We start from the raw sequence: 71,692 nt of genomic DNA on the forward strand, positions 1-71,692 counted from the left end.
AAGAGCCAGATTCTTAACTGACTAACCTCCCCAGGTGCCCCAAGATTCTGCCTTTTAACAGCTGCTGCTGGTCCCCCAGCCTCACTGGGAGCGTCAGGACACTGGGGAGAACACCCGTGCGTGATGCTCAGGCTCAGGAGAGCTACGGCACCAAGGTCCTCTGGAGGCTGGAGACTCTTGGTTGTCAGTAACCTTGTGATAGAACTGAAAGACGACACATATGGTGGACATTGTCCAGTCAGTGCTGTGAATGACCTGGTGGCAGCTGTCGTGGCATGGATGGGCCGTGAGCAGGGTTCTGACCACAGATCTGCTGTGGAGTAGCTTTGTTTGCTGAAGGCCTCCGCGTCCTTGTCTGAAGTGAGTGGGTCCCATTAGGTGATCTCTGGAGTTTTGTTTGGCTGTGAAATGGAGGTTCTCGGGCCTGGAGCAGAATGATTCCACAGTTGAGTTTCATCTCTATGCACACAGAGTACCAGCCATTAAAGCTGACACAGGGGCTGAGCACCGAGGACTTCTGCTAGTATAAAAGACATCCAGATGTTGCAGATTTGAATTTGCATGTTTAACTGCTATTTTCCCAGGGGATCTGAAATGTCAAAATTGCATTCACGCTGGTTGTGAGCCTGCAGGGTCGTGCAGAGTGAAGAAATGTGTTGGTGGAAATCAGGGGGTTGGGGTTGTTGCTTCCTTGAACGTCTGATTCCCCAGAAAGTTTCGCCAGCTGGAAAGAAGTTGGGGACAGACAGCCTTGTATATCTGGTGGAGCTGTGTGGATTTAAAGTGCAGAATGTCTCACTAGGGCCCTGGGAGCGTTCTTTTTTCTTTTAAGTTTATTTATTTATTTGGAGAGAGACAGAGACAGTGTGAGCAGGGGAGGGGCAGAGACAGAGGGAGAGAGAGAATCCCAAGCCGGCTCTGCGCTACCAGCACGGAGCCCCATGTGGGGCTGGATCCCACGAAACTGAGATCATGACCTGAGCCCAAACTGAGAGTCGGACGCTTAACTGACTGAGCCACCCAGGTGCCCTGGAGCCTTCTTTTTTGTACGCGCTGAGTGGTGAATAAATCAATTTCTGTCCAGCCATGTGACTGATATTGGGGCGTGAATGAGTCCACAGCCTGCGCCCTCCACGTATCTCGAGTTGCACAGGGCACCAAGACAGTGCTGGTTTCAGAGCCCAGGTCCAGGGGCCTCTAGCAGAGAACAGGAGGAGTCCATGCCAGCTGCTGGTTTGGTGGAAGCCAGTGGAGACCACCCACATGAGAGCAAGCAGGGTCTGTTCAGGGGTTGCAGTTGCCAGGGGTTGGCTGCCATCGCTTGGGTCGGGCAGAGACTCGTGGCAGGCGGAGGCGGGAACAGCACAGGCGTGTCGTGATGCAGGTACCGGCCTGGGAAGCTGGGGGCCATTATTGGAAGCAGGCGTCCCACCCCATTGGTCAGGGGAACGTAGCTGGCTTGATCTGCTTGGTCCTGAGTTGACAGTGGGGACAAAAGTTGGGGAAACTGTCGTTTACCAGTCGAGCTCTGGCCTTTTGGGGCAACTGTGATGGGGGTTGCCGTTTCAATTCTGGACTGTTACCAGAAATAGTGGTCAACTTCCTGCTGACTTACAGATAACGGGCTGGCTTCCTGCACATCTGGCTTAGAGCAGGCTACTTCCTGGGGTGGCTCCTGCAGGGAAGGAGTCCTTCTCCTGGGCAGTTGCTACAGCTTGTGGATCAGAGTTCTGTCTTTATGCACAGCCTACCCATTGTCTTTGTGTGTTCGGTCTCTTAGGTTTTAAATGTAGCCAATGAAGGGAAGACCCTTCCAAAGCTCTGAAGGAATCAAGATGGCTCCACATAGGGGAAGGGGTTGAAGAATCCTAAAGGTCTTTTCAGGATGAGAGCTCCCCTCTAACCCAGCCAAGGAGACTGGGGCTGTGTTCTGTTCTAACGGGAAGGAAGCTTCTCTAATGGATCTGTCATCCCCATAACGGAGTCCAGTCTGGGGGACAAGGCTGTGTGTGGTGGCTCCATAAAGGACTTAAAGTAACTGAGCGAAAAGAAGACACATAGCTGGGAGGTGAGGGGGGAGGAAAGAGCCCAAGGCCATCCAGTTTCCATTACGCAGACCCCCTAAACTCCAAGCAGATTTTGACTAGCGATGGGATTTTTAAATGTAACTCAGTTTCGGAGAGGATGTATGCTGGGAAGAGTTGAAGGGAATATTTGAGTTACCGAACACGAATGCCACACTCACGCCAAACGACTGAAATGGGACTGAGCGTCATGTCGTCTCCGTGGAGTTGGGTCACCTTAGGGCAAATGGAGAAAACCAAGTTCCGGAAGCACAAAGGGGAAAACCAGACAGGTCCCACCTCACGGGGACTTCAGCAGTGCAGGCTGGACAGCACTTTCTTAGCCAAACCACCAGCCCTTTTGGGGTGGCCGTAGAGGTTTTCAATCGGCGCTGTGCCCAGCCCTACTGGAGCTTGAGGGAAAAGGAAACATCAGTCACACTGATCTTGCTTTCATTTCAAATTTTAAATGTTTCTCATGGATTTTTTACATTAACTTGGATTTGTTTAAGCATCGCAGTACAGTATCTTTACCTCTGTTACTGAGTTTTGGGGTGCACCCTTAGACTGCACACCCACGACGAGTACCCAGTCTAGCCCCCGTCCAACTTTCAGTGCCCTGGATGATCCAGCAGGACTCTGGGTCCCTTCCCCTCCCCAACACCCTCTCCTCTTAATGCACACATTATAAAGCTGGTTGCTCAGTTTAATCTTAATGCAAAGGGAAATGGGTAGGTGGATATCCATTATAAATAAGGATATTATGCAATACACATGGAGCAAGGCAGAGCAGCCCCGAATTTTGGAAGTAATGGCAACGGAGAGACCAGTATACAACCCTGTTATGTGTTTTTAAGTTTGAGCAACCCGCGAGCCTACAGAGCAGAGACCTTGCTCTCAACGAGCCCAGACACAACGAGAGGGTGGGTTCCGGCCATGTGCACCAGGAGGTCAAGGCCAGGGGCCCAGGGATGGCCCGTTTCAGCCGTGTTGCAAACTCCATACAAGCTTGAATCAAACTCTCTTCGTTTTCACCTACCTTTCTGCCGTGTCCGCTGTGCACAGTAATGTCACCAGCACAGGCATCTTGGGTGCAGGAGATGATGTGAAAAACTGATGGTACTGATGGTGAAGGTGATAAACTCCTGGAAATGAGAAAACTCTAACGAGAGGCTAACAAGCTGGGTGCTTGTCTGTGGATGGCATCTACCTCCTGGATGAGCAGCACAGATCACGTAGAGGCTGTTTCGGGGGGTCACACTATGCTTGGAGGGCACGGATGGAGTTCCTCTGGCTTCTCCAAGAGAACATCCCGAGGTGTGTGGAAAGTACAGGGCCTCCAGTTAAGCTGGGATATCAGAGAAGCAACAAATACATTTTTAGTATGTCTCAAACAGTGGTTGGGGGTCTGGTGTTTTTATTTGCGACCCTAACTGCGGAGGGTCTGGGAGTTGAAGAACACAGACAGAATTAGGCCATTACAAGAGGCTGCTAGGGCACTAAGAACCCAAGGGGGAGCAGCGCGGCCAGTAACCTCTCCCTGCCTGCCCGCCCCCTCGCAAGCCTGGGGAGCCTTGGTGGCTTTGGCTCTGGGTCTTTGTACATTCCTAAGAAAGCCTCTGAGTCAGAACGATGCAGGGGAGAAGCAGGAGCTGAAGGAAAGAGCAAAATTAATGAGTAGGGGTGGTAGACTGCATGATTCATGGTTTTGAGCAGAGATTTAAAGCGCTAGATAGGTTTACCTTAACTGCACAATGACGGATGATTCAGAGGCTACCGATGGAGATAAATGCCTCTGGGCAAAAGCACCAGAGGTGATTAAATTCTGCGAGAATTAGGGACAATGGGACAGGGTTCAGAAAAGAAGAAAAACTCCCTACGATAAAGGGTTTTCTCTAAAAACACCACATTCCCGTCCACAGCACATCCCGCCCTGTACCTTGATCTCTTGGACATTTTGCCAGTTGTTTGCTCCTGAGACACTAGGTAACTCAGTGTGTCAGACGATGTACAAAGTATGAAGACAGGAGGAAAAACACCCTCTAAAAGAGGGGCAGGGAGGCTCAAAAGCCCCGCGTCATTAAGATTTGCACATGGATGCAAATCTCCAGGGCTCGTGTAATTCTCTGGACTCCAGGGAAGAGCTGAGCAGACTTCCCACCGGCAGGTTTGTATTCCGAATGTTCTTGGAGACAAGAATGGTTCTGAATAATGCGAAATGACTGTGAAAAACCAGTTCTGCATTTTATTCTGGCATGAATTAGAATCTCAAACAGCACCAGGGTAGAGGGAGAGAGTGGGGCACGGCCCCCCAGTGGAGGGTCCCCACCACACCAGCACCCCTGTCTCCAGCGGCCCTGCTGACCAGTGCCACTCAGGCAGCCAGCGTGCCTGAACCGCTGTCACCATGTCTCCAGGAAGATGGGCCCACGGGGAACGCCACTGGTGGCGGAGGCGAAGAGGTTTAGGGAGGTGCCAGCTCCTGGCACGGGGACAGTCTCCTGGATGACTCCGGTCCCACACTCCTACATTCAAACTTGGAGCAGCCTCTTTCAGTGTTTGGAGTATGTGCTTTTCTGTGCACTGCTGGGATTGCAGGGGTGCGTGAGGATCAGGAAATCTGGGGACGGGCCCCTTGCTAGCGTCCGCATCTACTGCTGTGCTTTTCCTTAAGGAGAGAAAGTCAGGAAGAAGAAGAATCCCACCACCTGAGTCGTCACATACCAGTCAGTGGCGATACATTAACGTTGTCTGAGGTTAAGCTGGTATAACTCCCTGCCTGCCTCCCAGGCCAGGATGCAAGGTTCTTCCCACTTGGGGCGCCTGGGTGGCTCAGTCGGTTGGACATCCGACTTCAGCTCGGTCATGATCACGCGGTTTGTGAGTTTAAGCCCTGTGTTGGGCTCTGTGCTGAGAGCCTGGAGCCTGCTTTGGATTCTGTGTCTCCCTCTCTCTCTCTCTCTCTGCCCCTCCCCTGCTCTCTCTCTCTCTCTCTCTCTCTCTCTCTCAAAAGTAAATAAACATTTAGAAACATTTTTTAAAGAAAGGTTATTCCCACAACGTTCGGATCCCCTAAATCCACCGCCGTGCACTCAGTCCTCCAGCTCCGGAGAGGAACGTGTCCTCGTTTCCCAGACCTAAGTCCTTGTGTCCACCAGCTCCCAAAGAGGAACCTGCTGGTCGCGCCCCTCCCCCCGCCCCGCCCCGGGGGTGTGGGACACCACCTGTTCCTGGATGACGGTTTTAGATACAGGATCAGAATCCCCGTTTTATAGAGAATACAGTTAAGAACCCTGTGGGTATAAATTACTTTGTGAGCGTCTTGTAACATAGATGTGTGTACCACTAATTCTGCTCAGAACAGCTATGAATTTATCAGTCTTTTATTTACTGGGTTGTTCTCATTATTTGGCACCTATTTTAGTTCAGCAATTAGAATAGGCAAGGATATATATTAATAATTATAATTAGGTTTAGGAAAAATTAAAGCCAAGTGAAAACAAATGGATACATCTTTACAAGAAAATTTACTTCTTTGTTGTCTGGTTAGCATAGAGTCATTAAGGATTACAGATTGTTTGCAACCCTCTGCTCAGTCTATTTGTGTGGGAGAAAATACAAGAGGAAAAGAATGAGGGGGGTAAGGGGATGTGAACATTTGTTTTTATTTAGCGCCTGACGTCTGAAAATATTAGGAAGAGATGTTTTAAAGCCCATTTGTAAGGAGCCAAAGTTGGTGCCTTGTCATCGCATGGCTTTCGGCATTGTCCCGCTAACGAGGCTCGTCTGGCAGATTTCCTCGGATGCCACCAGGAGCAGACAAATGGTGGCATCACACGTTACGAAGCAGCCTGGACGGCAGCCCCGGAGAGGGCTCCTCTAAGATGCTGGCAGTCTCTGTCTCCGGCACGGGATGCAGGTCAGCCCGGAGACGGCTCCTCTGGTCCGGTGGGCTGGGGACACGACCACCTCGTGGAGCTGATCGTCACGTGTGCACGCTGGGGGGCACTTCTTGCCACTTCCGTGCCCTCTAAACTGTGCCAGCCACTTGCCAGTGAGACTTTCTGCAGCAGTGGTGTGAGGAGGGCCCAGCGCAGTGCGTCTGCGGTACCCGAGGCCCTCGGGAGACACCGTTGCCAGCGTTTTCTCTTGTTGGGATCTGTGGAAGCCGTCCCTGTGCTGATCTGCAGAGGCCCAGTGGTGTGGCCGGATAGCACGATCGTGCAAACCTCTCTGCCTCTTCCGCTTTCCAGTTTCACCCGGAAACGGTGCTCCTGGCAGAAACCCCAGACGGGAGCTCCGAAGACACCGGTCTGCAAGCCGCTTCTGCCCTTAGTGTCTGCACAGCCCGGCCGGGCGGGGGCAGGGGGTGAGGGGGGTGTGCCTCAGCCTCTGGGCCTCCGACTTCTCCACAAATCAGTAGGTCTGATCTTTTCTAGCCCTTAACTTTTACAATTCTGTTCCATTCATATACAAATTTCTTCTAAGCTCAGTACTTTACTGACTGGGGTTTGGGCTCTTTTGCCCAGCCAACTCTGTAGAACTGGACTCCAGCGATGAGGACAAGATGTGGGGTCCATGTGCCCGTCTGCCGGGGCCACTGGCAGCTCCATGTGACATGCACCAGAACTGTTTCCGTGTGCATATGGTCTCTTAGAAAACAAGGGGCTCATCACTATTAGGTTGATCTCATTACACGGTAATAAATTAGAAGTTGCAGTGAGATTAGGTTGATTTCTGACTGACAAATTTTGGTTGCAGGGCAGAAAAGAAATAATCGTATTTAAAGCTACAACAGCTGTTACACCATATTATATTTAAAAACCCTTTAGAGGAATTAGTTAATTAATTTTAACCTTGTTACAGTCTTCTGCAGTCGTGTTCCAAAATACCTAGCAGTGATTAATCATGACCAGAATTTTTATCAGTCATGATCTAATACATTTTTCCAAAAAGAAGATTTTATCGCATATTAAAATTACTTCATTTGAGTTCTTTAATTGTAGATCTTAATCTTGTTTGAAAATATAATCTTTACCCATTCAGTATCATGCAAAGTTAGTGCTTCTACTCAAAAACACATTTTCAAACTTTGCTTTTGCTTGGATTCTTTTTCTTTTCTTTCTCTCTCTCTCTCTCTCTCTCACCACCCCTCCTTTTCTTTGCTACACCATATCATTTAATTTCATGTGGCTTTAATGAGTAATTGTTTTCAACAGCTTCTGAGAGTTTCAGTCAGCAATATTTCATTCTGGGATAAAAGGTAATGATCCATAAATTCTTAATGCCATATTTTTATAGCCAGTAAATTAGTCTTTAATGGGTTCAATAAGTTCTGTGATGTATGTCATTAATTGTTAATGGTGTTTTAACTAGATAATTGTCATGAAGGACTGTTTATCATCGCCGCTGGTGAATGACTGATCCGTGCTATCTGTTCTGGCCTCGTGTGCTGAGAGCAGGTCAGGTGCACAAAATGCACAGATCAAATATCAAATTCCAACACTTAACGCATCCTGATGGTGGCGGTGACATAATCCTACAGCCTTTGGTTCCTTATTTTCATCTTCTGTATCGGTCAGCTACTGGTCCTATTCTACTAACAAGCCACTCCCAAGTTCCGTGGCTTAAAACAGTGATCATTTACACTAACATGACAGTTAGTTTTACGTGTTACCTTCGCTAGGCTCTGCTACCCAGATCATCAATCAGACATGAATCTAGGTGCTTCTATGAAGGCATTTTGTAGATACAGCAAACATTCACCATCAGTTGACTTTAAATAAAGGAGTGTACCTTCAATAATGTGGCTGGACCTCTTTCAATCAACTGAAGGCTAAAATACCAAAGACTGAGATTTCCTACAAAAGAAGGAATTCTGTCTCTAGGCTGCAGTGTAGATATCCTGTCCGAGTTCCCAGCCTGCTGCCTGCCCTATGATTCTAGACTCTCCAGCCCTGACTCAGGGGTCTGCAGACTGGGTGGGGACCAGCTGGTCTAGCATGGGTCCAACTGGGCTGGGCTCACTGCCATAGGCTGGCGTCTATCCTCATGTTTCTTGAGCTACCCAGGCCAGCCTCGTCTTGAGCAATGGCAGAGAAGGAAGAGGGCTAGCCTTATCACTCCAGCACAGAGAAGGAAGAAGGCTAGCCTTATCACTCCAGCACATTGCAAGTCTTGCTTGACTCAAGTCTGCTAACATCCTCTGGAAGAAGACGGGGCCCACGGTGCAGGGCAGGGAAGTTGTGTCACGTATAGTCAGAAGAGCCACAAAGTCGTGCTCAGAGGATGAAGGTAAAGGAGAGGGTAATGGATTTTCAGCAGTGACCCTTCTTCTGAGTCATACAAGGCTGGAAATCCAGTGCCCACATAATGGGCATGTCCTCATTTTCTCCCAGTATATTCACCCTGTCCCTCACTCAGGGCCAGACAGTGTCGGGGCCTCACAGACCAGAAACATACTAAATGCTCCCTTGAAGGCAGTCTTCTCCAAGAACCTCAACAAGGCACCACTGGCAAGAAGCACAGAATTACTGTTTGAAATCCTCAATATTCCTGTGTTCATTGCCTGCTTTCTCTACAGTTCAGTTTGCTTTTTTCTTTTTAGGCAACTTTACATGAGTTAAACATTTATTTTCCAGCCCAATCAGTGGGTTTACTTTTGGCTTTTTTGTAGCTATAAAAATGCTACAGTTTCCCTCCTTTCTGCATTGATGATCTGTCCGGACAGCATCTGCTGCTGCCCTGAAATGAAGGCTACATCTGCAAAGGGACTTGGCAGAGGGGCCCAGAGAAGCCATGGCAAGACCCCCGGGAGACAAGAGCATGACTTTCAGAGCCAGATGCATGAGCACGGTCAAAGACGTCCAGGCCACGGGAACTGCATATGCAAAATCTGAGAAATGATCGTTGGTGATGAGTGATAATTGCTCTGGGATAACCAAGCCTAACTCAACTGTTACATGGTCCAGCTGTGGAGTCGTGGTTCCGGAGCCTTTGCTGATCTGTCTAATCTACAAAAAACTACCCTAAAAAGGGCTGTCTCCCTCCTACTATGAATCTGCTCTCCAGAAAAGAATATGCATAAGCACACACACACATGCACACCCGTGCACGCACATGTGCATGCACATGTGCACACACACACATGCACATGATACACGCCTTCAAAGCCTTCAGCTTTCTGACAAAGTGCACAGTTAGGGGACCTACAGTTTCAGGAGCTTGTGGGTCCATCAGTGGATTGCAAAGACATTTACGGGCTCAGATTTATAGGGTAGTTGATCAATTGAACATGTGAGATTAAGGAAAGGGAAAAATCAAGGATGGCTCAGTTTTCTCATCTGGTTGATTGTGTGGAGGATGAGGTCATTCCCCATGCTCAGAACAGGAGGAGAGCAGGGTCTGGGGGAGTGGTGAAGGCTGCAGTTTGCACACGTAGGGTTTTGCCATGTCCTGGAGGTGGCCACCACCCAGGTCTGAAGCACAAGAGAGGAATGGGATTTGAAAACAGGGAGTAGGAATCACCAACACTGCTGTGATTGGAAGTGTTAGGGCCATATCCCTGGGGCCGTCAGCGCCCTTGGGAACAGAGGGGGAAAGGGCAGTTATGGGCAGTGAACTGAGTCTCAGATTCTAAAGGAAGAGCAGGCTCCAGGGGGAGAAGGGCAGGGCCCCCGCCAGGCAGGTGCGATCACTGGAGAAACGCCATGGATTCAGCAATAAGGTCGTTATTTAAAATTTGGGCTAAGCTTCTCCTGGGACGCTCAGCCCACTTGCCTGCAACGCCTGTCTCTTGGATGGTGTCTGAATTGCCCTGCGGGGCCGAAGCTTACTCTGTGGTGGGTCCAGTCACGGGAGTGTGGGGTGTCCCTGGCAGGGGGTGGAACCTGTTGCTTAAAAAGGCCCCGGTGCTGATCTGCACCCTCACACATGCGCCTGCCCCCGTGAGAGCCCCTGGTCTTCTGCACGGCGCCGTTCCCACGACTTAAAATTCTGGGCACACCGACCGTTCTATCAAGTTTCTTCCCCTGAAATTCACGAGAGCTGGACATGATTCCACTTCTGAAACGATACTCGTTCTTTACCGCCCCTTGCAGATGGTGCCGTGCAGGCCAGCCTTTGCCTGGAGTCTGGCTCTCGGCCCCTGCAGGCCTCAGGCTGGATCGTGAGCTGACAGGGTGATGAGGGCCCAGCCGACAACACACTGCGCCTCATTTGTTCTGAGGCTTCTGGTGTCTGCATCCAAATGCGTGTGGACACCGACACGGGCTGCGGTCTGTGGAGGGCCGGCGTGCAGCCGGGACATCAGGGCATGTGACATGTTGTGTCTGCACACACACAGGCATCTCAGAAGGTAGCCAACACAAGAACGAGACCCCAGCAAGGAGCAGGCAGGGCTTCTTTCACATCCAGAAAAACGTGGGCCACCGCCAAGGTCAAGCAAGATGCCCCTGGCTCAAGATTTGGCCTGGGCCATTGGCCTATCTCCCTGGCCTGGGCCACGTCCTTCTGCAGGGGTTGGGGGGGCCCTCCAGAGGCCCAGGGATGCTCCCTCTTCTGCAGTGGGACAAAGGGACTAACCCACCTGGGGTGAGGGTGCCGGGGTTCACCTGGGGGGTTGCCATGTGACGCGGCAGCTGGGAGCTGAGCACCGGGGCCAGCCCGCCGCTGCTAATGCAGAGACCCCCTCTCCCCCACTGTCTCATGTGCTACCTCGCCAGCCAGCCCCTCCTGGGAGCAGTGTTGTGTGTGGCACGTGCAGACTGTGGCACGCGAGCTGTCTTCACCTTCCAGTGGCTGCAGGCTCCCTCTGCCCACCACCCTCCTGTGTCCACAGAGACGCTTCCTAATCCCCTATGAGAGCCTAGACCATGATTGACCTGCTGCTGAGTGTGGGGTTCTGGCCAGCAGAGCAAACAGCTTTGCACCTTCACCCACACACACCCCGTGTGCCCAGCTAGTGCTACTGTGACAAGGGCTCGGACATTTCCTCCTCACAGTTCTGGAGGCTGGACAGTCCAAGGTCAAGGTGCCGGCACATTCGGTTCCGTAGAGCCCACTGCTGGCTTGCCCATGCCACTTCATGCTGGGTGCCTCTTCCAATAAGGACACTAAATCCCACCGTGGGGGCTTCACCCTCATGACCTCACTTAAACCCAATCACCTCCCAGAGGGCCCACCTCCAGATACCAGCCCTCTGGCCCTCTGGGAGGTGATTAGGCTTAGGTGGAGTCATGAGGTCATGACTTTGATTTCAGAGGATTTTTAGGGGAACACAAACACCCAGCCATAACAGAGGTGATCCGTCAACACCAGTCCTCGCCTCTGGCCAAGCACACAGGCCACCCCGGGGGCTCTCCATGCTGCCTCCAGGATGCCATGCTGCCCCAGTCGCTGCCTGAGTGGTTCTGGTTACCCGACACCTTCCATCCAGAGAGGTGGGAGGTCTTCGTGGAAGGCAATGCTCTGCCATGAGAAACCGTAAGCTTTGCCGTCCGCGCGAATATATCCAACGTGTGTCTAAGCTCAGCAGTTCACATGTCTCTGAAAGGGGGCTTGTTACACAACTGATGTGAAACACTGTTATCATGCAGTGTCTAATTAATGCTGGCAAAACAAAAATAGCAGAACAGCATACAGACACCTTGTAACTCAGTGATGAAAGGTACTATAGTCCAAATCATAGCAGATACACTAAAGGTAACATCACATCTGGAAAAATAACTTCATGATACGATGATGCATAATAACAGCATGAATCAATGGAAAGACACACAGAGGAATATTGCTCGGCAATGAAAAAGAATGAAATCTTGCCATTTGCAACGTGGATGGAACTAGAGGGTATTATGCTAAGTGAAATAAGTCAGTCAGAGAAAGACAAATATATGACTTCACTCATATGTGGATTTTAAGATACAAAACAGATGGACACAAGGGAAGGGAAGCACAAATAAGATAAAAACAGAGAGAGACAAATCATATGAGACTCTTAAATACAGAGAACAAACTGAGGGCTGTTGGAGGGGAGGAGGGGGGATGGGCTAGAAGGGTGATGGGGATTAAGAGGAGGGCACTTGTTGGGATGAGCACTGGGTTTTATAGGTAAGTGATGAATCACTAAATTCTATTCCTGAAATCATCATCACACTGTATGTTAACTAACTTGGACATAAATTTTAAAAATGATAAGTAATAAAAATAAATAAAATACACTGACATTATCTCTAGTTTAAAATGCATATAAACCTTCTTGCCTATGTAGGTTCATCACGAGAACAAATATAATCACTGCAGCCATCAGGAACTCTGGGGGCCAAAACTAGTAAAAAAGAATAGTGGGGGTGCCTGGGGACTCAGTCAGTTAAGCATCAGACTCTTGATTTCGGCACAAGTCATGATCGCACAGTCATGGGATCGAGCCCCACATGGGGCTCCATGCTGGATGTAGGGCCTGCTTGAGATTCTCTCTCTCTCTCTCTCTCTCTCTTTCTCTCTCTCTGTCTCCCCCCCCCCCCCCCCCCCCCCCACCCCCACCCCCCCCCCTCTCTCCCCCTCTTAAAAAAAAAAAAAAAGAAAAAAAAAGAACAATTAGATTGGGTCAACCAGTACATTAGATTCAGGCTTCCAGACATTGATAACTGCTGATTATAGCCATTGAAGGGAGAGCATCTTAATGAGTGAGACCTTAAGAAAATAATTAAATGCTTAAACAATCTGCTGATTGATCCATCACTGTTCATCTCTGAAACCTTCTATTCCTTATTTTATTTATTTTATTTTAAGCATAGCTGACACACAATGTCACACTACTTTTAGGGGTACAACTTAGCGATGTGAGACATCTATACGTTATGCTGTGCTTACCACACAAGCGTAGCTACCGTCCGTCCTGTTACCTCACTATTTTTTTATTTTATTTTAAATTTATGTATAGTAAGATGCTTTTTGGCACACAGGTGTGTGGGTTCTGACCAACGTACAGAGGCCTGTACTCACCACAGTGAAGATACAGAACACGTGTGTCTCTCTCAGAATTGCCTTGTGCTCCGTCTTTGAGGTCAAAACCTCCCCAGAGTTCATCGCTGACAACCCTGATCTGTGCCCATCACTATCGGGCCCCTTTTCCAGAATGCCACTTAGGTGCAACAGGACAATAGGCAACCTTTTGAGCCGACCTGCTTTGTGCCACGATGACGGGTTTGAAACGCATGTCTGTTCCTATGTGTCTCTGTGTGCTTTAGTATCCTGTCACTCTCCAGCCAAAGAATGTTTGGGGGCTTCTACGTTCTGGTGAGTGTGAGTCCCTATAAACATTTGTGTGTGGTCTCTGTGGAAACATGAGTTTTTGTCTCCCTTCCTTGGATAAATGCACAGGAGTGGGCTTGCTCGATCACACGGTATGTTTAACTTAATTAAAATTGTCAAACAATTTCCCAGTGGGGCCCTACAATCTTGTGTTCCCAGAAGCAATGTGGGAAAGCCCCAGCTGTCCCACACCCCATCAACACGCGATATTGTTGATTTCTAACTGACAAACTTTCAGGCTTCAGAGGACAACACCAAGAAAGTGAAAAGAGAACCTCCAGAATGGGGGAGACTTTCCAGTTATATATCTGACAAGGGTCTAATGACCAAATATGTAAAGTACTGTTACAACTCAACAACAAATAGATAGGGACGACTGGGTGGCTCAGTTGGTTGAGCATCCGACTCTTGATTTCAGCTCAGGTCATGATCCCAGGGTCATGGGATCAAGCCCCGTGTCGGGCTCCACACTGAATGTTGAGCCTAAGATCCTCTCTCTCCCTCTCTCTCTGCCCCTCCCCTGCTTGTGCGTGCTCTTTCTCCCTAAAATAAAAAACAGTAAAACAAAAAATAGACAAATAGACAAATAACCTAATTAAAGAGTGAGCAAATGATCCGAATAGACTTTCTCCACAGAAGATTCACAAATGACCAATAAGAGGGGTTTGTCATCAGAGAAATGCAAATCAAATCCACAGTGAGGTACCACTTTGCATCTCCGAGGAGGCTGCAATCAAAAGACAGTAACGACAAGTGTTGGTGACAACATGGAACAGCTGGAACCCATAGACATTGCTGGTAGAAAGGAAAATATTGCAGACACTGTGGAACCCAGTGTGGCAGGTCCTCAGAAACATCCCGTGAATTCTGATATGTCCTATTTTTGTTTCCGTTCATCTCAAAGTATTTCCTAACTTCCCTCGTAATTTCTTCATTGACTGATTGATTACTTAGGAATGTGTAGATTAATTTCTACATATTTGTGGGTCACCTGGGTGGCCCAGTCAGGTGAGTGACCAACTTCAGCTCAGGTCATGATCTCACAGCTCATGAGTTCAAGCCCCGCATCGGGCTCTGTGCTGACAGCTCAGAGCCTGGAGCCTGATTCCGATTCTGTGTCTCCTTCTCTCTCTGCCCCTCCCCCACTTGTGCTCTGTCTCTCTCTGTCTCTCAAAAATAAATAAATGTAAAAAAAATTTTTTAAATAATTTCTACATATTTGTGAATCTCCAAATTTCCTTCTATTATTGATTTCTAATTTCAGTCCATTCTGATGAGAGAACATACTTTTTATGATTTCAATCCTTTTGCATTTATTGAGATATTATTGAAATGTATGGTCTAACATATTTGTATGTCCTGGAGAATGCTCCAGGTTCAACTGAGAAGCAGTTGGAGATTCTCTCTCTCTATCTTGTTGGATAGAATGTTATATGGATGTTGGTTAAATCCAGTTGGTTTATAGTATTGTTCAAGTGTTTTCTTTAGAGATCTTCTGTCTAGTTGTCCTATCTGTAATTGAAAGGGGAGCATAGAAATCTCCAACTGTTTTTGTTGAATTAACTTTTCTCCCTTCCTTTCTATCAGTTCCTGCTTCCTTTATTTTGGGCCACTTTCGTTCATATTATTTATACTTTTTCTATCTTTCTGGTAGATTGACACGTGTATCAAAATGTCCAACTTTGTGTCTAGTAATACTTTTACCTTAAAGAGTATTTTGTGGATATTAGTATAGCTGTTCCAGTGCTGGGTTTTTTGGTTACTATTTTCGTGGTATATCTTTTCCCATCCTTTTGTTTCAACTTATTTGTGACTTTGGATATGAAGTAGGTCTCTTGCACACAAGATATGATTGCGGGATGTTTATCCATCCTGCCTATCTCTGCCCTTTGACTAAAGTGTTCATCCATTCACATTTTATGTAATTACTGATCAGGTAGGATTTACATCTGCCCTTTGGCTAACTGTCTTCTACATACCCTTTTTTTTTTGTTTGTTTCTCTGTTCATTCTGCTTTCTCCTTTGTTAAATATCTATTTTCTAGTGCACCACTTCTAATTCCTTTGCTTCTTTTATTATATTTTTATTTTCCTGGCAGTTGTCCTAAGGACTGCCATTAGTAGCTAGTTTGGACTAATACCAACTTGACTCCAGCTGCACACGGTTGCAGTGTCCTACAGATTTTTCCTTACAGACTGTATGGCTGTCACCACAGATTGATAAGGATTGTGTTATGTTCTTTTCTTTTAAATCAGATAAAAGACTTACATACAAAAACTTCTCCTATAGTTTTTCGTATTTATCTATATAGTTACCTTGACTGGAGTTTTTATGTCATTATGAGGATGTGAGTTACTGTCCAGCATCCTCTGATTTTAGCCCAAAGGACTCTAGTATTTCTTGTAGGACAGGTCTGGCAGTAACAAGCTCTCAGTTTTTGTTGATCTGGGAATGTCTTAATCTTTCCTTCACTCTTTTTTTTTTTAATTTTATTTATTTATTTATTTATTTATGTGTGTGTGTGTGTGAGAGAGAGAGAGAGAGAGAGAGAGAGAGAGAGAGAGAATCCCAAGCAAGCTCCACACTGTCAACACAGACCCTGATGCAGGGCTCGAACTCATAAACTGTGAAATCATGACCCAAGCTGAAGTCAGACACTTAACCGAATGAGCCACCCAGGTGCCCCTTTCCTTCACTCTTAATGGATAGTTTTGCTGGATATGGAATTCTTTGTTGCCAGTTTTTTTTCCATCAGCATTTGAAAATGTCATCCCATCGTTCTGAGGAGAAACCATTGTCAGTCTTACTAAGGATCCCTTATACGTGATGGGTCCCTTTTCTCTTCCTGCTTTGAAGATGCTCTCCTTGTCTGCCTGTCCATGGCTTATGATCTAGATGCGAATCTTTGAGGTTTTCTCATTTGGAGTTGGATGAGCTACTTGAGTATACAGATTAATGTTCTCCATTCCATTTAGAAGGTTTTGCCATTATTTCTTCAAATACTCTTCCTGCCCTGTTTTACTTTCCCTCTCATCAGGAGAGTCCTTCCCATCACATACCTGTTAGTGTGCTTGATGGTGCCTTGTAGGTTCCTGAGGCTCTGTTTATTTTCCTTCATTCATTTTTCTTTCTGTTTCTGAGAAAGACAGTCTCAACTGACACATCTTTGAGTTCACTGGTTCTCTCTTTGGCCTGCTCAAATCTGCTACCGAGGCCTGGTAATGAACTTTCCACTTCAGTAATTGTATTTTCAGAATTTCCATTTGGATCTTTTATATATATATACATACATATACATATACATATACGTATACATATACATATGTATATATGTATATATACATATATATGTATATGTATATATACGTATAATATATGTATATATACATATATACACGTATATATACATATATATATACACGTATATATACATATATACACGTATATATACATATATATATACACGTATATATACATATATACACGTATATATACATATATACACGTGTACATATATACACGTATACATATATATGTATATATATATACTTTCCCTCCCTTTGTGTTATTTTCTATGTGGTGAGACGTTATTCTACTTTTCATTAGTTCTTTGAACGCACTCTAAATAACTGTTTGGTGGACTTGGTCTAGAAAGTCCTATGTCTGGGCTGTCCCCACTGATTGCTTCCCCAAGTATTCGCCATCCTTTCGAGTTTCTTTGCATGTTTTGTGATGTTTTTGTTGTTGAAAACTGGACATTTTATATAATACAATATGTCAACTTTGGAGATCAGATTCTCTCCCTTCCTTGGCATTTGCTGTCGCTGGTTGTTTAGTACACTTCCTGTATTTAAGGTCTGGTATTTGTCACATGTGGCCACTGAAATTCCTGCCCAGTAGCCTAGTGGTCCGCTAGTGATTGAACACAAATTTCCATAGACACTTAAAGCCAGTGAGCCCCCCAGTCTTTGCTGAGGGTCCAGTCTTCACTGTTTTATTGAGATTCAGCTTCAAACCTAGTTTTAGTTAGTTGCAGTTCTGAACTATTTCCGATGTGGGGGTGAATTTTTCCAACTACAGTTTCACCCCTTCAATCAAGAAGCATTTTAGAAGTTTTGCTTTTAAAAGATTTGGCCAGAGGGCTTTATATAACACAGACTGAATAGAATATGGGTATGGTATCATAATTTTAAATAAGAATTATTTTTTCAATGAGTAAGTTCTTTAAAAATAAAGGAAGAAGGGGGCACCTGGGTGGCTCAGTTGGTTAAGCGTCTAACTTTGACTCAGGTCACAATCTCACAGTTTGTAGATTTGAGCCCCATGTCAGGCTCTGTGCTGACAGCTCAGAGCCTGGAGCCTGCTTCCGATTCTGTGTCTCCCTCTCTCTCTTCCCCTCTGCTGCTCATGCTTTGTCTCTGTCTCTTTCAAAACTAAATAAAAACATTTAAAAAATTAAAAAAAAAGAAACTAGAAAACGGGGGTGCCTGGGTGGCTCAGTCGGTTGAGTGTCTGACTTCAGCTCAGGTCATGATCTTGTGGTCTGCGAGTTGAGCCCTGCGTTGGGCTCTGTGCTGACAGCTCGGAGCCTGGAACCTGCTTCAGATTCTGTGTCTCCCTCTCTCTCTGTCCCTCCCCTGCTTACACTCTGTCTTTCTCTCTCTGTCTCTGTCTCTCTCTCTCTCTCTCAAAAATAAATAAACATTAAACAATTTTTTAAAATAAAGGAGGAAGTCAGGTGGAACACGATCGACATACAGCCACTGGAGATCTTTTGGAATCTGGAAAAGACCCCTTCCTCTGTCAGTCCTTGAGCCCAAGTTAGACACTACTAGAACAGTTACAACAGGAGCTCCAATATTCGAGTTACAGATGTGCATACCTGTGCCTTGCTAGGGAGTGGGCCTGTAGAGGGTGGATGCCTTTTTTCACTTGTGCCTGTAGGCGGCCCTCAGTGGATGTTTCAACAGTGGTCATAGGAGATTGGATTTCTATGTCCAGGAGTCCCCCCGGTTTGTTCACAGCTTGAAATATTCATTGAGATTCAGTCCTCCAAATGGACTAATTTGTTCTTGTCACACATGTGAGGTTTGAGAGGATTTGCTCTGGCATTTAGTTAAGGCCACAATTCATTTTGTAGAAATCACTTTGTAAATCAGCCCGATTATTGGGCACAGGTTGTTTGAAAATTTTGATATGAAAGAATTTACTGCCAAAGCTGAAACGTGCTGTTATTCAAATGCACACACAGAAGCAAACCTTTCAAAACAAACAAAACCGCTGTACTGCTGAGCTCAGGTTGCTTGCATCGTCCGTACCTCTGATCCCAAACACTCGTGGAATGAGCAAGTGTCGACTCTTGTGTGGCAAGAGTCGGTGAGGAGGAGGGGAGGGCTCCTCGCCCTTGGGGAGTCACAGGGCACAAAACAGTGAGTGGAGCAGCCTGTGAGCAGGAAGGACGAAGTGAGCAAGTATACGGATCGGTACATGAGTAGGTTGGGTTGGGTACCCTTCACCAGAGCAAGCCAGCAGTAAAGCTTTAGGTGCGGCCTCATCCCTCGTGACTCCCTGGGGAGGGGACCTTGCTTGGTTGAGGTTCAAGGCCTGAGTTCTAATTAGCAGTGTAATTAGAGTGCGAACATGTTGCCCGCTGCACAGGGGCCAGCCCCGTGCCTCTGGGAGAAAGCACACTGAAGAACTCCTGTGGAGCTGCATGGGAGGAAAGCGGCCCCATGCTGACCTGCCAGCGTGGTCTGCAGCGCGTCCTGTGTAATTTCGTGCCACTGTTTTGAATGTGCTGGCGAGGCTCGTTATTTTTAGCCGCATCAGCCAGGGGATCAGCATCCTGCTTGGGGGTGCTGCTTGGCGCCGGGACTTGCTTCCACACGCCTCTCAAAACAGCCAGAGGACGTCCCTCCCGTGGAGGGCAGAACTCTCTCTACTTGTGTCTCTGTTTCTCCTGCAAACCCACCCCTTTCAGCATTTGGAATTGGGAAGAGGCAAAAGGTAACAGTGGCTGTGGGTGGGAAGCTGCTCCCTCATCTGATGCAGGGAACCCCAGGGGCCCTGTGGTAGTTGACAGTCACCGACGGGGCCGGTAGATGCCCCCACCCGGTGCCACCGGGACACTGAATCCAGCGCCCCCCACACCACCCGTCCTGGCACAACGTAATGGTGTGAGGCCCGGCTATGCGGCTCTGAGGGCATCTCCCAGCTCCCAGGCAGATTCCTTAACCTCTTTGCCTGTTTTCTCCAATGGGAGACAGGCATAATTGTGCTCACCGCACCAGAGTGACGTATCTGTTGCCTTTCTACCCATTTAACAGAAAGCGTGTGGAAAGTGTCAGCTGTTGCCGTCGTCTGGGCTGCCTTGTGTGCAGGCTTGTGGTGCCGGCCCTGACAGCCTCCTATGATTCCCGTAAGCACGCCCGTGATGATGGGCTGGGGAGGCCCCAGGAGGCAGCTGGAAGCCTATGGTCCGACAGTGAGTGCCCATCTCCTGATGAGGAAGGAAATGAAGATAAGTGCCTCCCAGAGCAATCTAGGGGATAAAGTGAACACACCATGGTGATCATTGGAAACAGGTGGTGAGGGGTCAGGGGTATGAGAAAGCCTCGTGGGGCTCTGGCTGGGACACGGCATCTACCGACATCTAAGGGGGTGTCCGCAGGGCACGTGGGGACCAGTGAGGCTGGGGCACTGTGAGGCGCACAGGTGTGGCTGCAGACTTGGGGCGGGGGGGGGGGCGGTGGTGCAGCCTGCCACCGTGAGCCTGGATGGGCAGCCCCAGGGGTCAGGGCAGGGAGAAGCCCCGACCATGACAGACAGGAGGGAGGGAAGGTGACCACCCGGGGGACCCAGGGCACTCAAGCCCCGGAAGCCGTGGGGAGATGGGGAGCTGTCCACAGTGGGCATGCCTGCTGGTTCCCTGTGAGGCCAGCGGTGGAGCGGGGAGGAGGAAGCCAGGGGTATGTGGTGGAGGAAGGAGGATGAACTAAGCAGAGGGAGGGGAGAAGGAGGCCAGCTGGATGAAGCTCCCGGTCCTGGAGCTGGAAGAGGCCTCATGGAGCCCTCCCAGGTGGCCTCAGCCAACCAAAGTCAGGACGGCCAGGGCTGGGCAGGTGCGCTAAGGGGACTGCACCTTCTCTGCAGGTGCCCTGGCCCCATGCGGGGGCGGGGGACGGGCGGGATGGAGAGACAGTCCTCGTTGGGAGAAGCGGCCTATGCCCCCTCCTCCCCCCACCAATCTTGGCAGAGCAGAGCCCCACATGTCTGACCCGACAGCTGTGTGCAGGGGCTCAGCCTCCTGGGAAGGCTTAGTCCAGGCGATGCGAGCAAATCAGCCAACCTCCCAGAACCTGGGCCCCCGGCGGGCAGGGAGGCCAGTGTGAGGCCGCACAGGAGGACTCAGGCATCTTGACCATGCCAGCGTGGAAGGCAGGAGCCCCGTGGTTCCTCAGCCCTTGTCAGAAAACTAATGCAAAAATGTCAAGATTTATCTTCCTTAAGCCTAATTTTTCAACGGCCTAAAAAATGCATCTCAAAAGCCAGATGGGCATGAAAAAGTGATTTCTGCAGATGAGGTTGCTGCATGTGACGATGGAAGATGGGCGGTTTCGGACAGCAGAACTGGCTTTCGCTGAGGCAGCTGGCCGGGCAGTCCCCGCTGACCCTGATCACGCGGTGTGGCTGTGATTGCACCGTCCGGGGCTCACGAGGGAATGCTGATGGCTCTGGAGACTGGCCGGGGCCCTGGTCACATTCCGCTGGATGACTGCAGAGAGTTCTGGGCTCAGCAGCGACAACTCTGCATGAACCCGAGAAGCCAGGCGTGAGCCACATCAGCGAATAAGTGTCACCCTGCAGTCCCAACACCGCCACACCCTTGCTGGGTCACTGCCGGAGCGTAAACATCTACTCTGACGTCCTCGGACAGAACGCGGGCAGGAGCATCCAGGAGCTGGTGTCCTGTCCTACAGGGAAAGGGGACAGAGTGGAAAATGGCATACGTGAGATTAGATCTGGGGTGGAGGACGGTTGTCAGGGCAGCACACACAACAAGAATAATAATGCCCATCCTCACACCACCCTGGTGGCTCTGCCGCCCCCCCCCCCCCCCACCATTGCCTTCCCTGTCTGTGCTCATCACCACCATGAGTGAGGGTCTGCGTTTCAGTACAGGCTCTTCTTTTCATGTTGACTGGTCTATCCAAGTGGTCGGCCATGATTATTACAGGGTTTTCTGTCTTAATTGGTTAAGTCCAGAACTGCATTAGGCATCCCCGCTGTCCCTCTCTCCCCGCCACGGGCGCAGGACCAGCCAGGGACGACAGCAGCAGGTTTCAGTGCCCGGTGCCTCCAGGCCTTCTGACGCCAGCGCTGCCCCCTTGCCCCCGGGACGTGCCCGGGCCCCCACTTCCCGGGGAAGCAGCCGCTCTCACGCCTCAGGGCCAGGCCTGCTCTCTCACGGCTCCTTGTCGGGCCTGCCTGCCACTCACAGCGCAGAGTGGAGGTTTGGCCCACCGATGGCCCTCGTGATGGCAGTGATTACGCCCTGCGCATCTCCCTGGCGCCAGCCGGGCAGCCGAACGGCACATGGTGCTGGACGGGGCTCGGAGCAGGCTTCCCGGCAGGCTCTCGGGGACCCTGATAAACGGCTCGGCAGACGCAGCCGCGGGCCATTTCTCTGCAGTCTGCGGTTCACACATCAGCTGCACCCACGGGCACCTGTCAGAGGTAGAGCCCCCCTGACACATCTGCCGACATCAAGGGCAGTGAAAGGACTGACGGGTGTCACGGCCGCAGGCCAGAGCAGGAGCCCATACGCCGCTGCCGCCTGCTTGGGAAACCCAGGGGAGGAAACAAAGCGGGCGCCGTGTGCCTGCAGGGAGGGAGGCCTCCTGTGCCGCAGCCGGGATGCCGTGCCAGCCCGTGGCCCTGTTTCCCTCCCCCCACTCTCCCGTGTCTGTGTCACGCGGGGACGAGGTGGGAACCCTCACTCTGTGTGTGTGCCCTCTTACACAAACCAGATGCGAACCTGCTGCTGGCCTTGTCTCCTCTCCCAGCCTCTGCTTTCTTAGCGACTCGAGGTACCCGCTGGGAACACTGGCACACAGACCTGGCACCCGGCCACCGATGCAGCCTCAGGCCAACAGCATGCGGGCAGGGCACACGCCAGCCCCAGGCTCGGGCGCCCAGGCCTCCCGCACTTCTGGACAGATGGCTGGGACTCTGGGGTTCCCGTGACCTGTTCGGGAACTGGGAACATACCGTGTGCCCACAGTTACAATTTGATGGTACAGGATGCTACTTGGGAAGGGCCGAAGGAAGAGGTGTACCGGAGGGGGGGGGGTCTCCCTGGAATCGGGTTTTTGTCCGGGTTTATTACATGGACATGACTGATTGAACCACTGGCTCCTGACTGAACTCTGTTCCCTCCTGGAGGTCAGAGGTCGGGCTGATATCCATGGTCTGTGGTTAGTCTTCACAGGCGCCGTCCTGGGGACGCTGCATGTCGCTGAGGAAGGCAGAGCAGGGCAGGGAGAGCAGTGAAGGGGACTCTGCCTGGACCCCGGAGCAGGGGAGCCGGAGGGCCGGCCAGCCGGGAATGCTGCTCTGCAGAGTGAGGACGGGGCATGCAGAGGGCAAGCCAGGTTGCGGTGCCTTTCCTCTGGTCTCTGGGCAAACGTCTGGGGAGAAAGCAGCCGGTGTGAAATAATGCGGTAAGAACGCACGGCACGGCTTCGCAGGAAGGACCTGCCGGGACACGTAAGCGAGCGGTTCTCCAGAAAAATACTGCCAAGGAAACCCGGGGGGTGCTTACAGGCTGTCGTGGGTGGTGCACCTGCGGCCTCACCTCCATTCGCTCCTCTCGAAACCTCGCCTGTTCTTGCCGGGGCTGTGCTCTCTGCACTGTTTGTGCACCTGTGGGACAGCAACATCCATTCTGTGACGCCCGGGGCTCGTCCTGCCAGAACCCTGGGGTGCCAGCGCCTCTGCTGGCACCCTGCGGCCACACCTGCCCCAGCTCCCTGCCACTCCCGCTGCCTGGACTGCCGGCCTGCCCGCAGCCAGGACCCAGCGGCCACACAGCGTGTTCTTGGTGCTCTTTCCGCCCCCACTAAGCCCGCCAGGACCCGTTGCGCCAGTTTGCTGCAGGAGCCATGTGCAGCCCTGCCCTTGTGTAGACAGGGAGCAGGCTCCACTGAGGACGGGGGAGAGCGTGGTGGCCAAGGGGTCACGGGTCAGCCGCTAGTCTGTTGGGGGCGTCCACCTTCTCGTGGACACTGCTCCCGTTTGCAACTGTTCGGGCATGATGACACGCTTCTCCAAGAAGCTCCCTGCTCCTCACGGCTGATTTCTAGAACAGCCCCTCGCCGCGTGGCAACCATGAGAGGCCCCACAGCCACCTCTGTGTGTTCTGTGCCTCAGGGTGGGGCCGAGCACCTGTCCTCCGCCTGCTGCTGTCTTGCAGGCACACGTTGGTGGGCCAGCAGGGGAGAGGCGGAGCCGTGCTCTGAGATGTCCTCACGGTGGGGCTGTGCCCCCGACCCTGGCCAAGCGACTCCCCCATGCTGGCATTTTCTCAAAGCCCTGCTAACCACCTTGGAGCCCAGGTCCACGTGGCACTTACACTCGGGCACCAGGACAGGCAGCCATTGCCTGGACTGACGGATGTCACACAGCACACAGTTGGTGCCCAATAAGTGCTCCTTAAGCTGATCTGACTTCCAGCCTCATACAGAAACTTCTGGAGGGGTAAACGGCATCTTGTTCTGTGGCTTTGAGAAGAGGAAATTGCCAGAAAGGCAGTGGGTACAGGTGCTCGTTCTTTACCCCAGTTCTCACTGGAAAGAGCCCCTCAAATTCTGGAGTGTCTCCTGTCATTCTGCTGGACCGTAGTCAGACAGTGGCTCCCTAAAGTCAGTCCCTGGGGGGGTGGGCCATTGTCTCCTGGGACAGAGAGCGCAGGTTGCACACTGGGGCCGTGGTCTCAACGAGAGGGAGCAGGAACGGCCTTCCTCTCCGAGTCTGGAACCCGCAGAGACAGGGACGGTGCGTCACATCTGGGGCATCGGGGCCAAGCGTCTGTCCACAGCTGTTCCCTCCCACCGAGTCTGTCACCAGGTCACACTCAACATCACCTCATCTGGTGTGCAAGGGAGGGTGGGGCAGAACCTTGCTTAAGCTGGGGACCCTCGAGGGAGAGGCCTCCAGGCAGGAGCTCCTGGGGGAGAGAGCCCCCGGGGAGTACCGGAGCCTGAGCCTCAGGCCTCGCCTGCCCCGTGTGGCATAGAGGCTCATGCTAAGGTCACAGCACTGTCCTATTTAGGGGACAGATGGTGCCCTGAAGGCGGCCCCTCTTTCCACGGTGCTGCCCCCACCTCCTTCATGAGGCTGCGAGCAGGTGAGCCCGCACAGGTCCCTCCTTAGTGCCCGGAACCACTGTGGCCACGGCCACTTCCTGCCCAGGGCAGCTGAGGGACCAGCAGTGTCCCCAGCACATCAAGCCCCGCTGATGGCATGAGGACGGGCCCAGACATCGCCAGTGGCACTTACTCCCGAGCGCCGGGGAGAACCGTCGGCTGACAGCCCAAGGACATCCTCCTCCTCGGAGCCTGGTCGGCTGGCTCTCTTTGGAAGGCAGAGGGAGGGGACTGAGAACTGCAAGCTTCCAATATCAGTTTAGGGTTTTTTTTTCCAAAACCAAGTCCTTTTGTTTTCTACCCCAAATTAAATGGAACAGGAAACAACAATCGCACTGGGTCCCAGCTACTTTCCTCTCATTTCAAAACTTTGAAGAGCGACAACCTGCCACTGTGTCTTAGGACCAGGGGGCCAGTACTCAGCAACCCACAAGGCCTATGCGGGGCAGGGGGACCGGTTCCTTGTGTAGGAGCAGAGGCAGGGGAGGGGGCCTGTGGTGGTGCCTCCTTGCTCGTCTGCAAGCTGACTGAGGAGACTCCTTCCTTCCGTAAGAGCATTTACAAGGAGCGAGCATTCAGATCTCTCCTGGCAAGATATAAAATGCTGTGACATTTCCGGTGTCTTACATGCAAAGTAGTCTCAGTATGTGCAAGTATGATATACAATGACACAGAGAAAGGGAAGTGTGTGAATATACATGTAAAATACCAGATGTGCACATCCTACATAGTTCACCCAGAGGCAGACGTACACACACGTTCTCTCTGAGGAATGAACCTGTCAGGTGTTCTGTGTCCTCAGCAGGTAAATAGTCTTTTAAATGCTGTCTGGACCCAACGTTGAGGCCTGGCTGGAGCCGACTGAACCCACACCACCAAGCACTTCCTTTATGGGGCTCACAGTCTGCCCTAATCCCCCAGGGCAGGTGCCCAACACCTAGGTCAGCCCCGGCGCCCCAGAGCCCGCCGAAGAGGTCCACGCCAGCCGGCCCTCCACCTGCTGGCCCTGCTCACCCGATCCTTCCCCAGAAACCACTGGAGAGGCTCCTGCCTTTCCCCTCTGGCTCTGCCTCCTGACCTGCCCCGGGGCCTCTCCGCGTGACCATGTAGGCACAGTGGGCTCTTTAACCTGTAGATCTGTGAGTGACACACTGTTCAGTGGCTCTCGTCTCTTGACCTCTTGGCCTCCCTACAACCCAAACAATAATAAAACCTGTTAAAACACAGCCACCAATCAAATTCAGCCTTTTCCAGACGGAGAAAAAGCTGGTCTCGAGGTAGATGCCTGAGAAATCCCATGTACCTGCCGGCTCTGTCCATGTTCCACGTGTCCCACCGCACGTGGGACAGCCGCATGCACGCGAGTGACCACTGTCCACTCCTGATGGGAGAAAGTCCTCGGTAACCCTGGCTCTGCAGCGGTGGGCGCAGCTCCCCGGTGAGGGTGAGCCACGGATGGCCACTCACATGTGTACTGGCCTTCTCACTGGGTTTCTTGCATGTCTGACCCTACGAGCTCCCTACTTTGGGTTAACTTTTTATCTGGTGCCCACATGCTGTTCCACTGTTGTCCGATTCAGAGGCAGATGATTTCTAAACTGAGCTAGGAGCTCAGCCCCTGGGTCTGGGGATGACAGTCCTGGGCCTCCCCAGTTGGGACCCAATGCACACATGTTCCTGTAGCCACTTACAGGGTCCCTGTGGCATCACAGGCCTGGCCACAGGGAGCCCTGGTGTAACCGAGGCTGCAAATCCCAGAATCACAAACGGGCAGGATCCTATCAGTGAAGTATCCAACCCTGGCTGGTCCCAGCAATGTTCAGAAGTGGCAGGACTGGGGACACCACACCCGACCAGGGAAAAAACCATTAAGGCCTCCGTGACCACATATGAAGGGGGTCCTTGGCTTGAGTGTCCCTTGTCCCTGCTGTGCTCGCAGCTCTGACTTCTTGGGCACTCGCCCTCCCCTCCTTGGTCTGCAGACATGCGGCCAGCATCTTGCCTCCCGTCTCACTCATCCTGTGCTCCTGGTGAACAGTAGAGCAATGAGCTCCTGGTTTGGCTTGGCTTGGTTTGCAGACCTCATGCTCCTGGGCTCTTGGGTTGTGGGAGGCTGCTGTCCCCCGTGTGTGTGTTGAGGCAGGACCCCTCCCTCGGTGCCATCCTGCTCATGCCCCCGTCGCCTGCTTGGAGGGGTCTGACCAGCCCCGGTGGCCCCTCGCCAATGGTTGGGCAGTGGCTATTCTGTGGCTGTCAGCACATTATCTCCCTATTATCCCAATGTGCCGGTTCATCAGTGGCCTCCTCTTTAATGGCCAAGGGTTTATGGGGACAGAGCCATGCCGACGGGGCCACTCTTCTCCTCCTGTGACTGTGCTCCAAGAACAGCTATTGTCTGGAGGGTCTCCGGAGGCTCTTCTTTGTACTGACCCGTCATCTTCAACATAAAATAATAAAGGACGGACACTTAGCTGTACGTCATCATCAATAGGAAAAATGTCAACATACAGATCCAGGTCTGGCCCACCCACCAGAGTGAAACCCAGTTAACACCCTGTGTAGGACGGGAGGGTAAAGCGTGGCTCCGCCGGGTGACGGTCATGAGTGTTGGTGGCCACATTTAGCAGGGGTAGAGTAGAGTGTGAGAGCCAGAGCAGTGACCTCACAGTCAAGGCTGACTGAGAAAGAGCTTCCAGCATGAAGATGATGTGGAGCCAGCCCAGCCAAGTGGGCATGACCCGCTCATTCCCTAAAATCCAAGTCAGTGTCCAGGATCCCAGAACGTCATCCACAAACCAAACAGGGAGTGCAAGTGTGGTGGGTGGAGTGTCTCTCCCGTGTCTCCACCATCTGATGGCCATCGCCATCTGACGCTCTTCCTGTGGGATCCGGAACTGTCTCTTAGGTGTAATTCAGCCTCCTGCTCCCTGGGCTCCACCCACCAGGCTGGGCTGATCCTGCCTCAGAGCCACAGCGAATCAACCCCCTCCCATCGCCCACAGGACCATCATAAGACTGACACGGGACATTTGCTTGATTCTGTGTCACACCAATGTGGCTACGACAGCCCGGTCATCTCGGGCCTTCCTCCTCAGGATCCCCAGGGGTCCAGGCCTACGTTTCTAAGATTTGATGTTGCCTCTGACCCTATATCTAAAAATCCTTCAAATTCATGCAGGGCTGATACCACAGGTGCATCTGGAGGAAAGCGGCTCAGTGTTGTTCTACTGCTCCTGTAGGACCAGGCTCCTTGAATTTGGAAATGCCAAGACGAATCAAAGGAAGGGCTTCAGAAGCACCCGATTCAGATGTGTGACCTCACTCCCACCCTGCAGAATGCACCCAGAACCCAGCATCCTGGGACCATCAGTGTCCTGAAGAACAGAGGAGACAGTCCCGTATCCAGTGACTGGTCTCATCCAGCGGGAATCAGAGCTCTTAGAGAGACACCATCGGCGCCAATCCCGCCCGCCTTCTCCTCACGGCTGGGGAATTGCCTTGGATGTTGGCACAGACGGGCATAGAACTCTCGCTCCCTTCTGTCTTGAAGGTGACTTCCCTGTGTGCAGGTGAGATGGGCCTCAAGCCCCTGGACTCTGCGGAGTGTCAGATTCTATAAGGATACTTCCCTCAAAACTGTCCTTGGTGCAAGAGAGTAAGTGAGACACGAGACCACCTACCTGAAATCAGCCACCCTCACACACCTATGGGGTGGGCTCCTGCAGAAACTTCTTGGACCACAACCCAGCAGATGGCCTTGCTTCTGTGTACAACAGGGTCCAAGTGGAGCGTCCCCTGGGTCACCTGTGGCCGGGAGAGCGGGCTGGCAGGTGAATCACCATCCCTGGACATCTGTACCTCTCTAGAGTGGGCTCTGTCATTCGGGTCCTTACTTCTGTCCCCATTGTGTCCTGCCCAAATTCTGCACAACAGTGTCCCAACAGGCCCCTAACGTGGCTACAAATTACCCTCTGCTCAGATAGCAGAGTCCACTTGCCAAAGGCCGGTGTGACCAGGTCAGCCTCGGGCTCGAAGCTCTTCTGTGGCTTCCCACCGCCAAAGACAACCACCAGTGCAACCTGGAGAGCCCGTCAGGATGATGACTCCCCCGGACGCTTCTCCAACACGTAGCCTCAAATCCCATTCGAAACCCTGTCCTTCCGCACCTCTGTGCTTCTGCAAATCAGTCTCCCAACTCCTCTGCTAGTCTGCCTCCTTCTGCCAGCCTACTTTTCCTTTGATGGGCTTGGCAGGCACTTTGTGGCTCACATCCTTCCTGGATGTAAACGCCCGCGTATCGGGTGCTGGCAGAGACCACCTCCTCTCAGTTCTTACCCCTACGGTGACAGGTGGGTTACATCAACTCCTGTGACCCCGGGGCTTTCCTGGAGGCCGAAGGAAGAAGGAGCCAGCATGCAGGGCAGCTGTAACTGGTAACGGATGGGGGTTTGGGGGTAAATACTCCAGCCCCCTTTCCCCTCCATGGTGTGAGGCTAGGGTGTGTTCCACGCTGGCCACCGGAGCATCCCCGTGGACTTCAGCCCCACTTGTGACTTGCTTGGCTGTGTGCCGCTTCCTGCTTCCTGCTTCCTGCTCACATACTCCCCTGCTCTCCCTGTCCTGGGTCCTGCCCACAACCACTCCCCAGGGAGAGCCCCGGCACCCAAGTCCTTGCCCAGGGTGTCCTTCCTGAGGCACGCCAGCTCTCGGCAGGCGCCGTGCCTGTCCCCTCTGCACCCCGGCCCCTGGCTTCGCGGCTGAGAATTGGTGAGCTCAGCGGGTACGAGTTAAAGTAGTGATTAGCAGTAAAATAAAATTCACTTCACATGAGTCCGTTTTGTCAATGTGAAAGAGCAGACCTAGGCCGGCCGACTCCATCTTGTTCTGTATCCTCCATCTTGAGTGGCTATGTTCCCGACATGGCCGCAGAAAGAAGTTCCCGCTCAAACCTCAAACCACGCCTCCTCCCCTTGAGTAACTTCCCGCTCACCCGTTCAACATGAGTTGGGGCTTAGGCATAGATCTGTGGTCAGGGAGCCATCCTGAGGATGCAGAACGGGTGGAGGAAAGCCTTGAGTTTCCTTGTTTCACCTGGGGGTGGGCTGGGATGAGTCACTGGGGAAAGAAGAGCTCAGATGAAGGTGGAAAGATGGCAAGAGAACCCTACAATCCAGCACTTACTCTCTCTGCACCCCTGGGAAAAAGGCTGGGTGACCTGAGGGCCAGACTCTTCTGATTTGGGGGAGCAGGCCCAAGACCACTGACACTCTGAGAGCAGGAGCTCAAGGACAGGAGGGGGATGGGCTTTCCTCTTTGTAATCACTCTATTTTAAACCTTTCAAACCACGCCCATCAACCTGTGTGACGGGACTCTGATCCTTCCCCAGCCAATCGGCTGAGGCCATTATCCCTATAAAACCTTTGTGCTCTTGAAACCCGCTCTCTCTCTCCAGTATCTCACCTTGTGTCGGTGCAGGTAGGGGATTGAGCTCGAGCTAGCTGGAATAAAGGCTCTTTGCTTTTGCATCGGACTCAGCTCCCTGGTGGTCTTTGGGGATCACGAATTCTGGGCATAACAAATGTCTCTGAAGAAGGATGTGGTACGTGGGGAAGACATAGGGAAGAAATGACCGAATTGAGATCCCTGACAACATGATGAGCTATGCCTCCCTGGAGAATGGAGACCCTCACCCAGCTCCACTCCATCCAGCGTCCATAGGCATGGATGGGAATTCTGCATCCCAGAGCCAGCCCATCAGCCAAGGGCAGAGGGATTTCTGTGTCCTCCTGGACACCCACCAGCACCTCGCCTCATCTCACTAGCACCCCCATCCCCATCCGGAAGCTTTATGTGTCTCTGAGCCCATAAACTGTCAGATCACATCACCTGCAGAGCACGGGGCTGGAGGGGGTGGACAGGGTGCCCGGGGAGGGGCGCTGTGAGGAAGAGGCTGGGTTGAGCGGCTTCGAGCCCTAGCCCTACCTCTGTTGGCCACTGTAGGGTGAAACCCAATGCTTTGGGTTTCCTCATTAACAGGGTTTACTCATCACAGATGGCGTGGACTGGTCTGTGCCTCCCCTTCCACTCCACATCCACACCCACCCCCACGCTCCATGTCCCCTGTCCCCGTGGCCCCCCTGCATGGCCCCCATGTGGACCCAGCTGGCGCTCTGACTGCCCCCGTGAGGCCAGGTTGTTTGCTGTGGGTCTAACCCGCCCATCCCTGCGCAGTGACTGTGAGTGAACCACAGCCCCGTGGTGGGAACCCCGCCTGGGAAATTGAACCGTCATTTACAGGGACCTTCTTGCTGCCAACAAGAGTAATCTGAGAATAAAATGCTTCTTTTCTCAGTAAAAGGTTTCAGGGCATTTTCCTTCGTGTAAGAAGCTGTGCAGCAGAGGCCTCTGTGATGATGATGTCCCCTGACGTCAGGGCGCGTCCTATGGCGGAACACAGACTCTTACATGCAGTCACCACACGGCTGCTCCAGGGGACCTGCGAGGTGACCTGGAGGGTATCTGCCCCAGCCCCACAGAGGGCCACCTTGTTGGGCTTTCAGTGTGAACCTGTTAGTTTAATTTGGGCCAAATGTGAGCATCTGCTGAGAATTGACCGGTTCTTCAGTTGTGAGTGAGGAATGCTGGAACGTGGAATCTGTAAGATTGGAAAATTAGAGTGAAGGCATTTAGGAAAAGCTAGAGAACAGGTCACAGGTACTTGCTCCTTGTGATTGAGGAATGGATTTGCCCGGTGCGCTCCTTTACGACACACTGGGGTCTGCTTGTGACTGCAGCCCCCAACCCACCCTGAGTGTTGGGTGAGCTCTGACGGGTCAGGGGCGCCCCTCCAGGAACGAGGTGCAGAGAGGTCCCCGCACGTGTCCTGCCACAGCACAGGCATCCACGTGGGGAGCACCTGCCACGTGGGCTGCTGACCCCCAGGTCGGGAAAGACCTGCCCCACACTCTGCCCTCTGGCTCCATGTCTGCCGCGCCCTCTCTCCACCCCCCTCCTCAAGCGAATTGCTTTCTTTTCTTCTCAAAGTGCTTTCTTCCAAACATTTTACAAATCCGACTTTCTGCGCCGGCCACGCGTGAGCATGTGTCCCGTCTCACCTCCCGGCCTTCACCCCATCTTCTCGTTTGCGCTCTTACTTCTTAACTCTGCAGCTAACTGGCTGCTACCCTTTCTCATTCATTTTTAAAATTCAGTTTATTTGAACCAAACATTGAGGACAAAAACAGCTCACCCATTACTCCCACCCCCACCCCAGCCCCTGGCAGCCACCAGTCCACTCTGCATCTGTGAGCTTGGTTGTTAGGGGTTTTTTGTTTTTTTTTTTTTAAGATTCCACATAAAATTGACGTCATACAGTATTTGTCTTTCTCTGACTTACCTCACTTCGAATAATGCCTTCAAGGTCCATCCATGTTGTAACAACGGGCAGGATTTCCTTCTTTTATGGCTAAATAATATTCCATCATAAATACGCAATCACGTCTTCTTCCTCCACTCATCCATGGACACTGAGGTTGCTTCTGTGTCTTGGCTGTTGAATGATGATGCAATAAACAAGGCGGTGCAGATACCTCTTTGAGACGTGGATTTTGTTTCCTGCAGGTAAATGCCCAAAATTGGGATTACTGGATCGTAGGGTACTTCCATTTTTAACTTTTGGAAGAAGCTCCACATTGATCTCCAGAGTGGCTGCGCCAGTTTGCGTTCCCGCCAACAGTACATTACGGTTCCTTTTTCTCCACGTCCTTGCCAACACTCGTGGTTTCTTGTGTTGATTTTAGCCATTCTGACAGGTGTGAGGTGGTATCTCATTGGGGTTTGATTTGTATTTCCCTGGTGATCAGTGATGTAGAGCATCTTTTCTTGTGTCATTTGGTCATCTGGATGTCTTCTCTGGAGAAATGTCTGTTCGTGTCCTCTGTCCATTTTTTAATCGTATTGTTTGGGGTTTTGATACTGAGTTGTGTGAGTTCTTAGTATGTTTTGAATTTAAGTTTACCTGTATTACCTCCTGACATCAGTAAGGTATTTGTACCTAATTTTATCTCTGCTTTCTTCCTTCTCATCTTTCTTTGACACCACTCTGTTTCCTAAATGTCGTGCCCTTATAAACTTTGACTCTTTTTATGATTAAAAAAAAATGTATGTTAACTTCTCTGGCTCTAACTCCTTCTATTTCCCCTTCTTTTCTACTTGGCTTACTGTGGCCAGCGAGGAGCCCAGCAGCCCGCCCCTTGGGTGGCCAGGGCAAGGACGGTGGCCACGGACAAGGGGGTTTTCAGGCCATTTCCCTGGGGCCCCTGTGCTGGCCTGGGGTCCTTGAAAGCAGATTCCTCAGCCCATTTTCAAGAGCCCCTTTCCAGGACTCCCTCTGGGGAACTGGAGCCAGATGATGCACCCCTTCCTGCTGCCCTTCTGCACGGCCAGGCCTGGTGCAATCATCATCACAGACCCACAGGTGGCTCAGGACGGCTCCTGGTCCTTTCCAGCAGGGTCCTGAGAGGCCCTTTAGACTCACACGTCAGATACTCCTCATGCTCCGTGGCTGCCACGCCTTGGCTAGCAGGGGCAGTATGAAGGAACCGCTGTGTCCTGCTTCACCCAGACAGACAGATACAGAGATACACTGAGCCGATTGTCTGGGATTCGGGTGGGCCCTCCATACTTACCTCAGGAACACCTTCTCGCTGGCCTGCAGTACCCCAGCCTCTGCCATCTGAGCGTCACCACGTGAGGGGTGTAAGGAGACTTCTGCCCTGCACTGGGGTGCTCTGAGGGTTCAATAAGATGATGCGTGCGGAACGCTGAGCTCGGACCTCCGTGCGTGAGGAGGGGTAGATGAGTGCCATGGTTGCGTGAGCAGCGTTGCGTCACTATTCCCAACGTGGCCTGGCCAGGGCCGGTCCCAGCGTCAGGGCCCCGTCATGTGGGGAAATCTCTGGGTTGTTAGGGGATTGGCTGAGGGGCAGGCATGAGTGCCACTGAAGACCTTTCTAGCTCCACTGATGATGACCTCTTGCCTTGGGTCCTGGGTTTCTGGGTTTCTTAACCCCACCCCCACGGACTTGCCGAAGAACTGGGTCACTTCCTGTCTGCTGCCGGCAGGCTGCTTACAGTCCTTATTTCCCTGGCAGACACGGACACCCGAGGCTGGGTCTGCTGGCCACAAAGCCTCGTCCCCTGCTCTGACCCAGGGCTATGTCCACGCTCTGCCGTGGAGCACGTGTGCGTCCGGAGCAGAACTTTTCACACACAGCGTCTCTGGCCGGTAGCGCTTCCCCACCGTCTCCCAGGCCTGCCCGAGCTGCGCCTTTGTTCGAGCTGACCCAGAGAGCCCGACGTGTCAGAAAACTGCTTTCAGGGGGTGCTTGGCTGGCTCAGTCGGTGGAGCGTGTGACTCTTGATCTAGGATTGTGAGTTCAAGCCCCACGTTGGGAGTAGAGATTACTCAAAAAAATAAAATATTTTAGGGGCACCTGGGTGGTTCGGTCGGTTAAGCGTCCGACTTCATCTCAGGTCACGATCTCACGGTCTGTGAGTTCAAGCCCCGCGTCGGGCCCTGTGCTGACGGCTCGGAGCCTGGAGCCTGCTTCCGATTCTGTGTCTCCCTCTCTCTCTGCCCCTCCCCTGCTCACGCTCTGTCTCTCTTTCTCTCAAAAATAACTAAATATTAAAAAAGAATGCCATTTATGTCCTATTTATTAATAAGGTAAAAACTCTAGAGTTACAGTTTCCTGGCCCTTCTCTGTCACACAAGAGACATGTGACCACAAAGATCCAGAGCAGTTTAAGGCAGGCCTTGTTCACCAACGCTCCTCCCTTCCCATCCAGAGGGCGTCTGTCCCATTATCTGGCAGGTGTGAGCCACTGTGCAGAACCTTCGGGGGCCCAGAGATGCGTCAGTTGAGACCAGTGGCCCTGGGCATATCACTGCCACACACTTCCAGCTCCGTCAGCAAAGGTCTGAGGCCTGCAGGAACTGGTCCACACACCCAGGGATGGTGCCAGCAGCCTCATGAAGGCTCCGTTCATGGCCACCATGGTAAAGGTGACACCTGGACAGCTGGCCAGCCCCAAGGCTGGACATCCCTGCCCGGCCCCTCCACACAGAGTCTGGGCCTGAGGCTGAGCCGACATGCCTCTGAGCACCTGAGATTCAGGGCTTGTCCAGCGACAGGGTTCCCACGAAGCCACCGGTGTTAGGTGTCCTGTTCCCAGGGCCCCGAGCCTCCAGAGGTCCCGCTCGGGCAGGGCGATCATTCAGATGAGCTGAAATCCATCATATAATGAGCCCCATATGATACTCATCTTTGAGGAGACATGAATAAATCATTGTGCCCGGCAGGGGCCTTGTGCCCGCGGGGACAGGAGGAGGCGTACCCGCACTTTGATGAGCAGGGCGGTGGGACGGCAGCCACTTCGGGATGAATGCCCTTTCTGTGCCGGCCCACCTAAGCCCCTGGCACCTGTGGAAACCGAAGCTGGACGGAGGGCATAGCCCTGCAGCCAAAGAAAGACAGCGGGAACAAAGCCGTCTGCTACCAGAGCTCCACCCCGGGCTGGCGGGCGGGCCGGTGGCTCAAAATGCCCGGAGCGCGAGCCGCCCCTCCTGCCTGGGACCCCCAGGGGCCTCCGTGAGGCAGGCGTGGGTCTGTCCATGCCGCCGTTCCTCAGGCGGGCTCTCCCTCTAACAGACGTTGTCCCGCCTCCACGGAGAGACAGTGCGGCAGGGCACTGACGCGGGGCTTGGGGCTCAGCTGTGAGTCCGGGTCACCCGCTGCTCCGCCCGCTCCAGGAAGTGGCTTTAGGAACAGACTTTGCTTCTCGGGTTCCTGGGGTCCCAGGCGTACAACCCGTGGTGGGGATCGATACGATAAAGAATCCTGGGGGGTCTGGGGGTGCGGGTGCTGGGGCCTCCACCCTTGACCAGCCCAGATATCGCACGGAGACCAAGATTCCAAACGCTGGTGTGTCAGGGCACCTGGGAGGTTCTGACCCTACATAGCAAACTGTCTGTTAGTGTTGCTGTGAATCCAGCATGAAATCCAATCCAACAGGGAGGCTCCCGGAGCCGGGAGCACATTCGGTAAACACTAGAGGTCTCATGTAGGATCACACCACTTAGAACCCAAATGCATTTCGGCAAATGTCTCCTTTCTTGACTGGGGGGACACTTAATATGGCCACCTTTTGTTCCTGTGTTTACAAGTGTTAGTCCTGTGGATATAGGTGTCCCCATCACACGTGGGCCAGCTTCCCTGGGGAGCATAGAGGGCCCAGCCAAGTAGCAAGGGCCGTGGCTTCAGAACCAGGCCCTGGGCCACAAGGTTGCTGACACTCATGCCCTGTGGCATCCCAAACCCACGACAGAGAGCCAGGGACAATGACTTCTCCAGGGACAGGAAGGGCTCCTGTCCCCTGGCTCCCCATTTCTCGGGGCCCACCATGGCATCACCCCCTCAGAGCACTCCTGACCTGGGAAAGACACAGGTGTGGGGGCCGTGAGGGAATCGGTGCCACATCCCCCCCATTTCCTGGTGGTTCCCCACAGCCGTCAGTGCTCACTGGGCTATAGAAGCCTCCCCAACTGTCCATCTTCCCGGCTCTCCTCTTGTGTGTATGTGTGCCGCCTCGTGCTGGTCTCTTTACAAGGACACCTGTCATGCTGGATTGGGGCCACCCTGCTCCAGCGTGACCACCTCTTAACCAAGCGAGCTATATCGGCAACAACCCTGTTTCCACATGGGGCCACATGCTGAGGCCCTGGGGGTGAGGGCTTCTGGGAGACTGTGGGGCACCACTCAACCCACAGCAGCTCAGAGCCTGGTTCCTGGTTCCTGACTGTCCAGACCAGGGGTCTCCAGGGTCTTGACGCTTTGTTCGCATGCTACTAATGCTTTTGAAAAACCAAGTACTCACTGTCCCGTTTTTAAGACATTTACGATTTTGTGGCCTGAGTTTACATGGCTGCCTGGATGTGTGTTCTAACATAGTGTGGGTGGGAGCTGCAGCATTTATCCCATGGGCCCCAGAAGTTCCTGTGCACGTGCAGGGGGGTGTGCTGCCCGCCCCTCACCCGGATCAGCAGTTTCTGCACCTTCCTGGCTGTGCTAACTACCCGCCCTGCCCTGACCCAGGCCTCTCTCGCTTTGGGGCTGTGCTCGGCCCCATCCTCTCCCAGGCTGCCCGGGTCCTGCCCTAGTCAGCCAGTGTTAGTCCCAGTCCCACTGTGGCCTGGTGAAGCCCCCTCCATGTTCCAGCCCATGTTCCATGTTCCCAAACGTGTTCAGCGTCTTTCTTTAAGTGAACGCTTGAGGAAGCTCCAGACACAGCAGACGAGGGCACAGGTGCTCAGTCTGGGAAAGGTGGGGTGCTGGAGCCTCGGGTCCCCCCCGGGGGCTCCCCACGAGGCACCTCAGGACAGCCCCGAGGCCCTTCTGCACATTCAGGAACTGCCGGAAGCATCTTCTAGAAACCACCACACAACGTCAGCGTGTTCACACAGACACGTGTGGAAAAGCAGGTGCATTTTCTGTTGGGTCACTTCGCTCACAACTGTGGAGGCAGGCCGTCCACGGGCAGCGCGGCCTGGATCATTTGTGCCCAAGCAGTCACGTCGGATATTGTCATGTGGTCACATTCAGGAATCTGGTGGTGCTCGAGGCCCTCATTTGGAATAAAGGATTGTGTCAGCATTTCTGAATTCCTATTTTCAATGATTTGTAATGAAGCATCTTTTTAAAATGGTTTCAGCTGTTGGAGCTATATGCAGCCAAGAGAATAGATCCTGGGGCTTTTTTAGCACTCCACTAACTATGAAATTGTTTGATTTTTACAAAACATATTTAGCAAATTGTTAAAAGTATTGGCTAAACACAGCATTTCATAAATGAAATGTTGAAACGATCAAGATGTTGAACTTTAAAATCATCTGCTTTCGCTGAACAGTGCCTTTTTTTACAAAGTTCAATTTTTAACATAATTTTACACAACATTATAAGTGCATCGCTACATGTTGTAAATATCACGCCACTACACATTCTAATTACCTGATTACATTCATTTACATTAAATTTGTGATTGAATGTAATTTCATGCTTCGTGAGTGACAGTCCTTTCAAGACACTCTGATCACACTGTGTCGCTGCGTGCGGAAGCCAGCGCGCCCGGACCCGGGACATCCACAACAGCAGTTAGCAAACCAGCCGATGCGTCGGGGTTGGCAAGTCAACGGCTCGCGGAGAACCGTGTGTTACTGAGCTCGCCCGCACCGAGGGAGGCGCTGGAAGAAGGGCCCTCGCGTCCATGGCTTTGGTCTTCTGGGGTCCTGAGACCGTAGCCAAGTAAGATACCACTTTGTCTCAAAAAGTAGGGGATTTTGCTCCATGCTGTGAGGATAGCAGCGTCACAGGGAGGGTGACGGCCACCTCCCGCATTGTGGCCGAGTCCTCATAACCCCCGGGAAGCCCATCTTCACTTGCAGGATGTCGTGGGCTTCTTCCAAATTCTGTTTCCTCTCCTGCCGTCACCATAGCAACCTACATCCTGTGGTGTGCCCAGGGACACTCTCAGATCAGCTAGGAGGGGGAGTCTTAGCCCTGAATTTGGCCTTGCATAACTGATTTTATTTCTTCTGGGGAACATTTGGACTCATGTGACGTTTTAGCAGACACGAGTAACAGTGAAAGGCCTCTGGATGTGTTGGCTCCCCGTGACATCCTGATGGTCTGTATTTGTTGGAGTCCTCCCCTACGGGTAGCATGGAAAGATCAGGAGAACCCAAAACTATCTGTGTGCTGCATGGGAATGACAGAGGAACACAGGTGAGGGCGCGTGCTCTAGGACGAGACGGGGACCCTCACCCGGCAGCCAGGGTGGGCTTGTGCGTGAGCTCCGTGGCCCTTCCCCAGGCACAGGTGGGGCCCCTCCACCTGCACGAGCATTTAAGAGAAACAAACCACAGCCTCCCTCTCCTGAGGGGACAAACGAGGGTACGGTGTGGGTGTGCTCACCAGAGCACGTGCAAGAGTGACCCGACGGATTTGTGAAGGCAGATTGCTGGCCGTGCCCCGGCGCTCCTGACTCAGTACAGCTGGGCTGGGAGGGGTCTCCTCTCCATGATATTATGGAGACATAGGTTCCCCCAGACAGAGCCCCGCTGGCTTCGAGAACAGCACTAGGATCTCAGTCTGATCCCACCACCTATTGACCCTGAGGTGGAGCCGCCTTTCTATCTGCACCTCCCCCCGCCCCAAACTGACAGCCTCTTATTTAGAAAGAGCAGTGAGATCAGTCACCTAGAAGGAAAGGAAGAGGGCATCTTCCCAGAGCCCGGTTCCTCTCCAGAAACCAGTTTATGAACCAGTTGCCAGAGATCCCTGGACTGAGGGATTTATTTGATCCAACCCACTAAATATGCATTCAGGGTCCATTCCGCAGGAAAGATTCTGAAGTAAGACCTTTCCTCAAGGGACTCACCTGTTGAGAATGTCCATGACCAAATCCAGCCCAGGAGCTTCCCTCCATGGCGAAGATTTACACGTGGAGGATAGTATTTTATTTTGTTAATGTTTATTTATTTTTGAGAGAGAGAGAGCACATGAACGGGGAGGGACAGGGAGTGGGGGACAGAGGCTCTGTGCTGTTAGCACATGCTTGACACAGGGCTCGGACTCACGGACCACGAGATCGTGACCTGAGCCAAAGTCAGTTGCTTAACCGACTGAGCCACCAGGCGCCCCGACACTTGGGGGCTGATATCTTACACAATGTCGGTCTTTTCCTTTAAGTCTATCACAGGTGTAGTAGGAAAGCGAATAACTATACTTTCCTCCCATTTTGTTCCAAAAACGAAGTAATCGTTCTGTTCCTGAGCTCACACAGGCCAGGTTCTCTTCAGATCAAAGACATTCCGTCGATATTCAAAGTAGGCAGAAAGGTGTGAACCAGAAAAATAAGCAATGTTTCTGGAAGTCGCAGGGGCGGAGGAAGGCAGAGGAGACCCCCACTTTGGGATCGGAAGTACTATCTTGTATTTTGCCCGTCATTGGAAACAGGTGCAGTGTAAGAGATGCCAAAAGATGATTGTGGAAGCAGGTGATTTCTGACGGTACTGGGATAACCAGACGACCGCTGGTCATGCAAAGTCCCGCTGCCCCCACCCCCACTCCCATGCGTTACTCACACAGGGGTGCTGAACTGCTGGCGGATGTGCGGGGCAGGGGATGTTCTGTGGGTGGGGTTCTTCTTACTGCGGTGGCTCGGATGGCCACTCCCAGCCACAGAGGACGGGACCTGTCTTCCCAACAGCTGTTGCTTAGACCTCCCAGGGTCACTAAATTGTGCAAACTTGTCCTGCGTGTCCCCCAGGCTTCATTTCTGCTGTGTCTGCAGGCCAGCGCCTGCCTGCCTTTCTGCCTGCCTTCCTTCCTGCCTTCCTTCCTTCCTGCCTGCCTTCCTTCCTGCCTGCCTTCCTTCCTGCTTTCCTGCTTTCCTGCCCTCCTGCCATCCTGCCTGCCTTCCTTCCTGCCTTCCTGCCTGTCTTCCTTCCTTCCTTCCTTCCTGCCTTCCTGCCTTCCTGTCTGCCTTCCTTCCTGCCTTCCTGCCTTTCTGCCTTCCTTCCTTCCTGCCTTCCTGCCTGCCTTCCTTCCTTCCTGCCTGCCTTCCTGCCTTCCTGTCTGCTTTCCTTCCTGCCTTCCTTCCTTCCTTTCTCCCTTCCTTCCTGCCTTCCTTCCTGCCTTCCTTCCTGCCTTTCTGCCTGCCTTCCTTCCCACCCTTCCTTCCTGCCTTTCTGCCTTCCTGCCTGCCTTCCTTCCTGCCTTCCTTCCTGCCTTCCTTCCTTCCTTCCTTCCTTCCTTCAGCATTTAACATATTTATCAAGACACTGGTTTAAAACATTTAGTAAATAGACTTTCACAAAGGCAGGAGATGCGGTTGAGGCCTTGCCAGCCCCCAGCCCCGCGCCCATCTCAGCCAGTGCCTGCATCCTGGCTTCACGCCTAAACCTAGACCTGAGTCCCTCATTCCCAGTCTTTTCTAGAACATGTCCCTGGACGTGCCTTCCCCACCTCCACCTCAATATGCCACAGTTCATTTCGCTTGCCAGTTTGCTTTTTTGCCCGGGCCTCATTAGCACATCAGTCAGTGGGGGCTGCCCTCTGCCAGTCGGGGAAGCAGGAGGAGGCCCAGGACGTACACCGACCTCTCCACCTTGAGGGAGGAGAGGGCGCACACACAAGTGGTGTGACGGCCTAGGGGCGACCCCCATGATGGTGTGGGCCGCAGAGGAGGAAGAGCCCAGTGTGAGCACGGACAAGTGGGAAGGGTCCAGGGACAGTGAGTCCCCCAGGCCCGGGCGATCTGGGGGTGGGGATCACATGTCAGCTTTGAGGTCCCCAGGGAGGAATGTAACCAGGCAATTGACCAAAACTCCCCAAGTTTCAGAAGGGTTTCCAGAACAATTTGCCACGTGGAAATGAAATCGGACCAGCATGAGACCGCTGTGAAATGTCAGGGCACAGGCTGGTTTCCCGGGGTGCAGGGGTGAGGGGAAAGGGGCCCGAGCCGCCCCCACATCCCTGCAGGCTCAGCAGACGTGCAGCATTCGCCCTGTGCTATGCGCCTCCCTCCCCTCTCTGCGCCCATGGGGGCCCCCCCTCTCCCGGCCTAGGCTGTCCTGCTCACACCTCCTTCATGGCCCCCGGCCCCCAACTTTCCAGGTCAGCTCAAGGGGCACGGCTGTTCTTTCTCGTGTTCAGTGGCTATAGCTTCTCCTCTATCAATAATTTTAAAAGTAAGTGACTGGATTGTTCTATATTTGTATTTCTGAGAAGAGAAATCGAAGCCATGTAGGTTTATTGTTTGTTGCTGTAGCCTGTGAGTCACCCCGTGCCCACTAGAGCCGCTTCCTGGCTTCCCCTCAGCTAATGCCAGTTTGGGGAGCCCCCACTGTGCCACCGCGCCTCCTGTGACGTGTGCGGCGCGTGCGGATGTGGTATCCTTGGGGACGGTGGTTCTGGCAGACGACCTGCTTGCCGAGCACCGTTCTGAGCACTTGGCATGTATTGTCACAGCCCCAGGAAGGAAGTACCAGGAAGCACCCATTTTACAGATGGGGAAATCGAGGTCAGCTTTCTTAAGTTCATACACACCGAAGATTTGACTGGTACTTCCATAATACTATCCGATTATGTACGTGTTAACACCTTCACCCTTCTGTGATGCTGACTTCACAGGTGGGTCCATCCCGGGGAGCATTTGCAGAAGTAGGAATTCTGAGCCCTGCCTGGGGCCCGGGCCCTCTCATCCACCAAGAACAGCTCTCACACAACGTGGAGAGTGGCATAGCGAGGGACCCCTTTTCCTTGGTGAGGCACCGAGGCCGGGGGCTGTCTGGGTCCCTCGTCCTTCCCACCCCGGGGCCCATCGGAGCCGCCTGCCTCCCCGCCACCTGCTCCCTCCTGCCTGGTACCATCAGGTGACCACGCAGAGCTGTCTGACAGGAGCCGCCGGCATTTTCTAAGGTAAGCAGGTGCAGGAGGAAAAAGGGCCACGCTTCTTAGGAAGTCAGACAGCCGTGCAGCACACAGAGGCAGGCGGCTGCTCTCAAAGCCGCAAATCAGGTCCTTTCATTTGTGTAGAATGGATCGATTTTGAATGCACAACTTGAAATTGCTGGTTATACAATTTGGTACATTTGACTGTAGTATAATTGTCCAAGGCTGTGCTATCCCAATCCCAACCCCGGGTGACAAGCTCACGCTCTGGTCTGATTCTTCCGGAGTCATCACCTGGTGTCCCAAGAAGCGCGTTTTGTACGAGATGCCATTTCTGCTTCTATTTCCAGCATATGAGTGACACTCTTGGGGTGCCTTTGTTTTCCTGAAACATTACCTACCTGCCATGGGCTACTGCTTCGGATTTTTCAGAATGGATTTTCATCTGTGCGTTCATGCTCTTTCCTGCTGACTTCTGCTCAGCTGAACCCTGCAAACGAAACAGTGCAAGTAGTCCTATGCCGAAGCACCCGCTCTCCTCTGTGTCCAGTTTTAAGCGCTCCTTCAGACTCTGGCTTCTCCGTGAGAAGCAGCATCGGGCACAGAGGAGAGGAAGATGTTGGTGTCACGGCCTCACACAGAGGGGCCCTGACCTCGCCCCCCGATAACCCCGAGTCCAGGCTGCGGCCGAGGAAGGCTGTCCCCAGAGGTGACCCACTAGCGGGAAGTGTGGGACAGCGCCCCGCTCCACTATGAATGTTGCCATTCCTAGAAAATGAAGAGGGGCCATCTCAGGAAGGGCGTATGGTGTCACGGCCATCTAAGCCTAGCATGAACTAGGGGACCCAGTCCCTTCTAACAGCCCAGGTCAGCCTGCCCCCCCTCGACGCCAGGAGAGCTCCCCGCATGTGGGCCACCGAGGAGCAGGCGTCTGAGCCTGGCATGCCAGCTCCAGGGACAGAGCTCAGTCTGATTAAACTCAAACGCATAGTCCCCGTGGCTCTGGCCCTGTGGGCCACGACTGATCCCCACCTACGTCACAGGAAGTCGCCCCTTCCGCCTAGAGTTCAGTCCCATTTGCTTCATAGAAGGCTCTATGTTTGAAAGAAAGGAAGAAAAAACCTATTGAGAAGGAGGAGGGGAGAAGGGAGGAAAGACAGAGGAAAGAAGGAAGCAGGGGGGAGAGGACAGAGCGAGAAGGGAAAATTCCTTTCCCTAATGGTCTCTCGTTAAAGTAAGTTAAGAAGAGTGGTGAAAGGCCACATGAGATAGGCCTGTTCCCGTGTCACCACTGGTTTTGACTTTTGTTGTGAACTACAGCCCTCCATGGCTCAGACAGCTGTGAACAGCAGGTGTCCCTCTCCGTGCCTCTGACCTCTCCCCTTGGGGTGCACACGTCTGTCACATTGATTCCTCTCTCTGAACCCAACGCTGTTACATTTTTCACAGAGAAAATGTGGATTATAAGATCCCCCAGATAAGTAATACAATTAAAAACACAGCAAAAGGGGTGCCTGGGGGGCTCAGTCAGTTAAGCGTCTGACTCCTGATCCCAGCTCAGGTCACGATCTCACGGTTTGTGAGTTCAAGCCTGGCATCGGGCTCTGTGCTGACAGCCTAGAGCCTGCTTGGGATTCTCTCTCTCCTTCTCTCTGCCCCTCCCCTGCTCGCACTCTTCTGTCTCTCCCCCTCCCTCTCTAAATAAATAAATAAACATTAAAATTTTTTTTAAAATTTCTGCCCTGTGGACATGGACGCTCCCTGCTGGCTCACATCCTGGGACCTTCACTGTTGACAGCCCGACGCCTGGGCCTGTGGCCTTTTTTTCTGTTCATTTGTTATCCTAACTTCTCATTTTTTAAACAAACGTGAGATCACATTCTTGCTGTAGTTTCACAACTTGATTTGTAGTTGACAATAAACTGTGGCTCTCTCTCTACATCAGTACAAATACCCCCTTTCTTCTTTTGCTTCTCAGTTGATGCGCCATATCTCCTTGGGCGGATGGTTTTGTAGTTTATTCTTTAACCAGAAAATCCCAAGGGACATCTGCATTACTTGCGACTGTGTTTTGCGTTAAGTCATTTCCAAATCTGTAAGCAGCCCTGCAGTGAACACTCCTTCTGCTGGGGCACACTCTGGAAGCACCTCTGGTGTGGGGAGTCCCAGGAGTAAAAACCAGGGTGAGTGTGAGCGCTGAAAGCCCCTGTGTGTGTCTGCGTGCGCCCGTCCCGTCCCTCTCTGTGTTGGTGGCTGTGGCTGAGAGAGGCGCCCTGTGTCTGCAGAAACCCGGCCAGGAGTCCCCCGTCCCCACTCACGTTTCTTTTGCTCTCCCGCCTAAAACAATGCTATTGCACGGAGACTGGTCTAGAAGCTACCGTGTGTGGGCTTTGCAGGACTTAATCTCCACACTCATCAGGATGGACGCTTTCCACAGCAGCATGTCTGTGAGGCCCTGATGTGCGCCCCGTCCTCTGATTCTGGGGCCCGGCTTCTTCCGGAGGGAGGAGGGGGAGGGTGACGGGAGGGTGACAGCCACATGCTCGGCTGTTCTGAGGCCATCGATTTCGTCTCAGGTCCCTGACCTGTGCGTGTGCAGTCCTTAGCTGGGCGTTCCAGCGGGTGCTGTGTGACCAGGGCTGGCTCCTTCTACCCTGTTGAGTGCTGAGGCCTGCGTCCACTGTTGTGGGCTCCTGGCCGGCCCCGGGCCGGGGGAGGAGGGCACGTAGCACACACACACACATCTTTAACCTTTTATGATGAGGATCAACATTCAGGACAGTGACCCACAAGGCTGCAAAATCTAGAATCAGCAAAGAAACACCAATTTGCTGCCCTTTTCTGTATTCTCAGAGGCAGAAAAATGTTCCCACACATTTTCACATACACTTGCGATAGCATTTCTCAAAAACAAAAGTTATATCTGGGTTAACTGTATTAATCAGGAAAAAAATCTAAAATTTAACCCAAATGCCCCATTTTCTGAGCATCGCTGTAGAGTCTCCTACCCCGCGTGCACCGTGGCCCACGCTGTGCCCCACCGCACGCGCCTCCCCGCGTCCTCAGCCAGGCCACCACCCACTCACCCAGACCCCACCTGTGCCACAGACGCGTTCCCTTTGGTTCTGCACGTGTCTTTCACCACCGCAGGGGTCTAACTAGTACCGAAAGGAACATCTTTATTTTAATGGTTATCTAGTTACTCGAACCTGTACTGCGCAGGAAAAAGCTTAAACTGTCGCATTGAACCCACGATTTCAACAATATTGTTGCTTAGCTAAGTATAAGAAGTGAGTCAATTTGAAGTCAATTTAAAGAAAAGTATTGAGTAAATGGCCGTACAGTTGGTCCAGGGCTATGTTAAGAGCAGACAGTGATAATCAAGTGACGGGGTCATAGCTCAGTCCCCCTACATTCTTCTCTTCTGGAGGACCCTCTGGTCCCTCAGCACTGAGCTTTGGGCCACACGAGTGTCACCCCTGAGCCCGTGCGCACACATCTGCCATCCCCTTCCGTGCAGGGAGGGAGTGTTGATCCAAGGTCTGCTGACTGGGGCGTTAACTGGAAGTTAAGCCTGGTCTCTTTCAGGAATTGATGAAAACCTTTGGAAAAAAATTTTATCTGTATGTATTTGTAGGGTTTTTTTTTTTTTTTCTGAACATAGAACTAAGACATGCTTGTTGCCAAGGGGGAAAAAAATGCGTATATGGTAAAAAAGAAAACTTCCCAAAAATTGCCACCCAGGAAAAATAAAAATGAGTTCTCCCCTGCCCATCCCATTCTCTCCCTCTCTCCACACAGACACATGCACATGTGCACACACACACCTTTGTAATTTGTGTGCTGACACAGACCATCCTCTGTGTGCGGCTCTCATACGTATGGATCCATTTCCCGTCCTCATTCAAGTAACACCAGTCCCCCAACAACACAGCTCAGTGTCATAACTAAAAACTTGCATGAAGTACCAGCCTCACTGCCAGCTCCTCTGTGACCACGACAGATGCGCACCAAGGTCCGTGACAGATGACGTGTGTCCCAGGCCTGCCCTCGCACAGACGGCAGAGTGGGCAGGCGTGATGCCTCCCTGTGTCCGGCAATGAACCCACAGGACATTTCATGGACCCGGACGCTGCAGAGGGACCTGGCCTCAGAGAAGGCATACAGCACAGAAGCCCGAGGCGGCCACCGCACAGCCAGGATCCGAGCTGAATGTGAGCGGTGCAAACAGCAGCAAGGGCCGGCCGCGGGGAGGGGCTCGCTGTGCTGGGGACCTGAGCCGCGCAGCCAAGGGTGCGGAGTGAGGACAGTGGGCATCCCAGAGGCAGTGACATAGCAGACCCATCACGAGCGCCCGCAGAGGCTGGCAGTGACCTGCTCTGTGTCCCAGGTCTCTCCGAAGACAGGCAGGTACTGTTCAAACACCTTTATTTCTTATTACAAAGAAATAAAGCCCTTTATACTCTCAGTGTTCCTATCGTGTCACACTACAGTGACCTAAATAGGCATCAAGCGTTAGGCAAACATTATTGTTACATTTATAACTAACAGTAAGAGAGTTTCTAAGGTTTTAATAATTAAAAAAAATTTTTTAATTACTTATTTATTATTTTTTGAGAGAGAGAGCAAGTAGGGGAGGGTCAGAGAGAGGGAGAGAGAAAATCCCAAGCAGGTTTTGTGCTATCAGGACAGAGCCCGACATGGGGCTCGAACCCATGAACCGTGAGATTATGGCCTGAGCCGAGGTTGGACGCCTAACCAACTGAATCACCCAGGCGCCCCCTTAACAAAAATTTTTAAAGGTTACTGTGCACCTGTCTCCCCGCTGATCCTGGAGACGGTCTTCCTGGTTTGAGGCAGGACTGCCGGAATGGGGAAAACGGGATCATTCTGCCTTCAGGTTTCCTCCCACGACACGTGACTCCTCTTCTGTGCCCGCGCACAGACTGGCTGGACTCTGGGCTGTTGCCTTCATTTCCTCAGCAAGCCCTTCTTGGTGGGTTTTTAGGTAAGCCCCATTTTTAAAATTTTAAATCTGGGAGGAGAAGGTGCCCAGGAGTAGCGGGGATCCCGAGCCGGGAGGAAAGTGCTGCAGAAAGGGAGTGAAATCCCCACTCCTCTGCCCGAATGTGCCCGGGGTTTTATTATAAACGTGTCCCGTCTAATAAACAGCCCATTGTTGTTGATGTCACAGCTGGAGGGCCGCACGGACATGTGCCTGCCCACGTCCTCTTTACTCTGCTGCTGATGCGCACTCCTGCCTTAGGGTCACAGGGGGGCCAGACACCTAACCTCCAGGGCGAGGCAGAGGAAATGGACAGCAGGTTGGGGTCACACAAGCCCGGGGAGGGGACAACGCACTGCACACAAGGCTGCTCGGGGCCCTCTCTGACAGGAAGAACAAGCAGGCACCACGGGGACAAGCTCGCAGGCAGGAGAGGGCGGGGTGGCCCCTGGGTCCCCTGGGAGCACACGGCTGCCTCGCTGGAAGAATTCCACGGGCTGGCAGGGAACCGAAGCCCACCACTCAGGACTCAGCAGGCCCTGCGCCTGGTCCCCGTGATAAGGAGGGCTGCTTGGCTGAGGGGCCTTATCCGTGGCTGCAGAGTCGGGAGGGGACCCGCAGTCGGGCCTTCTGAGACCCTCACAGCTACCCCAGACATCAAGGCAGCACATGACGCTGGGTCTTAATTTTAGGCCTTACACAAAATACCGTTTATGCTCAGAACAGCAGAAACTCCGCCGGCTCTGCTTGTCATCTAGCAACCGCTGGGTGGACCGTCCAGCTGGCCACCTACCTGTGTCCCTAAAAGGGACGTTTAACCACATGGGGACGTCAGCTTATCCTACAAAGGACACGTCAGCTGTGGATGGAAACGCTCCCATGCCAGGCTCTCCCTAGTTTGACCTACACGGGCACCTGCCGATTGCCCACCACGTGGAGCCCCGCCAATCGGTACAAACTGTGGACAGTGCGCACACCCCACCTGTGACCCCGTCTCTGTTTTCATGTTTCGTTTTGCTATTTATTTCTCAGAAAGCACTGTCTGCATGTGATACACACTCAAGGGCAGCAAAGAGCATGCTGGGGGGCACCTCCTACGGGGCAGGCACGTCTGCGCGGTGCCCTCGCACAGGAGGCGGTTTGCTGCAGAACAGTCACCGCATGGTTTTTGTTACGCGTCGACCTACGAGCCTCCCAAGTGCACGTGGTTCCCCTGACACATAGCACGTGGGCAACCAGGCTCGAGAGCAAACACAGGCCCAGACATCGGCCTGCCTTCGCCTCCATGGCCCACTGTCACCTGGGCCGACAGAGTGTCTCCCCATGAAGTGTGCCTGCCCCCACCCCGAGCGAGCGGCCGTTTGCTGACCTGACACAAGGACATTTGCAGGATGTGCTCCTTCCATCTTTATTGTCGCGCCAACGCACTGCCGTGTCCCGTGAAGAAAAAATTGCAGCTCGTGCCTGCCGCATAGGGACGACACACACCATCGTGGGCGTCTGTATTTGCCTTTAAAAATAATTGGGCGGGGTGGGGGGGGGTGCCTGGTGGTTCAGTCGGTTAAGTGTCTGACTTCGGCTCAGGTCATGATCTCGTGGTTTGTGGGTTCGAGCCCCGCATCAGGCTCTGTGCTGACAGCTCGGAGCCTGGAGCTTGCTTCGGATTCTGTGTCTCCCTCTCCCTCTGCCCCTCCCTGGCTCATGCTGTGTCTCTGTCTCTGTCTCTCTCTCAAAAATAAATAAACATTGAAAAAAAGATAAATAATTCGAGCTACAGATCGCTTAGAGAATCGTGGCTGCAAGCTAAGGTAGGTGACGTGAGGACTCTAGCCGGAGATTAGAGATAATAGCCAGCGCCCTGCACCCATGTGACTTCCTACTCACCAACCCAGTAGAGCCCTCGCTGGGGAGGGTCCACTTGTGGCCAGGAAATGTGAAATCAGGGCCCCCACGAAACTCAGAACATTTTTACCTTTTTCAAAAGTGTTTCCCTATTCTCTGCTTTTTTCTTTCTGGATGTTTCCTCTCCTCACGGTGTCCCCTCCTGCAGTCACGAGTGCGGCAGACCTCGCGGTACTGACTGCGAGGTCAGTTTCTAACCTGGCTCACTTTGGGCAATATTTACCTTTTCCTGATGGTTTGATGTGAGGAAAGATGTGATAAAATTTCTGGGATTTCAAAAGGAGAGATCACGTGAATGAGTCGGATCACAAGACCTATTCACACTCAGGTTCAACCAGTGCCAGATACGACACAAACGTTCCATGCCACCACACTATTTAGTGAGTGTTGAAAAGATCAGGCGACTCTCAGAACAAGCAGAGTCTCCTCTTTTTGGGGAGAGGACACAAAACAAGAGAGGATGAACGGGACCTTGTCGTTACTGGGTAATTCCAGCAAACCTGAGTGTCCACCCATGATTATCTTCTGTGCAGTTGGGCACAGGCTGTTCTCACCCACTCGGTGCCCGTGACACACCAGGGAAGCTAACTCAGAGATCTCCCCGCTTCCTTCCGGTCAGCACCTGCTGGGGTCAGCCTGTGGCCGAATTCCAGAGCATTTTCTGCCAACCATTATCCCAACCCCTCAACCCGCACCTCACCAAGAAGCTTCCTCGAAAGCTGGCTTGGTGGTGACTCCCTGGTGACGCTACAGAGGGAAGACACTGCCCTTTTGCCGCCTCTTATGACCGTTGTGGTCACCTCCTACCCATCCCTGCATCGACCCAGGGATCCGCAGGACCCTAGGTATCTTGGCATTTTAACGATAGAAAATCTAGAGAAACCTTAGTATCAAAGCTGAAATTGCAATCACTTGTAGTCCTTATTGTGAAATAATTTGAAAAACCATAGTCTCTTGGAGCATTCTGCCACAGCCCTCCAGGATCAGACACGGATCTCCAGGCTGTGCTCTGGGCTGCTGTCATGGGCTGAACTGTGTCCCTGTGAAGGTGGCGAAGTCCTAGCCTCTTAGCACCTATGAGGCTGACCTTTTTTGAAAAAGAGTCATGGCCGATGATCAAATTAAGATGAGATCATCCATCATGATGTGCTGTCCTTGTAAACCCTGATCCTCATCTGTTGTGAGTGGTATCCTTATAAAAGGAGGGAGTCTGGACACAGGTACACACACAGGTGCACACACAGGGAGAGTACAAGGTGAGCGTGGGGGTGGGTGATGCTTCTACAAGCCCAGAAACACTGAGGATCACCAGAAGCTACCACCAGCTGGGGGAAGAGGAGGGGAGCAGGGAGCAGACTGTCCCTCGTGGCCTCAGAAGAAGCCGGCCGTGCCGCCATGGTGATCTGGCTGTGCCCTCCACACTGTGAGGCAGTAACCCAGCCCATGTGTGGTGCTGTTCAGTGGTCTGCACAAGCCAGCACTCTCTGTGGGAGATAACCTTCTTCCAGCTGTGCAATGTCCTTGGACTTGCCTTTATTATGTTAAAAACAAGAGGAGTTGGACAGGTCTGGGATGTCAAGAGAAACAGCACCTTGGGCCCCAGCATGTGAAGCAGGTAACTGTGGGCATGCTGTGGCCGGAGCGTCAGCTGGGGGGCAGGGAGTCTGCTACCCACCTGCCACAGCCCTTCTCCTGGGAGCGTCTTCAGGGAGCCCAGGTTGGAAACCACTTGACCATCCTGCCTCAGGTCACCGAGAAGCTCTAGATCGTCTGACAATGAACTCACCATCCGAGTGCATCACAGCACAACATACTGTAAAATACACATTTGAGGAGTAACTGTCTTTTAAAAAGTCTTCTTTATTGCAGGTTATTTTGTGTTTGAGTATTTGAGTGTGTGTGTGTGTGTGTGTGTGTGTGTGCTCGTGCGCACACGCGTGTGAGAGGGACGAGATGGTTCACGTCTTTTTGGTTGACTTTGGTAAATCCACAGACCCTCCCAGCCCTGGCAGGTGTGAGTGCACCTACAGCCACACTGCCCATCGACCCCAGATAAGGTCAGGGAGGCCAGAAAGGGAGCGGGTAGCCAGCCTCGCCTGTGAATGGTTGGCCATCAACAGCAGCCTCCACAAGAGGAGACTTCACAGAAAACACTCTCCTGGACGTCATCCTGTGCTGGTCTCCTTGCCTCCAGTCTCTTCCTCCAGCATTCTTGTTGAAGGCAGTGTGAAGGGAGCGTTAGCAGAACCGTGGTCTCGCACCTCTGCGTGAGCCGTGGTTTCTTCGCTCTTCGACACGCACAGCGGCCCTGAGGCTCCATCGATGTGAGCTAAATGCCGCATCTGAAACCAACCACAAGCTATTAGAGTGTTAAATGGGCTTTTTCGGGTCTTGCACGGCCAGGTCTGTCTGACACACGGGATGGAGTGTGAGGGGACGCCACCCCTGTTTACCCCATGTTCCTGATGGTGCAGAAGGGAAGGAACGCTGGGCTCAAGCCTGGATTTTTCCAAGTTTCCTGTGACGTAGTCTTCATAAGTGCATTTTACTGAGAAGTACTATATCCAGGTCCCACTGGCCAGCCCCTCTCAGGGGATATGCAGAGTTACAGTCCACTCATTGGGACCACTGGCCGCACGAGGAACCCAGCCCCGGGCTCCACAGTGACAGCCTGCTCATTGGGACCACTGGCCTGGCTCCCTCCCTTCCTGATGTCACTGCCCTGCCTCCTTCCTTGAGTCTCCTGGGATCACCTCCCAAATAACGCCCTGCTCTCAGTCTGTCTCTGGACGGCATGGGGGGAATCCGTGTGAAATGATGTAGACTTGATCCTGGAGGCAGGGGAGCCATGGAAGATTATAAGCCAGGAGCTGGCAGCCTGGGTCAACGTTTCAGGACGTTCATTCTGCCACAATGTGGAGGAAGGACGAGCCAGGAGACAGGATGGACGGCAGTGGCTGCCAGGGAGAGGAATGCAGAACAGGGAACCGGAGCCCCTGGGAGCACCAGGCGTGTGGAGGAAGGAAACTGAGGAAGGATGAGGGGGGAAGGGAAAGCAGAAGACCCCAACCCGTTTCTCCAGAAACAGCGGGAACTGCGTGCTCCAGGGATCACTCCCGTTCTTGTGGCTCCCTGAGGCCGGGAGACGGCTGTGAGCCAGCGCACAGACGGGAGACCCAACAGGTAGGGACGGGTACTCCTCAGTGAGTGGCCATCGGGCCACACATGCAGGGAATCTGGTCCGGAGGGCGGTTGAGATGGTGAAATAACCCACCTTCCTGGACGGCACACAGTTCCTTCCATGTGGTGTGTTTTCAGTCCGTTTATGTTCAGTTTAATTAGATGAACCTGAAGTTGATGATCGCTGGCTGTTTGTCTTTTGGCTTCGAGGAAAAATCTGCGAAGCAACATGCTTCTCAAACCACAAATGTCTAGGACGGTTTTACAGGGGTTATTCCTGGTGGCTACGTGCCAACTCTTTAAGTATCTCTCAGAATAAAAGGGGCAAGGTTTTAGGTTGTCCTTTCCTCCTAACTGCTGAAAGCCACAAGGAATGTTTTGCTCACTCAGAGCCACTTATTTTATACACGAAACAGGATAGAATGGTATCTCGGCTTCCTCTTGGGAAGAGCACTGTGTCCCCTGGGAGGCGGATCTGGTAAATCACGCGAGCAGAGGATGCACTGCCAGGGGACAGCACGGGGATCGAAGTGATGTTCAGTGTTCCTGGCTGCGGGAGAGAGAAGATAAAACAAACACACGAGAGAGAAGATAAAACAAACACACGCGTCCGCACGCAACAACGTGGCAGAAGGCAGGGGAGGGGGAGGGTTTGGGCCTCACGCACTTGGGTCCCTTCCCGCGACCCCAGTAGGTTGTCAGCAGGAACAGTCGTAAGTACGGAATGCTTCACGGGATTGATTCTGTTGTGGCTCCTTTCAAATGTGTGTGTGCTGTAGGCAGAGGGAAGGTCAGAAGTGCAAGAAAGGAATGCTGGGCAGGTGCTGACACACGACGAAGCCACGCGCAGGTGAAGGAGACGGGCAGGATCAAAGTGCAGCGGCCAGGTGACGGCTGTTCTGGCAGATGTGGACAGTTCACGTGGCTGCAGTGTGGCGGCTGCACAGGGACAGACAGATGGGGACGTGCCATGGGTCACACGGGGACAGACAGACGGGGACGTGCGGCAAAGCGGGGATCACGCCTCTGGAGGGGCCTCCAGAGCAGCCAGGGGTTGGGGCCCCATCCCTGAGAACGAAGCATGCCCTTGAGCATGCCACCAGCTGTAAATAAGTGAGGGTTTTATTCTTAGCATCCCCGTGAGTCACGGCCGTGGCGGTGGGACGGAGAACAGGGCAGACACGTATAGAAACTAGCGGCTGGTGTCCCTTACGACAGAGAGCGAAGAGGCAACGTTGAGATTGGGCCGGTAGAATTGGTGCCTTCCATCAAAGCCGGGAGTGTGAGGAGAGCCATTTATTTGTGGCGACAAGAGGGACGTGATGAGCCACAGTGAGAGCCGTGTGGGTTCGAGGCAGCAGTGAGGTGTTCGTGTGGAAGGTCCCCACATAGCCAGAAATTCAGGCTGGGAATTGATGGAGATAACGTGAGGCCAGAAACAGCAGTGACTGCTGCAGACTGTGGAAAGGAGAAGGGGCCGGGCAGCACTCAGAGCCCCTGCTGGCTCTCCAGAGTCCTCTGTGGCTGGCGTGTCCCTGCCTCCCACTCGCAGGCAGGGTCCTGGCACAGACATGCTCTTTACGATTAACTGTGTTGTTCGCCTGGGGCCGGGGGACAGCAGGCGGGCAAGCGTGGGGCATATGAGTCTCTGCATGCGCGTCAGAGAGAAGTCTGGAGGCAGGTGGGGGGCTGCCCGTTGGGCTCAGCTGGAAGTGTGAGGGGGGCATGCTGGGCCCTGGCTGGCATCGGGAGGAGGGGACATGGAGGAATCCGGTGCCACAGACGGAAAAGCTGTGCCAGCTGCCGGGTGAGCTGTGCCGTGACCGGTGCCTCCTGCTCTCCCTCACCGTCGGGCACACGCGTGGGCCTCACGCCACGAAGCAGGAAGTCGTGTACCTTCTCCAGTCTCTCCTCCTCTTGTGGGTGTGCCATGAGGAAGGGCTAGAATCCATCGGGGAAAGAAAGGCTGGAGTAGAAAATGAGACCATTTTTATGCACACAAATGATGCTGTTTTTGGTGACGTCAGGGCTGAGTTCCGTCCTCCCCAAGGAGCACAGAACTTTCTTCACTTTCTGTTTTTTTTCCTATAATTTATTTATTTTTTTATAATTTACATCCAAATTAGTTAGCATATAGTGCAACAATGATTTCAGGAGTAGATTCCTTAGTGCCCCTCCCCCATTTAGCCAACCCCCCCCCCCACAACCCCTCCAGCAACCCTGTTTGTTCTCCATATTTATGAGTCTCTTCTGTTTTGTCCCCCTCCCTGTTTTTATATTATTTTTGTTTCTCTTCCCTTATGTTCATCTGTTCTGTGCCTTAAAGTCCTCCTATGAGTGAAGTCATATGATATGTCTTTCTCTGACTAATTTCGGTTAGCATAATACCCTCCAGTTCTATCCATATAGTTGCAAATGGCAAGATTCCATTCTTTATGATTCCCGAGTAATACTCCATTGTATATATATACCACATCTTCTTTATCCATTCATCCATCGATGGACATTTAGGCTCTTTCCATACTTGCGCTGCTATAAACATGGGGGTGCATGTGCCCCTTCGAATCAGCATTTCTGTATCCCTTGGATAAATGCCCAGTAGTGCACTTGCTGGGTCGTAGGGCAGTTCCGTTTCTAACTTTCTGAGGACCCTCCACGCTGTTCTCCAGCGCGGCTTCAGCAGTTTGCATTCCCACCTTCCACTTTCCTAACAGCTTCATGTTTCATGGGGGTCATCTTGGCATCTTCCCGCTGAAGTGTTAGTTTTGGGATGTCCGCAAGAACGAGGAAGGCCAGGGCCAGCCGGGGCAGCTGGGTGAACGGGGCTCTAAGGGTTGGGCCTCAGGGAGCAGCCCAGACGCATCAGGAGGCTGAGTCGGCGGGGTCCCGCGGAGACCAGAGCACGCAGCGTCTCACCTAGACCGTCACTGAATGGTGCGGGTACAGGCTTCTCCAATGGTGATGATGTGCATGACCACACATGACCTGGTGAACAGGTGCATCTGACTGTCACAAGGTGATGCAGGTGCATCTCACTGTCACGAGGTGATGCCTCTTTAGTTCTGGTGTCTGGAACGTTGGCATGCTTCAGACAGCCCTTACATTCTTTCCTACTATAATTTTCAAAGACACCTGAGTGTCACCTGTTGGCTCGGGAACCGGGGTCCTGTCCTTCACATCCCTCCCTTCATGCGTTTTCAGTGGGACAACAGTGGATTGGCAGGTCTCCTATGTGTTCAGCTTCTTCAGAGAAGGAGCCTTACCTGCTTCTCATCAACCACTGGATCCCAGCATCTCATGGAGCCAGGTACACAGCAGGCTCGCAGTAAATATATGTGGATTCAATTCATCGATTAAATTAATTTATTTCCAATCTTCACAATCATTCCTCTGAACATCAGTTCCCATTGGAAGATTGAGCAGACAAGAATATACAGACTGCTTACATTGGGGTACCTGGCTGGATCAGTTGGTAGAGCATGTGACTCTGGATCTCGGGGCTGGGAGTTCAAGCCCCACATCGGGTGTAGAGCCTGCTTAAAAAACAAACATAGATTGGGGCACCTGGGTGTCTCGGTTGAACGTCTGACTTGGGCTCGGGTCATGATCTCACAGTTTGTGAGTTCAAGCCCTGCATCGGGCTTTGTGCTGACAGCTCAGAGCCTGGAGCCTGCTTCAGATTCTGTGTCTCCCTCTCTCTCTGCCCCTCCCCTGCTCATGCTCTGTCTCTCTCTGTCTCAAAAATAAATATAAACATTAAAAAAATTTTTAAAATAGGGCGCCTGGGTGGCTCAGTCAGTTGGGCGTCCAACTTCGGCTCAGGTCATGATCTTACGGCTCGTGGGTTTGAGCCCCACATCGGGCTTTGTGCTGACAGCTCAGAGCCTGGAGCCTGCTTCAGATTCTGTGTCTCCCTCTCTGCCCCTTCCCCACTTGTGCTCTGTCTCTAAAAAATAAATAAACATTAAAAAAAAAAGTAGATCGACTGAATTAATATCACCCTCAGGACATACTTAGGATGTTCTTGTTTTTTTTTTCTTTATTTTTTTCAAAGCCCTGATATCATTGTGGGGAGTTACTCATTCTTCATTCATTTAATAGATATTGATCGAGTGGACAAAGTGAGGGACTGCAGATGAAACGGTAAGCAAGTCACCTGACCGTGCACGGGGAGGGGCGGGCCACAGCCCGATACGAATCAGATGCATAACAGGTGAGGTACAGAGAAACACCTCGGAGAACACCCAAGCAGGCGGGGCCAGGGGAGCAGGTGCTGGGAGCGCCCAGGAGAAGGATGAGCCAGGACCGTCAACACGATGCCCAGCCGCTCGCCTGGCCTCCTTCAGCGCTGCTTGCTCGTTGGGGTATCGCTCTTCTCCAAAAGTCAAGAGGAAGAAGGACGTCCCCTGAGTTGTTGTGGTCAAGGGCATGAGCCCAGCGTTTGAGGCTTCGTGCAGCCGGGGAGAGGTGGGGCCGTAGCTGGGAGGGAGCGAGGGCAGCCCAGGACTGGAGGGCGTCCCCAAGGAGCGCGTGCAGTGGCTGCCGCCTCGCATGGCCCCTGGAGCCCACGTCACTGGTCACGCTTCCCTGATGTGTCAGGTCAACGCTGGCCCCAGAGGAGCTCACGAGTTAACACGTCTGTTTCCAGGCGAATAAACAATAACAGTCACGCTGGTACAGAGACAAAAGTAATGTGTTCGTGCAAACACACGTGACGGAGGCTCAGCAAACTTGAGGCCTGTGTGTGTTGAGCCCTGAGTAACAGGGCTCGTGCTATCACTTCTGCTTGGTTCTTGCCAACGTGGAAGTGACTGGAAAAGCCGGACACATCCTCAGGTGGTTGTGCATGTTGTTGAGAATCAAACTCTTGCCTGAAGCACAACATCCTAGTGCCAGGAGGCTCGCTGGCTGCCACGCACGGAGAGGGAGAGGCACCCCGTCATGGCGGGGTGTCCGGGGCTCACAGAGCAGAGACACCCACAGAAGAGCCCCAACCCCGCCGCTCGGAAGCTTCGGGCAAGTTGCCCGACCTCAGGGCCTTCGCATCTACTGCTTCCTCTGCCCGTGACACTCTGTCGCGAACACACACTTGGGCCCAACGCTGTGCTCCACCAGGGCCTTCTCTCTGTTAGATGGGAAAACAGCCTCAGGCTTCCTGGCCTCGTTCTCCAACAAGCTCTTCTCACTACCTGACATCCTGCGTCTTTGATTTGATCAGGCATGCTCTCCCTCTGGTACAGTGTAGACACTGTGAGGGCTGGGACATGCATGTTTGTTTGCCAGAGCACCCGGGGCCGTGTCATAGTCACTGCAGAGCACAGCAAGGACCCCAGCCAGTGGGTGCAGTCCTGCCTCTGTGCCCTGGCCGGCCGGCTCCTGCTAAGCTCCTGGGGAGGATGGGGGGCTGATGCCCTCACACAGGACGAAGGCCCTGGTGCCTCTCACCCAGGGATGGCAGGTACTACGTTAACTGACCTGTGTGTCCCATCTTAAGGGGCCAATGGCTCAGACACACTCCCAGGACTTCAAAGCAAGCCCCTTGTCCCCTAATGACCTATAACCTCGAACTTCGTAGGTACTGACGGGCTGTCGGAGCCACGTGCCTCTACAACTTGCGTGGCAGTGTCTGGCCTTGGTCTGTGGGACACCAGAGGCTTTTTGAGGGGAAAGTAACAGAGAGCAACCCTCAGGCTCCTGGACACATACTGCAAAAAATTAAGAACACATTTCCTTTTTTATTGTGGCAAAATATACATGACAAACCCTAAGTTGAACCATGTTTAAGTTACAGATCAGGGCGTCAAGTGCACGTCCCTACGCAGCCACCACCTCTGTCTGCGGAACTTTCTCGTCTTGCAGACTGGGTCTCTGCACCCACTAGACACGGCTCTCCAGCCCGCCCGCCAGCCCCCAGTGCCCACTGTCCGACTTTCTGTGTCGGGGTCTCTTGGGGGTGTCTGTCCTTCTGTGTCTGGCTCATCTCAATGTGCTCAAGCTTCACCCATGTTGTAGCAGGTGCAGGAATTTCCTGACTTGTTAAGGCTGAGTAATTCCGTCGTGTGGATGCAGACTGCTGTGTCCATCCACGCAGGGCCAACGCTCACTTGGGTTCTTCCACCTTTTGGCTGTTGGGGAAAACACTGCTAATTGTGTGAGTGTGTAGGCACGACTCAGCTCCCCTGTGAAGCCCGTGTTCTCGGCTGGGTGTGGACGTTGGGTCCTTCCTCATAACCACAGGGTGGTGAGCTTCGTCCCGCACGTCTGACCCGCTGGGCCCAGTGCTGCGTCATGGCAGGAGGCGCTGCTCTCTGCAGGGACGTCCGGGGCCCCGAAGAGCAAGCTTCACGCCATGCGTTTGGAAAGGCAGCCCCTGGGAAGGGGTGGTGGCTCCTGGGGTTGCCGGTGGCCTGGGCCCTGCCCCCATTCTGTGTGTGATGACGACAAGCCGGGGTCGTCCTGAGCCTCTGTCGGGCGCCCACGTCCGCTTGGGATGTGAAGATGGCCCACCACATGCAGCCTGGCTCGCGGGGAGAAGGGGTGCCTCCCCCACGGGTGGCCGGCTGGCAGGGCAGGAGGTGTGCGCTGGGTTTTCGTCTCTGGGCGTCTCCCCCTTCTTTCCTCCGGTCCTAACACAGTTGAGAGCAAAATGTCCATCACGTCCCAGCAGGTGGCCTCGGGTGCGCCTGTGGGCTTGGCCGCCCTCGGTGACACCCAGGGACCCAGGCTGACCTCCAGGATTCCATCTTCTCTCATCTCGCCGGGCCGCGTGGTTTCAGACGCAGAAGCCTAGACGTGCGGCCTGCCACCGCCGCGATCCATTACGCTGTCAGCCAGGCGGGGGCCTCAGTGCGGGCCAAGTGTCAACAGAAGGTGAGGAAGGAAATCAGCCACAATCTAAGGCTAATTACCCTGCCTAGAAGTTAATTAAATGCTTGTTAAGAGCAGCAGGGTAGATCCCAATTCAACTTGTCTAATAACAGTCCCCTGACGTTCCCGGACACTGGGATTCGTACCGGGCTTCAATAACTCTGCCGAGGGCAATAATATCCTGTCACGTCTCAGAGTCGGGTGGCCTTCACGATGCACGGGCCTTGGTATTTTCTGCACTAATTTGCCACATATCGGGCACTTCGTATGTGTTTAATTTACACACGTTTTAATTTAGGGGACCCTGGATTGTTCCAATGATTTTGTCATTTCCCCCTTTTTCCAAGAGGAAAAGAAAAGGAACAAAAAAATAGCCCACGAGCTGCAGAAGCGGTCAGCAGCACTATTTTGTATGATTTGGGGTAATGACCATGATTAATGCTTGTTTATTGTTATATCTCTTGTGTTATGTAAATAAAGCTGTGGCCTTCTCCTTCCAATTTCAGGGTGGTACGGCTGCTTTCATTTGGAAGCGAGCAGAGGGGGGGCGGGGAGAGCCCTGCCAGCCTGCGGGTGCGCTCCGAGCCTCTGCCCGGCGGTGCCCACCCCAGAGCCACCAGCCCGAGTGGGGGGAGCCAACGCCACCCGGACCAGGCCTCCCTCCCCCATCCTCTCCCAGGGACGCGGGCTCTGCCAAGGCTCGCAGGGGAGTGGGAGCTGCCACCCCCCCCCCCTGCATGCGGAAGCCAGCTGGTGGGAAGTGGGGGTCAGCAGGGGAGCCGCAGGCCCCAGACTGGCAGCCACGAGGTCCTTCCTTGTGTCCTTCCGGCCCCCACGGGAGAGGAGCGGCAGGCGCGGAAAGAGAAGTTCGCGGCGGTGGTGTCTGGGATGGTTCGGGGAATGAGGAGGCCGGGAGAGGAGGTCTGCCGTCCCCTGTCCCTGCCGGCACTTGGGATCAGACACGGTTGTGTTCAGAGGCAGAATGACAGCGCCACAAAGGAGTTTCCGGTAAATGCAGGTTTGGGGTTGCTTGTTGTCTTTGTAAGAAACACGTTAATGCCTCTTAACCGGATCCTGACTTGTGACCAGGTTCTGCTGTCCAGCCAGTGAGTGGTGGTGCTGTCCGCGTGAGCCACCCTCCAGCGTGCTGGCCGCGTCTCTGGAAAAGGACGCCAGTGACAAACGTGGTTGCTGACAGAGCAGGCTTTGTCCAGGGCGGCCGGGAGGCTGCGTGCCAGGCGTAGGGGAGACTCAAAGTGGGATCGTTGCTTCCTCACAACGTGGGCATGCTCGGTTGTCTTCCAGAAGCCCAGGTGTGGGTGTGCGAGGGCACTGCGTCCACCCGCTCGCTTCTGCACACGGGGCCGCTGCGCAGCCCAGCCAGGCTGTGCCCTGACCTGCCGGCCTGTCCGCGTTCCTCAGGAGACAGGGTGGTGAAAGGGTTAATCGAGAGCCCCCCCCTTGCATTTACACCTCCTCTCCAAACAGCATGAATTAATGAAAAGATGTAAGCACTCAGATCTTTGCTGGCAAGAATGCTTGTTGAAATAATCAATTAACCTTGGAAGATCCAATTGACAGGGCTTAAGTGCAAAGTTATTTAAGATGCCAGATTATCTAGCCAGATGATTGCATTCGCTGCGATGCAAGAAGGCAGCAAGAATGCTTCTGAGAAATTTCAAGGCTCCAGAAAGATTTAACGTTATTTCCCCACAGAATTAATCTGCCCATTAGAACATGCTTTAACCTCTCACAAGTAATATCCTGGGATGACTTTAATTTACCTTCTTCCTTCTTTGATACGGTGAAAAATGACCCCAAGACAGCAAACATATAGATCTGTTTCACACTTTGGCTTTCCTTTCTTTTAAAATTGTTTTTGAAATGAACGAAATCTCAATCTATATCCACCTTTATTTTAATCCAGAGATTCTAAATCCACGGACGCACCCGCTGGATGTCCCTCACTCGGCAGGATGCGATGCTGACTGTCGTCGAATAGAGACGAGAGCGTCTCACTCAGGCAGTGCCTCTGTGATGAAACTTTCATTGTACGAGCCCCGCATGCGGCCTTGGGGTGGGGGGCCCTCAGCACGTGGCATCAGCGGGTACGTGTGACATGTGACCGACCGTGGCCAAGTAGTGCCGGGGACGTCAGCTCTGCAGGGCAAGGGGCAAAGGTGGTTTCCTTTTGGATTTGTCCTGCCAAGTGATACGAGATGAGCGGTTGGTTGTGCACGGATCGTGACTTACTCCACGCTAAGGAGCCATTCACAAGATGCGAGTGTTGCTATAATTTGGAGGAGTCACTGCAGAAGCGAGCGTAATTCCGACTTTGCGTTCCCCGACCCTGGCTAGCTCCATGACAGTTTTTGTTTCCTATGAAAGCAGGCTGCTTATTGGTAATTCCTTTAAATAAAGGAATTATTTTCCCAAGCAATTTGTTTTGATTGTGCTACGTTCTAGTTCGGCCTCCTCTGCTGCGATGAAAGAAAAAGAGCTAATCTGGCTGGTTTACGATCTTGCTGCAAATAAAAGACAAGTGGAAAATGAAATTTTCGAAAAGCTAAACTCCTAATTTTTGTGACAAAATGTGAATGAAAATGATGAACTTATTCATAAGAGATGGGAATTTTGAAATGAATGATTTACGGGTATAAGCATTAAATATATTAATTTAGGACGGAGGCAGCAGATGTAAATGTTATTCGGTGGCCGAGTGCAAAGGACGAGGTGTAGACAGTGCACGTAGTCATGCTGTTTGGGGGAGTGTGAATCCAAGAGCCCAGGGAATGAATGAACCAGTGGGTGGTGGGCACTGGTGCAACACAGCTGAGTGTTTGTGTCCATCTTGACGGCCCCGAGTTCGTGAACGCACCCCACGAACTACACTTTGAACCCTACGGGGCTCAGCGGCTTGGCATTCTTTAAGAGTACATGACTAGCTGTAACTCTGGACATCAGTCTCCACATTATTGACGTTGGGGGTCCAATCATTCTTTGTTCTGGGGGTGGGGTGCCTTACAGGATGTTTAGCACTATCCCTTCCCTCTACCCACTAGATGCCGGGAGCACCTCCCTGGCCCCACGGTTGGGACAGTCAGGTTACCTCCAGATGTTAGCAAATCTCTTAGTCCCTAAGAGAAAAATAGCTCCCAACCAGGAAGCCCTGCTGTAACCTGACGGCCCACGGCCCTGTGAACCTTGTGCTTAGGCCTCGTCAGAGACAGGTGTGCCTCGAGGCTAAGGACACATAAGGCTCAAGACCCCTCACTTCCACAGGCCCTTAGAAGGCTCCATACCTAATTTTGTATTTATAACTCAAAGTTTGCAATTTTTCACATCTTTATTAAAGAAGACACCCCAAGTTCAAAAACTTCAGGCTCCATAAAACCTGGGCATGCGCCTAGGTCTCAGTTGATATCAACTGAGAAAATCAACTTATTTTATAGAACCCAAATCTGTTCAAAATGGCCTCCTACTTCTTTTCATATCGGTCAGTTTGTTTGTCCATTCAGTTAATGAGAGTGTCCCCATCCGAACTCAATATCCCCAGCCTTGTGGAGCCTGATGAGGTTTTGAGCAAAACAATTCAGGCTCCCCTGACATGCTCCACCCCCTCGTGCTTGGAGAAAACTTTCACAATCGAGGAAGCCACAGGCCCCTGTTTTCATCGCCTGAGGATTCCACACAAATGTAGGTCACCAACTAAAAGTTTTACTAATGATTTTTCATAAAAATGCTTTCAGATGAAAAATTCCTTGAGGAATAATCCCAGTCCTGGCCAACATCTTCTTGATTCTTAAAACATAGTGAGGGAAATGAGTTGCAAAGACTGTCATGTGTATTTCCTACTGAAACCCTCTCTTGAAGAAGTTAGAGCTCTGGAATAATCAGGTGGATGGCAGGCGTATATAAAAATGACTCACTCCAACTATCTGACTGTGTACTCACTCTTCAATCCTTAAAGACTTCTTGATTATTCACTAAAATTAAACCTGGCATAGATGAATGGATAGAGGGATGGATGGAGAGGTGGATGGATGGGTAGATGGATGGATGGTTGGATGGACGGAGAGATAGATAATGGCTGGGTGATGGATAGATGGATGGATGATGGATCAATGAAGAGATGGATAGATGGATGGGTGGATAAAAGAATAGATAAAGAAAAAAAAAAAAGAATAAAGAGATTGCTTTTTCCATTTTATTTCTCCTAAAAGGGAACCCAAGAAATTGTTATCAATGGGCAACATTGGCAGAACTAGGAATTTGGGGGAGATTATGGGAGCTGTGAGGGATTTTCACTTTTCATTCTGTACTTTTCTTTAATGTTTGCATTTCTTTGTAGTGTATGAATTATTATTATGTGGGTGGGTTATCTGGTTGGTGGAATAACGAACGGGTTGTTTGTTTTCTTATGTATATATTTCAATATTTTTAATGACTGAACTTTGAGTGATGAACCCATCGGGGAGCCTCCTGATGTATGGTTTACACATTTTCACCTCATTTTTGCTAAATGTAGCAGACTCTCGCAGTTACTTCTTAATCTTCTCATATTTGTGGATCGTTTCAAGCCGCCTCATATCCTTTGCTGAATGAGGCAGTAAAGAAATAAATATCTATGAAATATATAAAATGATATTGTCGGACCTCAGGCAAGGATACAGAATAAAGCAACATAAACGTTTTTACTTACCGTGTCCCCAGGCGGCACCTCTACCTGAAAAGAGCAGTCATCCCTTTCTGACTGCACCCCGGACCACCAGGATTTCCACAGAGAGCTCAGCTACTCTTTAGCTGTTCCCTGTTAGCCTGGGGCACCTCCACGTGTGTGGGAAGGGAGGGTGGGAGTCCTCCCACTCTGCGTTCAGCCACGGAGCCCCTCCTGCCTCCCAAGCTCCTTGCCCTCGACTTGTTCTGCCATGTCCACCTGTGTGCTTCCTGCCAAGTGGGCTGGAGACAGCAGCAAGGCTTGTGCAGCTGACCCCAGTCTACCCAGGGCCTGGGGCACGGTCTGCCACAGAGAGAAGTGCTCCATGGAGGAAGGAAGGGTGAGATTCAACAAGTACGGGTCTTCCTTCTCCTCTTCACGAATTAGAGCTGCCTGAGCTAGAAGTGGTCTCTCCTTTACGGAAATGATCTTTTCTTCCATGAAATTGTAGTCAGAAAGACACTTCTTACCACCGCCTTCGGTAGCTGCCTCCTCCAATCTGGATCACAGAGCAACTGTTCAACCTGAGAAACCCCTTGAAAAGGCCGTGTTCTACTTCTGTTGCAGATGGGCACGCGTACCTGTACGGCAAAAGCTGGTTGATGCCCCGTCTCTGGACCATTCACCGACTGTGGGTCCGTGGTCGTTCTGGGCCATTCACCGACTGTGGCTGCGTGGTCGTGGACGCTGATTTTGCAGCTCCGCTACACTTTGGTGGCCCTGCTCTGGAGGACTGCCCTCTGCAAGTCCCTCGTTACTTCTGGTCTGGCTGGAAAGCTGCAGAACGGCCCTGGGCCACTGAGGGACGCCAGTTCTTGGCTCAGGATGCTGGCCAAGCTCAGCAGCCTCCCTGTGCCAAAAGGCCCCAGGAACTCCCTTCGCCTCCCTTCACACCTCACCAAACCTAAGACACTCTCCACTTTGTCACTCGGCCCCAAAGCAGCATGGCTGCCTGGTCTCAGCCGGCCCAGCCCTGGAGATAGTGTCTGCGGCCTCCGGAGGGCCAGTAGACCTGCAGACAGCCTTCTCTCTCCACTTCCAGTCTCTCCTGCCTCGGCCTCAAGCCCCGCCCCCAGACAGGGCCACACCCCTCGCAGGAGCAGTCCCTGGACTTCAAGGTGGGGGAGGTGGACAGACGGAGGCAGCAGCACCCTGCCAGGCTCCGGGTTGTCATTATAGCTACACTTGGAGCCACGATGCCCTGAGCCGGCCTGTAGCCAGCGGGGCTGGACCCTAGACACCCCGCACCCTGACGTGGGGTGGTGTATTCTCCCGAACGCGCGTCTCCCCAGGCAGATGCTGAGACGCCGGGGTGTGGGCACAGCACAGCCCCCCTGGGAAGGTTCAAACAACTGGCCGTTCACACAGAAACGCAGCCGTCTGCTCCGGGAGATACCTGAACTAGGAGCAGAAAGTGAAAGGCGTCCTCAGGGTGAAATGCATGTGCCTCTATCTGGGGAGACTGCAGGTTCTCACGGCCAGCCCACGCCCTGGCCACGGTCCTCGGTTCCGAGGCTGTGCTCGGTGATCACCTGCTTTTACCTCCTAAGTATGGAACTTGAAGTGCTAGCCTCTCCCTCAACAAGACCCTACTCGAAGGTTTTCTCTGGAAGGATGGCTTTAACGTCACAGCCAAGAGAAAACAAGAACGAAGACTGAGCTCAGTTTTTGTCCCATCCCCAAGGGTGACACGGCTCAGTGTGGTCTCACCCCCAAGAGTGACACGGCTTCCTTGCTTCCCCCAAACTTGTGGATAGGGGCTCGGCACAGATGGAAGGGTCTTCTCTCTTCTGCTGGTGCCCTCGGGCGCCTCTGGCAGCCAGTGGGGGGCCCAAAGTGGGGGCGGGGCTGGTTCTCTGCACTGAGATCAGGGCCTGTGAACCCAGCACGAACTCTACTCACTGGGCTGTTGTTAGACAAAACCACACCCGCCCAACCTTCCAGAAACCTGTGCATCTTGCCTCATGCTCTTTTGAAGGTAAAGCTTCAAGCCAGCTAACCTCTGAATTTTTCATAGTATCTTTTGAAAATCAGTTAAAAACACGATTTCACTTATATGTGGGATTTAAGAAACACAACCGATGAACACGGGAAGGGAAGGAAACATAAGATAAAAACAGAGAGAGAGACAACCCATAAGAGACTCTTATATAAAGAGAACTGAGGGTTGCTGGAGGGGCGGGGATGGGCTAGATGGGTGACGGGCACTGAGGAGGGCACCTGTTGGCATGAGCCCTGGGTATCGTATGGAAGTGATCAATCACTGTGTCCTGCTCCTGAAGCCAAGACTACACTGTATGTTAGCTAACTTGGGTTTAAATAAATAAATTTTTTTTAAAATCCCCTTAAAAATTGGTTTTGGTTGGGTTAGCCAAACTCTGGTTTTAAATCCTACATGGATTATGAATCTGCAGATAAGCACTGCAGACCCAAAGCTCTCAGGCACGTCTGGGGTTTTCGAGGGAGCTCCCGGGGCAGGGTAGAGGCACTGCTTACTCGCTCCGCAGACTGGTGTCCAGAGTCACACGCTCCTGCTGCCCTGTGACACGTCAACAAACAGCACAAGCAGGGAAGTGTCTTTTCTTGCACACTCTGTGCCTCAAGTTCATTTTCTCTCAAAGTCCCATCTTGGAACCTTGAACCCCATCACCCTGAATGCTTCCAGCCCTCTTCTCCGCGTGAGCTGGGCATCTCCCCAGAGGAGATGGGATCCCATGAGAAACTCAGGCTCTTCACTCAAAGTCAAGGACATGATCTAAACCACTGACGACAACTGCCCGGAAACAGAAGTGCAGGCCCCGATCGGTGGCTGCTCCGTGACAGCGCAGCGCCCCCCGCAGGTCCTGGAGTCTTGACCCCACCCGTGCCCTCTGCTTGCTGGGCTCCAGTCAAGACGACAAAGATGGCCAGCTTGGTAACACATGGCACCTACCACATGCCAGTCACAGCCCACTTCTCTCCGCAGGCTAATGCATCAGGTGTCCATCCCAACCACCGTGTGGCGGGAACCTTGATTATTACTCCCGTCAAAGGGGGAGAAGCTGAGTCAGGAGATGTGAAGAGGCTTGGCCAAGGCCACACAGGGGTCAACTAGTAAAGTGAGTGGCTCAGGGGTACACCCTGGCAACCCCAACAGTAAGTCTCCAAACCCTACATCGCGCTCACTGAATAGCCCACCAGTAAACACCACACACAGTAAACAGATCTGTTCGCATCAGGAGCCTGGGGGACACTGGACCAGCTCAGCTGCAGAGCCATGAGGGGCCTCCGCCCATCGGGACCTGTCCACACCCTCTCATTTCCCTGCTGAGCAGCAGCCATCCCCCTCAGAGCCCTTCTCCCAGGGAAACGTGTGCTCACGCAGCTCTCGTCCACTGGAAATCCGCTGCCACGGTCCACAGTTCAGAACTTAGAGCATGGTCGCGTCACCGGGTGTCATTCTAGAGGCCACCTCTGCCTCGTTTGCTCCTGCGGCAGACCCACCAGGGCAGCTCAGCCAGGGGTTCTAAACGTGCCACCTTTCGTGGGAAGGACGCGTGCAGACAAGCCTATGAGCACAAGGCAGCATCCTGGTGAACGGCGTGGACTGTTCCCTGGCTCTGCCGAGCAGAGCCGTGAAAACGGCAGCGTCCTGTCTACAGTAAACTCACACATCCGTGGCACCAGGGCCGTGCACCACACACTCCTACACGCGTGACTGGTCAGAAGGCACCAGCAGAAAAGACCGTCCTGCAGTAAAGCGGGAAGAGGGACATGGCCTTGGCGCCCTCAGGTCTGAACGTGCCCTGCTGTCCACACACTGAGATGCACACGGAACGTTAGGAGCTTGTTGTGTTCTGTCCAAATCACCTTTATTTCAAGTCCCCAAACCTCTGGCTCTCTGGATCCTCCTCCTACTGGAGAATGTGTACACTGTTCCGGAAAGTTCTGCAAGGCCTCTGTAGGGTTTGGCTTGGGGAGGGGACTGTCAGTTCACCTGCCTGGTTTGGGTTCTGTGACAGCCAGGCCTGCCTCGCCATCAGTTACCTGAGGGGCTCCCCAGGGGTCCCCAGACCAGCACTGTCAGGGAGAAATGCAATTGAACAGATGGGAGTTTAAATATTCTAACAGCCACATTTGAAACAAAAAGTAAACAGAAATAAGGAAAATTAGATTTAATCATATACTTTGCTTCATCCAGTATCTGAAAAATACATTCTTTTCAACCCATCAATCATGTTCCCTGGTATTTACCAAAATGACTTAAAAACTACATCCACGCAGAAACCTGCACAGAGATGTTTAGAGCAGCTTTACTCATCATCGCCAAAATTTGGGAGCAGCCAGGATGGATGATACACTGTGGTCCCCCCACCAATGGGGTATCATTCGGCACTAAAAACGCAGGGGCGGCTGAGCCCCATAAAGATGCAGAGGAACCTTGAACGCATATGGCTAAGTGAGAGAGGCCAATCTGAAAAGGGTGCACCCAGTGATTCCAGCTACATGACATTCCGGAAAAGGCAAAACTGTGGAAACAATAAAAGATCAGTGGTTGCCAGGGGGTAGGGGGATGAACAGCAGAGCAGAGAGGGTTTCCAGGGTGGTGAGGCCACGTGGCGGAATGCTGTCATGGGGGACACACGTCATTACAGGTTGGCCAACCCACAGAGTGCGCGGCACCAGGCGTGAGCCCTGATGCACACCTTGGACTCTGGGTGATCAGTTGTGACGACGTCCCACCCCGCTGGAGATGTGGACGTGGGGGGCAGGGCGAGTGGGAAATCCCTGTTTCTTTCTCTCAGTTTAGCCACACACCTTAAACAGCTCCAACATATAGTATATCCATTAAGATTTTTATTTTCACCGTACGTCTTCAAAACCTGATATGTATTCTGCACTCACGGCCCTTAATTCCACGGGGTTTCAGGTCTCCGTGGCTGCCCCGGACCGGCGGCTCGCACCCTCAGTGTTCTGAGGCCGGGCACCCAGGCAGCTACCTGCTAGGTGGAGCCCCGGGCAGGGGGACACAAGGAGAAGAACCACGGTTCGAGGCTCAGGAAGCTGTGCCTCCATCAGTATAGCAGACTCCTGGGCGTGACGTGTCTTCCTTGTGCCATGTTCATCCTGCCTGTAAATCGCAGCGTGTGATGGATGGGCCTTAACGGGTTTCACCTCGTGGTCAGGCACACGCAGGTGTGTGCAAGCACCTTTTCCCAATTTTACCTTTTCTTCCTCGAACTCACCAGCAGGGAAGCCGCCTGAGTTTGGGTGCTCACAGCCACAGCACTTAGCAGGTGTTTCCTCCACTTTATTTCACAGACTCGCGGCTGGGGCACTGGTGCCGCGCAGACAGACGTTCAGTGGGTGTTCGCCAAATTCCGTGGGTAACTATTCTTTTGGGAAAGGCCTGTGTTTTAGGGAAAGTATATAAATAGGTATCAGAAATTTTCTTACTTTGCCATATAATAAAGGTTGCAAAATAGATCTTTAGAAAAAAAACACAAATTTTAAAGCCTCGATTATTTTATGTGAGAACAGACTGCTCTGCATCGAAAACCCTTTTGTCGGGCATTTTCACTATCCACTAAACTGCTCAGTTGAAAATTAATCCTGTTACTAAAGAGTAAATCTAGTACCAAAATGGTCGGTTGGGGGGTGACAGGAAGGTGGGAAGGCTCACATCCCCAAAAGCCTGTCCTCCCTGGGCAGCTCAGTGGCCCTCGGGACGCTAACGCAGAAGGCAGAGCTACCTGGGTCCCAGACGGCGAGCAGGCCCACGCGAGTCCTTCCCACCAGCCACAGGCCGGCCGTGGCCACAGTCCCTGGACCCGCAGTGGGATGCGTAACACAGGGGACTGCGCAGGCCCCGGTCACCACGCTCCTCCTCCTCCTCCTCCTTCTCCATCAAATGGGTGAAGAGCTGCCTTTCCGCACAGAGTTCCGGAGGCTTCCCGAGGACATGCACGGGCACGAGCGCAGCACCTGGACACGGCAAATGCTCAGTAAACACTCTGGACCACAGCCCGTGTCCCGCACTCTCCAGATCTCCCACGCAGGCCGAACAGGCCAGAGCAGGCCTGCAACAGTATTTACAGCGTGCACGAAAGAGCGGGTCGATTTCCAGGGGGCGGACGGAATAAATGAATGTGAAATGGGGCACCGGGGGAAAGTGCAGGAAGAAAATGGGAGCCTGAGAATGAGGAGGAACACACAGCCAAGCAGAGCAAGAAGGCCTCGGCTCCGTGGAGGCCAAGTAAGCGAAATGCCTGCTGGCGAACAGGTGGGCACTCCGCCAAGCTGTGTAATACAGAAGTGATTAATTGAGGCAGCCGGGAGAGGATTAGAACAGAGAGCTTTTGATATTGTGCAGTTGGGAGGGAAGGCCACAAGGAATTTTAAAGCATACGGAAAAAAAAAATAAAAAGGGAGGAAAAAGAGCTGAAAAAAAATTAGAGACTGGAGAACAGATTTTTTTTTTTTTTAATGGGTTTGCTCTTTAATCCAGTGAAACAGGCAGTGCTCAGCTAATAACATGAATTTCTCCTTTGGTTAGTTGTCCTCGGGAAACAAATCCTTGTTCAGAAATCTAGACATCCCAGAGCCCAATAATGTGAAATGAAACTCAGGAAATACATCATGAAGTGATCGTGCTATGTAAGCTCTTGAAGACACTTTCAGATCCCTCCATGAGCACGTCCGTTGTGAAAATGTGGATTCTTGCACATCACATGTGAGAATCTGGGAGTGAGACGGGTAGATGCCTGACGTCCTCTGCCTGGTTGAGACCGCAACGTATAACAGTCGAGAAGGAGAGCCTGAAAGATTGAAGACAAGAGGGCTGTGTGTAACGACCTTTGTCAGCCCCCCTACAAGAGTAGAGTGGGATCACCTAGAATTCGTGGCACGTTTTCTTCCTGAGAGCCTGAACTGCATACTGTCTCTAACTTAGCGTCCCCGAGGTGACCACGCAGGGCATGTGGCACAAGGACACCCTTTGTCTGTAGGAATTGTGGAAGTTTGGCGGGGGGGGGGGCAGGAGGGGAGGGTAGGGGTCCCGGGGGGAGGGCAGATAGACACGAGTTGTCAAGCCCATTCCAGAACTGGAGGTTCTGGGGACCTGATGGGGTCCCCAGAACCTGAAGTGACATCTACACTCACTTCCTGACCTCCACCCAGCGCTCCGTCCGCTGAACTTTGGACAGACCCAAGGAAGCAGAACACTTGAAAGTTGCCTCTTGTGGCCCTGGACGTCTGTGGTGACCCAGCACTTAGAAAACAAGTCGTTTTGTACAGCTGCCTGCCCTCCCCACCTGTGCACCCGCAAGCCGTCCCGTCTGGGCAGCCCCGTGGGACCGCGTGCAGAGCGAGCCGCTTACCGCGTCGTACCTAGTACTGCACTATCGAACGGAAAGGAATTCACACAAACAAAGGACTCCCGTGAACCATGGAGTCTCTGCGTCACCACTCACTCCACAATTTAGTATTGAGCCGCTCAAGGTCTGAGAATCTGTGCACAAAGTTGAACGCTCCTGTAGACACAGTGGGTGTTTATTAGGGTGTCTATACATCAAAGGTAACTATGTTCCTATCTTTCACTACTGCTTTTCACGGATGCCGTATTTAAAGATTTCCAAGTATCTGGGGCCATCAGAGATCCGAGACCTAACCCCAGTTTGTCTGCTAGCCAGTCGTGAGCCAGTCACATTCCTGCAGATCTCAATTTCTC

The sequence above is a fragment of the Panthera uncia genome (genome assembly GCF_023721935.1).
Source record: "Panthera uncia isolate 11264 chromosome A1 unlocalized genomic scaffold, Puncia_PCG_1.0 HiC_scaffold_16, whole genome shotgun sequence".
In the NCBI taxonomy this organism is placed as follows: domain Eukaryota; kingdom Metazoa; phylum Chordata; class Mammalia; order Carnivora; family Felidae; genus Panthera; species Panthera uncia.